This window comes from Bos mutus, chromosome 14 (genome assembly GCF_027580195.1).
Source record: "Bos mutus isolate GX-2022 chromosome 14, NWIPB_WYAK_1.1, whole genome shotgun sequence".
Taxonomy (NCBI): Eukaryota; Metazoa; Chordata; class Mammalia; order Artiodactyla; family Bovidae; genus Bos; species Bos mutus.
In genome coordinates this window covers 62,278,098-62,348,616 of record NC_091630.1, presented here as the reverse complement: position 1 = coordinate 62,348,616, position 70,519 = coordinate 62,278,098, and the positions used below count along the sequence as shown (strand labels likewise).

The window sequence follows — 70,519 nt, the reverse complement described above, 5'->3', positions numbered from 1 at the left end:
GCCCGAGGTGGCGCCGCAGACTCTGAGGGTCAGCCTGGGGCCTCCACAGCATGGTCCTGGCTGTTTCTGCTGGTTTGAGTGGGTTTCTGTCTGCTTTAAACACAGAGACACGGCAACAGGCAGACAGCAGAGCAGTCAAGCCTCAGGCTTGCAAACTCGGGCAGTCTCCTCACCTCTGAAACTCAGTTTCCCCATCTGTAAACAAGGGGTAACCCAGCACTGCCTCACAGGGCTTCCATGGGGGAGTCCACAGGCCCGTGCATGGAAGAGCACAGCCATGCAGCTGCAGAGAGGGGATGCTCCGACCCCTTCTTGAAAGAAACCCCGGGAGCCACTCAGTTTGAGAAACCGCAGTCTCCTTCCCAGAGTTGCTGAACGGCCTCTTTGTCTTAAGTCCTCCGTCTTGATAAAGTTAGGCAGGAATTCAGATCTTCAAGGGTTTCATGTCTTTATCTTTGGAGTGGCTGGGGACCTTCTGGAGTGTGTGCCTGGCATTACTCCCTGAAGGCTCTGCGGAGCCTGTCCTCTGCTTATCTCCCTGGGAAACGTCAGCTCGGTTTCTCTGGGCTCTGGGATCCCTCACCATCCACCAGGCATGGGGCATAATGTTCAGCACTGCAGGCTCTGTTGTTAATCCCAGAGGCCCGGAGCGCCAGCCCTGAGGGGCCATGGCAGCACCATGCAGCCCTGGGCCTGGACCTGCATAACGTGGCAGGGGCCTCCTGTGACCTCCTTATCCCACGTCCCTGAGGTGGGCCCCAGGCAGGCACACTGGACGCAGCTCCCGGCTGCAGGGCCAGCCTGCTACGCACATGAGGCTTTAGGAACATTTCCTGATAGGCAGAAAGAAGGTGGGGGTGGGTGGGAGGGGAAAGGATAGATGCTGCTTTCAGAAGGAGCAGAAGGCAACATTGGTCACTTCCCCCGGGTCTGCAGTGTTGCATTTTCTAGAGCATCTCTCACTTTCCAGACGGGAGTACATCTTCCTCCCCTTTGGGAATGTGTGCAGAGAGCACAGGGTAGCTGGGCAGGAGCCCCCTGGGGTGGCGCAGTCGTGTGTATTTCTGTGTAGGACACAAGTTACCTTACTACCCACCAGGCTTCTCTGTCCATGGGGATTCTCCAGGCAAGAATACTGGAGTGGGTTGCCATGCCCTCCTCCAGGGGATCTTCCCGACCCAGGGCCTGATCCGTGTCTCTTGTGTCTCCTGAATTGGCAGGTGGGTTCTTATAGCACCATCTGGGAAGCCCCTGCCTTTCTATACACTTCATGCTAAAGTTAATTCACCTTATCGGATTCTGTTTTCAGCTTTTTCTTAAAATGCAACTGCTGGGACAGAAAATATATTTGCTCAAGCTCTGAATTCATTCAAACTTCATAATAAAAGTCTAGAACTAAAGTGAGAATAAAATTACAGAGTTTTGAGATTCTTCAGATGGGTCAGTAGAGAGTAAGGGTATGCTCCTGACATGTGGGCCCCTGGTTTCTGAGACAGAAAGCAGCTTGGGGGAGAATGGACGAGAGCTCTTCTACCTGATTCAGGTGAGTGACCTTCAGTGTGAGAAATCCGAGGAACAAGCCTTGATTTTAATGAGTGATCAGAGGGTGGATGTGGCTGGGGGCTGAGAGTGGCTCAGAGGAACCCCACAGAGAGCAGGCTGCTGCTACACTTTAATACTGGGTTCCTCCTGGGTTTTCTTTTCTTTGTTTTTTCCAACAGATTGCTTCTGCATCCTCACTTCACTCCTGGTCATGATCATAATGTTTGCAAAATACAATTTTCACCTTATAGAATACTTCCACATGTTGTTCACTTAATTCTTATGGGGGCTGTATAATGTAGGTAGTTTTAATCTTATTTTACAGATGAAAAGCAGGATTCAAAGAGAAACATGGGTTAGGAGCACAGGACACAGAGCCGCAGACACCTTCTGGGCTGGTGATTCAGCAGTTCTTTCAGCGCTTACCGCGCCCAGACCCACAGGCAGTGATGACAGCCTCTGCCCGTCAGGCAGGTACCCTCTGTCTGGGCCCCAAGCTTGGGGAGGGCAGCTCTGAGCCTCCAACTCTTGAAACAGTGACTGCTGCTGCTGCTGCTGCTGCTAAGTCGCTTCAGTTGTGTCTGACTCTGTGCGACCCCATAGACGGCAGCCCACCAGGCTCCCCCGTCCCTGGGATTCTCCAGGCAAGAACACTGGAGTGGGTTGCCATTTCCTTCTCAATGCATGAAAGAGAAAAGTGAGAGTGAAGTTGCTCAGTCGTGTCTGACTCTTAGTGACCCCATGGACTGCAGCCTACCAGGCTCCTCCATCCATGGGATTTTCCAGGCAAGAGTACTGGAGTGGGGTGCCATTGCCTTCTCCGGAAACAGTGACTGGCCCACTGCTTATCCTGACAGGGGTAGATAGGAGGGGAAGATGACCAGCAGTCCTAGAAGAAGTGAGCCCAGGCCAAGTGACCGATGGGCCTAAGACAGGGAGGAAAGCACGGCATGGTTGGGGTATGAGGCAGCCGGGGTGGAGTGTGGGGGACCTTGGGGCAGGTAGGAAGTGGTGGGGGAGGGGCAAGCTGGCACCTCTTCCTCGGGGAGGTGGGAAGAGCAAGGTGGGCAGGTGCCAGTCATCCCAGGTGTCCCTTCCCCAATCCCCTGCCCCGTGACCCACCATGAATTCCCACACAAAGAGACCCCAAGAGCTTTGATGACAGCCTGTCATCCTTAGGACCACACCCGGGCCATGGTGTGTGTGTGTGCGCACAGGCCTGTGTATGTATGTGTAGACATGTGTGTGTACACGAAGGTGTGTATACACGAGGTGACGACACGGGAACATGGGAAAGTCTCAAAGCCGGCGAGTTTGCACATCTGTTCTGACTCCTGCACTGTCCTCTGGCTCTGGGAAGGTGATCACTGGGCGCAGATGCCCCTTGCCCGGGTGGGACCGTGGGCCCTGGAGCCTCGGGCTCAGTCGGTTCCCCGCCTCTCCTGCTCTGACCCGCTGGGCAGCTTGTGCGGGAACCCGGGCCCCGCCGGGTGAGTGCTCCCCAGCTTTCCCTCGTGGGGCTGGCGTGTCCGCCACATGTGTGATCCTGAGAGCAGGGACCTCTCCTCTGTAAACAGCCGACATGTGGAGCACATTTACAGAGAATCCGCACAAAGACTTGGAAGGCAAGCCTTCGGTTTTGCATTTGAATTGCTTTTCTGATGTTGTAGGCATGTGGCTCTCGCATCTGTTATTATATTTAGAAGGTGATGTCATGTTTGCGGGACCCTCTACCACAGCGCGGCTGTCAGGAGGTGCGTTCTTGGGGGAGGTGGTGGGTTCTCCAGACGGGGTTGGGGACAGAGGGACCCATGAGCCATGGTCCTGAGGAAGCAGCTCAGCAGGTCTCCTCCTGTCCCGACAAGATGCTGGTATCACATTGACTCTAAGCTCATGTCCCTCTCTTTTCAGCTTCCTCTCTTTCTTGATGGTTTCGGGGGGTCAAAGCAGACCTAAAGTTCTTCAGAAATGCCAGGAAGAGAAGCTGTGAGGCCCACTGCCCACTTCATGGCAGGCTGGTCATGGTAAGACTGTGGGCAAGGAGTGCAGTTCCAGGGCTCTTTCAGCCTTCAGGATTCATGAAAAGTTTAAAGTCACGCAAGAAGGATGCTTACGGGGTAATCCTGACTTACACTGACAGTTGTTCAAGCTGGGAGGCGCTTCCCAGAAACAATGGCACAGCCTTGGAGCCAAGAGGAGCCTAGAGCTGTTCCTCTGTGTTTGAGTTGCTCCTCACATTTGCTTGAGCGGCGGTGGTGCGGGTGCAGGGTGGGGCCGGGAGGTCAAGAACAGACCCCGGGAAGCAGGGAGTGCTGTGCTGCTGTGCTCTTATGCAGAGTCGAGCATGCCATGTAGACTGCTAAGGCAGGGAGGAGAGCTGCTCTGTGTCCTCGGGGTAGAGGGTGTAGGGGAGTCTGCAGTTTGTGTGGACGGATGGAGCCGGGAGACTGGCAGGCGGGCTGGCCAGAGTGGGAGGCCCGGGGCTGCAGGTGGTGGGGCGTTATCGGCTTCCTGAGTCAAGGTCAGCAGGTGGCCGCTTCCCGGTCGATACTGGAACCCAAATATTTCTTTTTAAAGGAAACTTTCAAAGACAAGCGGGTTTGCTCCATGCCCTCTGACGGCCGGTCCCCGCATGCTGTTTGCTGCCGACTTCATCACACAGCCTCACGACCTGCAGCACAACTGTTTGATTTGTTTTGACTCAAATTTCCCCTCTCTCAACAGTCTGAGTTGTGTTAAAGGAAAGGAGCCGGACGGAGTCTAAGCCCTGCGATTCGGTGTTTGCAGTGGGAGGAGATGTGGGGTCTGTGTGCACGTGTGTGCATGTGTGTGCATGGGTGTGTGCACGCGTGCCTGCCCACTCCCCACCTTTCAAACAGCTCTGGAAACTGGGTCAGAAAATGTTTACTCTGATCATCTTGAGGGGGCCGGGGGGACAGGATGATGAAGGAGCTGGTGTCTACAGTGGCTGCAGCAGGCTACCTAGAGCAGAGGAAGCGGGGCATTGAGGGGAGTGGGCCCATGCTCTCTGGGGTCCTTTCCTCCTGCCGTCAGCTCTCCAAGTCCTGCTGTCGCCTGCTGACCTCTAGGCGGGTCAGACCTCGATAGGGACACAACTGCAGCCCATACTAGGGTGGTGCCCTGAACACTGGATTCAGCCACGGATTCAGGAGAGCTGAGTGTCACGGAGACCCTGCGGACACACTCACTGCTGGGGAGAAGGTTGGGTCCAGACCAGCCTTGGAGTGGGCTGGTGGCTCAGCCAAGCTCAGGTGTGGAGGCTTCGCCAGAAAGGTGTATGATGGAGCTGACACCTGGGACAGTCATGAAGGGCTCTATTTTTTAGTGGCTCAAGTTATCGGCACAATTTTATTATCTGGACTGTTTGCACATTCCAAAATATGTTTGAGGGAACAAGACAACTTCCAAACAGCTGAGATTTGGTGCCAAATTACTAAAAGGGAAAAATGATTGGGAATTTTAGAAGAGCTGCCATAAAGCAGTCCTGTAACAACTGGTTTTATAAACCAACTTTTCTCAGAAAGAAATAAGTATACAGGGATCCCAACAATAAATTCATTGTTTTGAAATAATGTATGGTTTCCGTACCTACTTTTAAAATATATCCAAAGGCAGGAAACAAGGTCCTCCAGAGAGAAAAGAGGGTCAGGAAGCTTTTCACAACATCCATGGCCAAGTAGACCCCCTAAAATCAAAGCATAAAGCGAGTAATAAAATCGCTAATATTTGCATTCTGCTTAAAAGTTAAAAATCTTTAATATACAGACAGACTTGGGTCCAGAAACCAAGATTAAATCATGGATCAACTTCTCTTCCTTTGTGTAGCAGTTTTTGGTGATGGCTATTTTTTTGACTGTGAAAGTAACATATACTATTGAAAGGTTAAGGAAAGAACCATCAAAAATAAGTGCAAATTCCATTAATGATTTTGAGAAAAATGCACATTATTTACACTGGGGAGTTTTGACTGTGGTCATGCATATAAGAGTATTTCACGAGTGCCGTGCCCAAGTGTGAACAAGTGTGTGTGTGTCTAGTCACAGAATAGGAGACGTGCTTTCTCCACCACATCCTGGCACAGAGTCACCCAGATCACCGGATCCCATCCGTGGTGGGGGGTAAGAAGCCGGCAGGTCAGGACTCTGCTTTGCGGCCCCACCCTGCCCCCAGCTGCTCCGTGTCCCACCGTCCTTGTGACGTGGGGCCTTGTCCTCGGTGGTTGTGAAGATGCAGTGTGGATGGCATGAGAGGCTCAGATCAAGCCCTGGACGCTGCCGGCCACGGTGACGGAGTCAGGGGACCACACTCAGTCTACCGCATTGCATGGGCCTCGTTTGTTCTCCCTTCTCCAAACCCCTGTCTGTTTCTGATGTTTTTTTTTGCTGAAACAAACACACTCACAGCTTTTTTATTTCTTACTTACCCAGAATGGATTCTTGTATGTGAAGCTGTTGCATCAAAATATATGGTGCTTGAAATGGTTCTGTGGTCTTTTATACATATAATTTTTATTTATTTATTTGGCTGGGTCTTTGATGCTGTGGGGGCTTTTCTCTAGTTGCAGAGAGTGGGGGCTACCGTCTATTGTGGGCTTCTCATTGCGGTAGCTTCTCTTGTGGAGTATGCGCTCTAGGGTGTGTGGGCTTCAGTAGTTGTGGTTCTGGGCTCTCGAGCACAGGCTCAGTGGTTGGGGTTCATGGGCTTAGTTGCCTAGCAGCATGTGGGATCTTCCTGGACCAGGAGTAGAACCTGTGGAGTAGAACCTGTGTCTCCTCCACTGGCAGGCAGATTCTTTACCATGGAGCCTCCAGGGAAGCCCACAGCTCTGTGTATTTATGAACTGATGATTTTCTAGGAAGCTTCTCCATTTGTGAGGACTGTCTTGTTGCTCCACATGATCACCAGGGCTCCTTGAGATCCTGTTCAGCTCAGTGAGTCATGGTGCAGTGCGCAGGGAGCACCAGGAGCGTCTCCCTGCTTCGTCTGGAGGAGCACGTGCTTGCTCTGCCTGGACTGGAGAGAAGCCACGGGTGGCTGGGTGAGGCTGCTGGGCTCGGGTGCGGTGCAGAGCTTAGCGTCTTCTGCCTGTCACCTTGGCTGTCCCGAGGAACACCACCTTTATCGATAAGTGGTGTTATCGATAAGTGGTTCCATAAGTGTGCTTATGGAAACTAAACATCCCATGTAAAACTGGAGTCTCTTTTATCACTTTAAAAATACTGAATTTTGAATCCCTGGCATCCTGTCTGTGATCTGTAAACACTGTTTCCTGACAGGAGACCAGAGCTTCCTGGGACTTTGGCTGACTCCTGGTCTGGGGCAGGAATGGCCCATCTCATCACTAAGAAAGTCAAGGACAGAAAGCACCCCGGAACTGTGTCTGGGGCTGGCCCAGCCTGAAGATGGTGGCTTGTGGGCAGCTCGGGACAGTAACTGTGACAGATCGGAGCAGATCGGGTATGGCCCCCACCTCCTCCCGACACCTGGGCTGTGACAGAAAGTCCTACCTGCTGGCTTGGTGGCTGAACTTCTTCTCCGGCCTCTCTTGCCAGCCCTGTCTCCAAATTAGCCCAAGAGCTCTGAGGATGGGGGCGCATCACTGGATCCCACACAGACACTCAACAAACATTAGCTGAAGGATAAATACGCACATAGACAGAATAAGCCAGGATGCACTGAGGTGCTGGCATTGCAAGGGTCGAGGGGCTCTCAGTCTTCCTTCAGTCAGGGCACCTCTGGAGACCGGCACATACCCTTCCCTGCAGAAACTTCTCATGTTTACACTCAGACACAACGCTCCCTCCACACCCACAGAAGGCGCAGGACTGCTGTGATCCATCTCCAGCAGGGACCCACCAACCACTTCTATTAAACAAGAGTCAGCGTGTGGGGAGCTTCCCTACCTAATCAGGCTGACATGTAGACAAACTACTGAAAAAAAAGAACATTTGGAACCTAATCATTTGTTGTATGATTAGAAAGGATTTCATAAACCTGTTACACTTTACTTTATCACATTTGGTGATAAGGTAATTCTTATCACATTTGGTGAACAGTTTAAAACTTGGAGTCTATTTAAGTAACCAAAAAACCCATTGACCTAGTGTCATTATTATTTTTTTGCAATAAGATTTACTGTAGTTAAGGCTGAAGTTGAATTTCAAATGCTAGTCCAGAATGTTTTAGCAAGTTCTGTTTCAGAGAGACATTTTAAAGCTACAAAGCGATCATGTCTCAAGTAGGGTACTGAAAAGTAGGGTACTTTTCAACACACACTTAGAAACAGAGTGCCGTGTGACTCCCTAAGCAAGTTGGACTCACTTCATCTAAATGCACCCTGTTCCTCCTCTTTCCCCACATCTTGTTCAATTGTCCCTTTCTCTTTTGCATCCTACGTGCTGAGTCGCTTGAGTTGTGTCCGACTCTTTGCGACCCCATGGACTGTAGCCTGCCAGGCTCCTCTGTCCTTGGGATTCTCCAGGCAAGAATACTGGAGTGGGTAGCCATTCGCTTTTCCAAGGGATCTTCCCAACCCAGGGATGAAACCTGGGTCTCCTGCCTGGCAGGCAGATTCTTTACCACCTGCACCACTACAGAAGCTCCTTTGCATTCTACAGGTTGTTGCTTAATTTTGATCTTGAGGTTTCAGCTGTGTCTGACAGCTGAGTCTTTTCGTGCAAAATTGAAAGTGTGTCTCATTGCCAGGTTTGTGCTTACAGAACTTTATCTGCATTCTAGCTGCTGCTGATGGCCGTGGAAGTGACATCAGAGAGAAGGGCTGACTCACATCCTCGAGACTCCAGCAGGAGATTACATGGAGCCGGTGACCCCGGGGTGTCTGTGCAACACCCAACAGCTGGGCCCTCGGGTTTGCATTTCATTCACATCAAAGGCACCGCCAAACCCAAATGAGGTTCTCTGGGAGGATGGCTGTCCTTTGATAATGGGCTTGTGGGGCGTGTCCTTGGCTGTTACAAGGGTCGCGTGGGGTTTCAGTTCTGTGTGAGGAAAACCATACTAGAACATTATACAAAGTGATTTCAAGTTGCATTAGAAGATTACAACTTTTCTGGTTAAAGCTAACACATGCTTTGGGAGGCCCTGAGTCCAGGAGTTGGTGGGGGGGGCTTGCTGCTTCCATGAACTTTCACCACTTAACAGTGACCATGACCTTCCCCTTTGCACGCGGTGTCCAGGTCACTTGTGTCGGCTTCTCTGTCACAGTGTCCCCTACAGACTGTCCTGGGAGATGCGCAGTGTTTTGAAGGAGAAAACTTAGATGCGGACATTATCAGCACAGTGACTTCCCATTGCTCTTTTGTTTGGGGGCACAGGGGTCCAGTGGTAGAGACCCACCTGGTTCGGGGGCTGTTCTATGCTGGGGGGAGGGCGGAAGCCTTAGTGTGGGGCACATTTAAACCACTTTCTTGCTCCTTGCCTGACAGTGGGTCAGGTTCTGGGAAGAGGGGACCGGCCTACTGTCCCGGGCTGGCTGCCCATCAGATGAGAAGAGCCCCTGGTTTCTTCATCAGACACTGTCCCCTGATGGCCAGAAGGATGGTTTTTCTAAGGACAAGAAGACAGGAGAGCAGCCCACTGTGCCGTGAATGAGGGACGTTCCCGTGTCACAAACAGGACACATGGAGCACATGGGGTGCCTGCCCAGCTCCTGGTGACCCCCGGCCTCACACTTAGATTTCTCCAGAGTGAAACATTTCAGCTGAAAATGTGAAAATGGTGATGGAGTTATTTGGGACTGAGGGGAATGTGAAGTTCTGAGAAAAGGAAGCAGTGACATATAGCAGGGGGGAGGTTGGGGGTTGTGTTGTGGGGACATCTTGCCTGTCCAGTCTTTGGGCCCCTGGGGTGCAGATATGGCAGGTGGGGGGCCAAGGGCTGCTGGGACCTCATCGCTGTGCCCCCGAGTCCATGGTCATGTCTACAACATAGCATGGAGGGCCACACGTGGTCCTGGTGTGTTTCTTCTTAAACGAAGGTTGTGGATACACAGAAGATGCACTTCCAGACGCCCTCCCTGGGTTTCTGCCGAGACCCAGCCCAGGTTCCGTCTCAGGATGTGGGAGTGACTGCCGGGGCTGGGCTCACAGTCAGCGTCCATCTCAACTATCTCTGACCTTTGACCTCTAACCTTTTGACAGAAGAGGGAGTTTTCTGAGGGTCAGGACTGTCAGGGCCAGGGGTTATGCCCGCCCCCCCGCCCTGCCCCTATCTGCTCTCAGAAACAACCTTCGAAGGTGATTAATGATGGCAGAAATTGGAGGGGTGCAGAGTACAGTCGGCGTGCTGAGCCATCTGTCTATGAGGGCTGTTTTCTGGCTCTTTCTCTCGTGCAACACCTTCATGCCAGGCCCAAGAGCACGTCTTAGTGGCTGGACAGGACAGCCGGCGGCTCCGGGGGCCTCAGCCGACGTCCACGAGCTCGGGTGGGGTCAGGCGCTCCCTGGATGGCTGGTTTTGCTCCAGGACAGACAGAGCTGCTGAGACGTGTTCAGATTCAGTTTGTGTTGAAATAAGGGGGATTTTATGTGCAGTGTTCTTGGCTATCTTCGGGGGGCTGGGCAGTGTCAGGGAAGGGGAGCTGGGCCTGCAGGCTGGATGGGTGGTCCTGCCTCCGAGCCCACCTCCCCACGTGTAGAGGGTGCAGCCTGTCACGTGGCACTTCTGCCCTTGGCCCCAGATGCTGTGGGAAAGGACCAACCTTCCCTCCACTATTCTAATTTTTTCTTTCATGTTCAACGATTATACTAGCTTTCACTTTGACTTTGCCAAATGAGCCTTTCTGTTTTCCTTCAAGGAAGATGTGTTACAGAGGGAAGTAAACTGACTTCTCACCATGTCACCTTTGTCTTGGGGGTGGGGGTCTGAGGGGTTTTTTAGTTACTTATTTGCTTGGGCAACTTTTGATCTTTCCTCTTCCCTCATGTCTGCCCCAGTGAAGACTGATGAACTACAGGGAAAAGATACGTAAAACTTCTAACATTAAATTCTGAGTCTTTTTCCTTCCACTTAAAAATCTTAGGATTGTTATTCTTCATGGGTTGATGGCCAAATAGTTCTATAAAATTATAGCCTTTGCTTCCTGTTTTGCAGGGTTATCTGAAATCAAGTCCTCGGATATAGACCAGCTGCAAAACACACGCTTGCATTAGCCGATTCAGGGCCCAGGGACAGGACTGGTCTGGTCAAGTGACCCGGCTCCTGCATGAATGCAGTTGCTGGACTGTGGGTCCCGCTGTGACCTCCCCGGGGCTGTGTCTCTGGCTCTGACGCGGTAGCTGACTGTCTCACCTGGACGGGAATGTCCCCCCTCCTTCCTTGACCATCCAAGTCTTTGCTTCTGACCCCTGGCCCATTTCTGGATGAAAATCTCAGACCAAGAGGCTGGGCATAAGCTGACCCCATGTTAGGGGGGCTGCCAGGCCATGGCTGCTCCTGACTCAGCCTGCCTGCTCCAAACCTGCAGATGTGACCCCCTGTGACTTGAGTCAGGAGGAGGAGCTGGTTCCTTGGACGCCTGCCCGGAGGAGGAGGCGTTTCCTTTCCTCCGTCTCCTTCTTACCTGCAGACTGCCCTGCCACCTCCCAGGTCCCAGCTCCGGGGGATTTGGTGGCCAGGCAGGAAGACTCAGGAAATCCTTGTCACTCCTCATCTCTATTATGTGGTCCATCTCCTCGGAAACACACTTGTGTTGGGCCAGATAAGCTGTCAGCCTCCGAGGGTCCTTTCACTGATGTGCATGGCCTCTCCCCTGTTTATTTAAGCCCAGCCCGATGGTCAGATTCTGTCAGACCCCGTGGTTCACAGGTTGTCTGCAGTCCCTGGTCACCCCCACCCCCTGAGGTGCATCCTTGAAAGAAATAATTAAGGAAACACTCAGGGATGTGCAGGTTGGCTGACCTCACAGCCAGAAGGGAAGAAGGCTGTGCCGTCTGGGCCGGAGCTGGGGGGTGGTGCGGGGAGCCCACTGCCTCCTGGGGCCTGCTTTCTTCTGCAGATGGAGGAGGGCAACCACCATCTGGGAGAGAAGCAGGCCGTCTGCTGTGTTTACACAGAGAAGGGAGGCCCATGCAATGAGCACGGGTGTTAGGAGAGAGAAAGGTGCTTATAAATATCACAGCAGCGTCTCTGTGGTCTGGCAGTTTTTCCATTATAAATTTGTTGTCAGGGGTTTAAAATCTGCTGTGAAGACTCCAGGATAGAGCTCAGCATCGGGGTGTACTGGGAGCAAAGCTGTCTCCTCCGGGTTCTTACGGCCGCACGTCTGCTCTGCCAGATACTATCTGCATCCCTGGGGAGCCGGGAGGCCAGGGGACCCAGCAGAACCCCAGGGCAGGGACGAGGCTCTGATCCCTGGGGAAGGGGAGTCCAGTCAACAGTCCTGTACAGGGCGTGCAGCTTGGTCTGCATATAACGCTTCCTCAGCTGGTGTAAGTGAAGCCTGGGATCCAGAGAGTAAGTCCAGACACCGCTGGACAGGGAAGCAGGTAGGAAAGTGCACTGAGCATTAAGGCTGGTGTCTGAGAGCGGATGTGCTGTCAGGCCAGTGACTTCAAGCCCGTCACCAGCAAGGATGCCATCCCAAGAGACTACGTTCAATGAGGAAAGCTCGAGGTTTCTCTTTGATCCAGAAAGTGACCGGTCAAAACAAAAGTGATCAGCAAATTTGGCTGGGGGTTACAGGAAGATAATTGAAATACAAGCAGAGAGTTTTCAGAATTAATCTGCAAACAATTGTAGGCTAACAAAGCCACTTTGGACGGAAATGCTTTCCTCTCATTTATTAATAGCACCAAGTGGGCAGTTTAATGGATGGGCTGTCTTTGATGGGTCTCAGCCTAAACAGGACAAAGTTGATGGTTAGTAAAGCTTCAGCCTGTTGCCAGGGCTGGCCCTCTCTAGGGGTGGGCCTGCAGGTGACCCACTGGGACCCCCCAGGGCTGTGTGAGGTGTGACCCACCTTCCCCTGTGATGTTAGCTCCTCTGGTCCCAATGACTTCTGCTCTTTTGTCATTAAATCCTCCCCGATTCTGTTGCATTCCTGACCAGCTACACATGACATCTGTCCCTGGAGTAACAGCCTGTCACCAGAGATATCCAAGTAGTTAAGGGAGAAGAAAGATGCTTCAGATAATAATAGGCCAGGAAGCTTAACTGAGCCTGAGAAGTGTTTAAGAGGCCTCAGGGCTGAGAACATTTAAAATGAGAAAGACAGACCACAATGAGCTGAAGGTTGTGTCTGGGGATGGATGCTCTGGACTCCTTTCACGCATCCAGCTGTCACCGTGCATGGTCAAGGGTGAGTCCCAAGATTAAGGAATGGCCTTCAGTCCTCAGACATGGGTTGTGTTGGGCTGTGGCTAGTGTCACCTCAGAGTCACTGTCATTTCTACACTGGTCAATATCATCAAAGGAAAGATGGCTTGGCAGTCACCACTAATTCAATGTTGTCAGGAGCAGGGCTTGATGGATGCATAGGAGACTGACTGAACTCCCTAAGGAAGGTCACTGGGAAAACTAACCCTTCAGTCTCAGCTGAGGCCAGAGCCTCAGAAAGTAAGCAACCCAAGGCGAGTGTCCTCTCCATGGCCCTGGCCAGTGTGGATCCTGGGGACTGAGGACTGGAGACTCTGTTTTAATGCACAGTTACCTTCCTCCTAGAGCCATGGGTGGGAGCCCATAAACCAGGGGAGGTTCGAAATGTCAGCAGTGAAATTACAGTTCCCTTCCCAGCCAGGGCGTGATGTTTGGGTGGATCAGAATACTTGAAAAGAAAATCAAGTGCCCTGAAACACCCTCATTATCTCATCTGGCACAAGGCTTTCTGGAGCAGTGAGATGTTGTCACTCACAGTGAGTGGCAAGAGGCTGGGCCCTTGAGCAGTGGAGTGTCTGCTTAGTTTTGTTTAGGAGACAAGTGGACACACAAGGGGGAACCTGGGGGCTTGCCGGACCCTCCTTTCGATGGCACCTCCTGCAAGGGGGCTTCTTCCTCGCCCACTCTGCTTTGCGGCCCCCCATCATCCCATAGGGACCACAGGCAGCGAGACCCATATACATGTGTATGTGCTCAGTTGCTCAGTCATGTCTGACTCTGCAACCCCGTGGACTATAGGCTCCTTTGTCTATGGGGATTCTCCAGGCAAGAATACTAGAATGGGTTGCCATGCCCTCCTCCAGGGGATCTTCCCAACCCAGGGATCAAACCCAGGTCTCCTGCATTGCAGACAGATTCTTTGCCATGTGAGCCACCAGGGAAGTCCAAGAATACTGGAGTGGGTAGCCTTTCCCTTCTCCAGGGGAACTTCCTGACCCAGGAATCGAACTGGGTTCTCCTGCATTGCAAGCAGACTTTTTTAATCAGCTGAGCTACCTGGGAAGCCAGCGAGACCTGTAAACACACATTAACGATTACTTTCAAGTGAAACAACAAGCCAATAAACAAGGAGATGCCTGCCCTCCCGGGCTGCACGCGGGCCGGGCACTTTACAGTCTGTACTGCTTCCTCCCATGGTGTTGGGGGCCTGGGACTGGAAGAGCCTCAAGAGTTTGAAGACCCTTCACTGACTTGGAGCCACGGATGGAAACACAGCATCACTGCACTTCCTTTATGATTAACACTCGGTTGAGAAGCTTGTTGCTCGTTCTGAATGAATTCTCTTCAGGAGGCACACTTGAAATCTTTTACTTCATTTTGAAGTCTCACAGACTTATGTTGGCTCCTTGCAGCCGTTAATTCTTTTCTCCCAAATTAAACAGGACACGCAAGTTACTCAGCACAGCACCCAAGAATACACAGAGTCCTCCTGTGAGCGGAGGTCAACACAGCTTTCAAACAAGCCCACACTGACTTCTCCTCTTACTGACGTTGCTGATTAAGCTTCTTCACTGTTGCTTTCTTTCTCTGTTCAACTTTGATCCTGAAGTGCCAGGGCCTCAGGCCGTCCACAGTAGGAGGATCCACTCAGGACAGTTTTTAGTACGTTTTTTCTTGCCAAGTCGCCAAGCTGGGCATGAGGGGTTAGTTTTATCAGTGTGTAAATTTTTAGCAGTTGTACAGTCAGGAGTAATTACTTCTCTCCAAGTGGGTGATGGGGATGGGGTGGGGAGAACCCGCTGACTTTGGGCTTGGATAAGATTCCACAGTTTTCACCCAAGACTTGGGAGGGTGAGGAGGGGGTGGGTGGGACATCCCGCTGCTGGCGGGAGGGGACTTGTGGGTGTCACAGAAGAGCAGTTTTCTTACTCGAGGGTCACAGGAGATGATAAGAATCCTGTCACTGGAAGACAAAACCATTGTTGTAGTAATAACAATGGAAAAGTACTCTTTTCTTACAGAAGTCATAAAAGCTGGAAAACTGCCAGGTACCTGTTAGCTGGGGAGGAAAGCTAACCTCGGGGCTCACTTCCTGCCCTCGTGCGTTTCCTGCAGAAAGAGAGACGCTTCCCACTGCGGCCCCTGGGCTGCTGGGCGGCCACGCTCGTCATCAAGACCAGCGCAGGAACTGGGATGAGGCTCTGTTTGTTGATTTCTCTTCATCAGTGATGGCCAGTGGCCAGAAGGCGGCCCTGGCGACGCACAGCAACACAGGACATGGTCTGTGTAAACACCTCCTGCCTGGCCCTGCTCAGATGTCAGCCCTGACTAGGGTATGTCCGAGACGCTCTGGTGAGCGAGCTGGGTAGTCTGAGACGCTCCGGGTCTGTCCCAGGGGTGTCACAAAAGTAAGTTCTTGTTTCCGTCACATTTAAAAAATTGATAACAAAATTTAAAACGGAACACCTACCTTAAAATATACAGAAATTAGGGACTTCCTTGGCGATCGAGTGGTTAAGACTTTGCTTTTCAGTGAAGAGGTTGAGGGTTCAATACCTGGATTGGAAGTTAAGATCTCACATGCCTTGTGGCCAAACAAGCAGAACATAAACAACAGAAGCAAATTGTAACAAATTCATTGAAGACTTCAAAAATGATCCACAACAACTCTTTAAAAAATATACAGAAATCATCCACAATTTCAACATTCCTTAACATTTTCCTTTTTTTTTTTAAAAGAAACTTTAATGTCAGAGACAAAGTTCTGAAGACAAGAAGATAATAAAATAGCTCAATGTTGGAGAAAAATTGTGTAGACGTCCTATGGACATGGATATGGAGGGGCCAGGATAGGAGAGCCACTAGCCTGGGCCGTATTATGTCCTGCTCCTCCTTGGTGTCCTGGGCTGGCCGGGCGGCCATCCTCCAGGTGTCGCTAGATTTTCCCAGGCGTCAGGGCCGTGATGGAGCGGGAATGAATACGGAGTCCTCGGGGGATGGAGAGCCACCCAGACCCAAGGTGGACTAAGGCTGATGGAGGCCACACAGCCAGTCCTCAGCATCTGTCCCCGAGGATGCACAGACCACCTCCGACTAAAGGAATGGGGACAAGATCGAGCAGCTGGCACGTGGGTCTGAGGAGTGATTTCCAAAGAGTGTAGCATGTATGGAGAAAAACTCGCATGTCTCTATTGAGGCTCAATTAGTAATACTCTATACAACTGCCTTTCTTGTTGAGGCATGTGAAGAAATGGCTATTTTTCTTTACTGATTAGGGGTCTGAAATTAAATGAGCCAATAGTTTCAGGGGCAGGCGTATTATCTTGTGCTTCCTCCACTTCATCCTACCGGAAAGCCAGAACCCTTGAACAGATGTTGCTCAGATTTTCCCAACGTGTGAATAAGTGACCCCTGGAGAAAGAGAAAATCCTAGCATGGGAAGTTTTCAGGGAAAATGCTTTGTTTTTCAGAAAATTGTACATAAAGAAAAATGAGATAAATGGGATTTAGGGAGGAAATATTTATGTGGCTTTAACTGTTTCTTCCCAGCAGCAAGGTGATAGCAAGGATGTGTCCTTTCGCAGTTTTTCCTTTTGTGATTTTCCTCATCAGACGCTACTCTGTGTTCATTTATTTCTGGCTTGACACTCTGCTTTACTTTGTACTAAAAGACTTAAAAAGGATCTCTTCCTTTTCACCATATTCCTGTTTCCATGACTACATAAGATTTCTTAAAAAACAAACAAACAACCACAGTATTTCTAGAAGTTGTAGAGTGTTTTCAATAGCACACCTAGGAAGAAATTGGGCTTCCTTGGTGGCTCAGATGGTAAAGAATCAGCCTTTAGTGCAGGAGACCCAGGTTTGATCCCTGGGTCATGAAGACCCCCTGGAGAAGGGAATGGCAACCCACTCCGGTATTCTTGCCTGGAGAATCCCATGGACAGAGGGGCCTGGCAGGCTACAGTCCATGGGGTCACAAAGAACCAGACACAACTGAGCGACTAACACTTTTACTTCAGAAGAAATTATTATTTCGGGAGATGATTTGAGGCTTAACCTACCTTAATATTTGCCGTTAGACTTTTAAATATGATAATTCACTAAAAGCCTTAGATTTTATTTTCCCCATCCTACATATAATTTTACGCTGTAGTCAAAATCTTATCCTCTATAACCTGCCAACGCACTTGATCAGCATCTCATCTGTGAAGAGATGCCAGCTTGTAAAAACCTGGGAAGGAAATAGGAATTTGGAAAGATGAGCAACAGTGAGCCACCCTCTGACCGATTTGTAACAAAGTGATTCTGATGATCTGAGCAACTTGCATCTGTCCTCCCACCGCCCCGAAGAATCGGGCCACAAGGAGATGGAGATAGCGGGTCCAATTAGGAGACCGGAACTCGGCGCTCAACCCTGACCACGCTGCCCTCGCCGTGGGTGGTATGCGCCCCTCGGGGGTGGAGAGGCAGGGACGATGGGGAAGTAAAAGAGAGCAGCAGAGATATAAGAAGGGAGGAACCAGCGCAGATGAGCAGGACGAACAAACCCAGTTCAGACCAAGTTGGCCGCCCTGGGTCTCGCTGACCTTGGCAGACTCAGAGGGTCATATTTTATGTGGACAAACCTCATCAACTCCTCCTACATCTCTGGAACAGGCAAATGTTTTTCCCTGATGCTTGTTCATTACATTCTTTATATTTTATTGTATCGATAGATGTTTAGTGGTGTGTTTAGTTGAATTCATCCTGACACTGTATCTTTCATCCTTAAAGAAAAATGGATTTTTCATTTTTTGTCCAGTTGATCCTCTGGCCTCTGCTGTTGAAGCCCCAGCCCCACCATGGTTTAGAAGTAGAAGAACGTAACTAATCGGTTTATGAGACACGTGAAGTCATTCTCATCAAATGCATCATTAAACTGGATGGAGGGCCCTGGGCACCATTTTACTGTTGGATTCCTGCTGTGGGGGGATCACCCTGTGGTAAGCCCACGTATGCACAAGGCAAACATCACAGAGCTATCTCGTCCTGATCTCTGTTCCTTATTGAGAGTTTTATTAATTTAGAAAAATGCACTCAGATGGCGCTAAACAGGAGAAGGGAATGGAAACGCTCTGCTCAGAACTTCTCTTGTGAGCAGGGGCAGGGTGGGACAGCTCCCCCATGTCGGGTGGCCCTGGCCTCGCCGTGCTGTCCCGGGAGCCGTGGTGGCATCACAGGGGCCCCTCTCGCCTGCCTTTCAGGCTGGGAGCTCTTTGCCCGACAGTGACAGGCAACACTCCGGATACAAACCCACTGACTCTCAAAGGATGCCTTTGCTGGCTCTGCTGGGAGCTCGCAGCTGTGGACAGAAGTGATGGTGGGCTGGTGTTTTCCTAGTGATGCAGCATGGAGGCAGAGGGGAGATACAGGGTGGAGCCAGACTTCATTTGTCCTTAGATGGGACATGGCTTCTCTCCAGATGGATTGGCAGGGGGGCTGGGGGCAGTGGGCCCCCACATGTCTTGCTGCATCATGGTGTGACGGAAACAGAAATGCACACCTTCAGGTCTCACTTGCAACATAAATGTTTTCTTCTTCTTTTCTTCACTTGGGACTCAAGCTCTGATCTGTGACGTTTGCTGATGTCTATGGTGTCAGCACCCCAGCTCGGACCAGCTCATTCACCTACGAGATGTGAATGAGCTCAGGCAGGACTCCACATCCAGGAGCCTCTGACTTGCCACCTGCTGTGATCCACACGTGGCCTTAGGGATGCCAGACACAGCGAAACAGTGAATATTTAGGAAGTGATGAGTTTTGAGTTCTTACCATTTTTACACTGAATATAACTTATTCAGGTGCAAGTTTATATAATTTAATATTCAATCATTTGAAATTTAACAAACAGCTAAAACATTCCTGAAGATCTAACATGGGAGTTTCTTTGGAGTCTCCCTGAGCTTATGCGAGACCACCTCTGCTCCTGGCAAAAATGTGTGATCTCCACAGATACAGCTAACCACCCAGCTGAGTCTGGTGACTGGCTCAACAGTTAAAGTTAAATATAAGTTTAAAAGGCCTCCCAGATGGCACTAGTGGTAAGGAGCCTGCCTGCCAATGCAGGAGACGTAAGAGATGAGGGTTCGATCCCTGGGTCAGGAAGATCCCCTGGAGGAGGAAACGGCAGCCACTCCAGTATTCTTGCCTGGAGAATCCCTTGGACAGAGGGCTACAGTCCATGGAGTGGCAAAGAGTCAGACACTACTGAACCTACTTAGCATGCACACATGCATAAGTTTAGAAAAACCTTTTAGAATAGAAATACTCTTTTTGCAGTGGCTCCTGAGCAGATCAGTCCCTTACACTCCTTTCATGGAATCACCTTTGAAACTCATGATGTATGTGGTGACTTAATTGAAAGAGATCAAAACAGGATACATATTACAATAGTGAGCCAGTAAATTGACCTAATATTAGATATTGGGAATTGCATATTGACAGTGAGCATGGCATTACTCAAAACATGGACTCTAAATCCATGAGTGTGGACTGGGCCCCTCTAAATTCTTATATAGTAGCAATGGCACCCCACTCCAGTACTCTCACCTGGAAAAAGCCCATGGACGGAGGAGCCTGGTAGGCTGCAGACCACGGGGTCCTGAACAGTTGGACACAACTGAGTGACTTCACTTTCACTTTTCCTTTTCATGCATTGGAGAAGGAAATGGCAACCCACTCCAGTGTTCTTGCCTGGAGAATCCCAGGAATGGGGGAGCCTGGTGGGCTGCCGTCTATGGGGTCACACAGAGGCGGACACGACTGAAGCGACTTAGCAGCAGCAGCAGCAGCAAGTATTATTCTGATCATTTGTATCTGAAATTATTAGAGTCTATCACTAGGATAACGTGTTGTGCAGATTTATACCATGTAACAAAGGTAATACCAATCTTGAGGTTAATATATAAGGAAGAACTTGGACCCACACAGCAATTACTGCATAAATACCAATACCTGGGTGAATCTAGATATGAAGGCAGCACAGAATATGTCATTAGTGTGAAATCTTTGGGTCTCCGGGTCACTGCTCAAACCTTCTAGGGGATTTTCTATTCAAGTGAAACCAACACAAAATAATTCTTTCAACCTCTGCCTTTGTTCTGCCGCCACACAGATCTTTGCTGCCTGATGCTGAATCAGGACGACGTGTGCCCTGGTGCGAACGCCCTGTGTGTAGCCCTGCTGGTTAGCACACGTCTGTGTGACTTTCCAGAAGACAGGAAGTCATAAATAAAGCATACAGAGCAGGTGAACCTCAGGAGGTGTGGCTGGAAAAGAGACAAAGGGAAACCCCGTGAGTGGGGCAGAGACTCCCAGCAGTCCTGGCCAGGCCCCTCACAGACTCCTTCCAGGGCTTGGTGGGGTCTGTGCCCTCGGCAGCTGGCTGGAGTGTTGTTGCCTCGTCACCTAGCCACCCGCGTCCTGCCCAGTGGGACTTAATATCCATCTGACTGTTTAAGCAAAGATAAAGAACTTTCTCCCTAACTCAAACCTGTTTTTCCCCACACGATCTTATATTTATAAAAGTGGATTTCATCTCTATCTGTGGCGTGGGAAGCACTGGGCAGGCTTTCTCTGGGCTAGGGGGTCTCTTGGAAGACCTGGGACTGGGAGCTGCCTCTTTGAACCCGAGGAAAAAGGTGACACAGGGGACAGTTGATGAACCCCTGGTGCCATCCACCTGCAGTTCCATCACTGAGAAGCCCAAGCTTCCAGGGGTCCCCATCCCTCTACTAAGGGTAGCAGCTCCCCTCCCCGCCTGGGCCTGCATGTGCATACAGCACACAGTCCAGTGATGGTCACGGGAAGGAAACACGGTGCCTCGGCGGGACTGGGGTCCTGACCTGGAGCCTGTGCCTCCCAGACTGTGACAAAGCCCACACAGCAAAATACTGGCCCCCAAGCTCAGGCCCCGGCACACGCAGGTCCCTGCAGCCCTGCAGAGTCATCTAGCTGGGCGATGGCCACGTTTTAACACACTTCATTTGATGACTGTGGTTTTTCAGTGGGACTAATAAAGAGAAGTTTTGATGACTTAAACTCGGGCCAAACATAGAATTAACAGCCTCCCCATGAAAACAGCATAAAGGCATAGGAACAGCATGTAAGGAGCTGAAAGAGCAGAGAAAACGCATCAGGACACGGTATGTTGATAACATCAGTGGTGATGCAGACAAGAGCTAATGCGGGCACTGTGCTATGGGCACACAAACCAGGGCATCACTGACTCTTCCCTCAGAACAATCCTGGCAGCTCAGGCTCGTCTTCCCAGGCTGCAGACCGGCTTGTGCGTGCGGCCCTCTTGAAGGCTGGATTACATACACTGTATGAGTGAGCCACGCTTCTCTCTGCTGACGGGTGAGAGGCTGCTTCCACAATCAGCACCTGTCACCTCTTCACCCGGCTGCCCCTGTGGGTGTCCACACAGGAGAGCTGACGTCGGGTCCACAACACGACCACAGCTGGGGCCCCAGAGTGGGATGGGGGTGGGGGAGACTTTCAGTCTGTCCTCCTCCAGGTCCCACTGTGGCTGTCCTGCTGCGGAAGCTGTCACATCTGCTTGGGGTTTGTTCAGAAGATGCAGGAGGAGCCCAGGGCTGGCCCTGCAGGTGGGGCTGAGGCAGGCTGTTCTCTGCACGGAAGTATCCCCACTGCCTTCCCCTCTCCCAGGACGGCAGGATCCCTCACCCACACCCTGCCCCTGGGTGCTGCGTGCTGCTGGGGAGGGGCCAAGCCTGGGGTGACTGATGGGGTCACTCTGTGGGAGGTGTGACAGGTGTAGACCCAAGACTCAGCCAGCAGCCCGTCTTCTAACTGTGTCCAGACCAAGGCCACTATCCTGGGGTTGCTTGGTGCAGGTGCTGGGCTGGGTCAGACCACAAGCTGTTTCAGGGGACTGAGGGGGGGTTGTCCTGCTGTGATGTTTATCTGCTGGATCTGACCTCAGGCTCCTTACCTGCAGAAACAGGTGATGATGGGACCTGTCTCTTTCCCGTCAGGCCCGTGGGCATCAGTAGTGTGAAGCTAGGCCCTGCTCTCCTAACCGCAGACGACAGCTGGCAACGTCTTAGTGACCCTGACACGTGTGGAAGCACTGCTCGAGACCCTTTCCGGGTGTGTCACCCTCCAGGCTGCAGGAAGGGGCCGTGACAAAAGCTGGCCCTGCCAACGTGCTTGTTGTTAATATTTGGACTGTTATTTAAATTTTTTGCTGTGCGTGGGTTTTTTTTTATTGTTGTACTTTCAGAGCCTTTTTGAGTTCTGCAGATTTTCTCAAGTTCCTCAGCTAAGAACCAGGTCCTTGGATTCCACGGCTGCTGAAGTTTCTCTTCCATCTCCACACAGAAAGGAAGAGCGAAGCACAGAAGCTCGGAGCCCCTCACCAAGTGGGGTTCTCCATGACATGCTGCTGTAGGGGACCCCTCCGTCCACTCCTGGGAGCCCTGCGTGGTGGGGGACACCCTCCATCCACTCCCAGGCCCGCGTGGCCTGGGGTGGGGGTCTCAACTTTATTCAGACAGGGTCTGTGTCCACTCCCCCTCGATTATGGCAGGCTTGTTTTTCACTTAAAAGACTCTGGGCACTGTGTCTCGATGAAGTTTTGTGAGGGTGCTCCTTCTGAGGAGGTGGACGTGAGAAGAGGACAGCGGAAGCTGACAGAACGGGGAGCAGAGTCTTCGTCAGGATGGTTTCCACAGAGAAGGCTTGTCTTCACGGCCTCTCCTCCCAGCAGGTTGCTTATTAGACAGGTGTGTGTGTGTGCGTGTGTGTGCACCTGCACAGGCATGCATGTGTGTACTGTATGAGTGTGCACGTGTGCAGGACACACACTGAGCTTTGGGGCCCCACCTCCAGGAAGTCTCCTCACCCGCTGTGGCTGATGCAGAGGGAAAGGAGCCTCAGGTCAGCTCTCTGGTGGACGCTTGCAGCCCTCAGCATCCGTGCTGGTGATAACGACGCAGCCAGCTCTTCAGCCTTTGAACTCTCCACATCCCTTTGTGTTTTCCTGGCCGCTCCTGGCGGGCGGGTGGGTGGGAGGAATTTGGGCAGGCTGGTGCCTGCTCCGGCCGCAGGTTTGAGCAATGGTTAGCCGCGTCGTCCAGCTTCTCGCTGTGTGTTTTTCCTGGTGGTGGCAGCGAGAAGTTGGACGAGTTTCTGGGTACATCTTGTTCTCCAGGCAAATGAATGATTTCCTTTCAGCTGGGTAGGTTTGCAGTGACTTCCCGCCACGGGCTCCGAGTCCGCAGGGGAGCTGACGTCTGTGTGAGGCTGGCAGTTCACCTTTCTGCTCTGTCTGGTCCCCTGGGAGCTGGCCGCCCCCCAGGAGGGGGGCTCTCTGCCCCACTGCCCTGCCCTCGAGACGTCTCAGGTCACCTTGGCTCCGATGTCCTTGGACATAAGGGGGATGCCCCTGGCAGGAGCTGCTGCTGCGTTTGACCTGTGTTAGGGCTGTGACCAGGCCTAGTGGGCCCGTGGCCAGAGATGCGACTTTGTAACATTGGGCATTGCCTTTGCCAGGTGGGAGCTAAAGGCCGAGTTAGGGTAATTAGGCCTTTGCACCAGAGCACACAGCATGCTGTGAGAACAAGCACAATGACTCAGTGCATGTTTCAAAGCCGCTTTCACCCCCAAAGCTGCCTTGCTGGGGAGGCTCTGTGTCTTCTGCGCTTGAGCCAGGCCTCTCTTGGCGCTGTCCGTGCTCTGACACATGCCGCCTGTGGATTCTGTTGATCCTGCGAAGCTGGGGTGACTTCGGGCTGGCGCTGGGACCCTGTCCATGGCACCGCCCGGTGAGCACCTTGCAGCTGAGGTCTGACCTCTCCCTGCCTCGGTTTGCTCACCATTAATCACCCTGTCTGCCCGTCCACTTCCGGGACGGCTGTAAGATTTCATGAAGTCATGGGTATAAAAGTGATTTGCAAAGTATAAAAGTGCCACTCAAATAATAAAAACCCCGCAGGCACAGGGTCAGGGCACGGACACCAGGGAGCCAGCCCGCCAACTGTGACTCAGCGTGTGGCTCCTCGCTGAACACTTCGGGGAACGGGCTCTGAGTCCTGTGTCAGGGGGACACAGGGGGGCCTGTGTCAGGAGTGACGGGGCTGTGCTCAGGGGGCTTCGGCATCCTCAGACTAGCAGTCAGTGCTCTCTCATTGCCAGCATCCATGGGACACCTGGTTCCTGGAGGGCAGGTGCCTGTCGACGCTGAAACGCGAGGTTGCAGGGGCCTGGGGTGAGCTGCAGAGGTGTGCATGGCGTGGAAGGTCAAGTGCAGTGGGATGGGCTTGAGAGGCAGCCGCTCAGAAGGCTGTGTCTGGAGGGTAGAGCCGTCAAATGGAAGGTTCTGGAGGAGGGGGTCCCGCAGTGGCCAGGCTGTGGTGTAGCTGCTCCCGGAGGGCGTGAGAGGCTGACAGAGATGGACATCTGTCATTCACAGGGCAGGAGATCTAAATTCTGGGATCTTTGGGGAATCACCAGAGTCCCCCTTGGAGTCTGCGAGTCTGGTCTGAGAACAGTCGTCACGCATCCATCACCTGACTGGGGATAGTCACCTTCCAGACAGGGGCACTGCAGTGAATTATGGGCCCCGGGCCCAGGGGAATTGGCTGAGGAGGGGGCAGGGCAGGGGTCGGGGCTGAACTCTCAGCAGAGACCGGGAGGTCTGCAGGTGGTGGACCATCGGGAAGGGAAGGGGAGGAGGTGTGAGGCCGTGCAGACAGCAGGGATGTCATCTCCAGGGCCCCTCGTCCTGGTAACGTTGAGCCAGGCAGCCAGCAGCCTCTTGGAAGCATCACGTTGTCAGAACACTTTCTAACAGGCCCAGACGGTGCCCGTTGCTGAGCCTGTAACACATAGCTGTGGGGGAAGAGAGACTTCTCAGGATCGTGACTTCCCCAGGTAGCTTTTTACCTTGTTGACCTGCACATTCTCAGCCTTTAAAAGTTAAGATCTTGGTGGCTAGCCATGTGCTGAATACACATGAGTTTTGAAACCCTCAGTCTTATAATTTCACCCTGGACTGGGTGGAATCCTGCAATGTCCACCTGCAGGGACTCAACTCAGGAATCAGAAAATATCTGATGTTTAGGTTTCACAAGGATGTCAGTTTCTTAGAAGACTCTTGGCTTGATCTAGCCTCATCAGCAGGACACTGTGTATTGAACTCCAACCATACTTACTCCATCCTTCAAAAGGAGTCTGTTTACATTTGCTCCCTTTTTGAAGACATATTTGATGTGACAAATTTACTCTGTGAACATCAAGTAAAGATGCTGAATCAGCCGTGGGCAGAGACCCACTCATGTCAATGACTTTCCAGATACCCAAGTAGCCCTGGTTCACTGTTCTTTGTCTCAGAGGGACATTTTTAATTTTGTTTGGTGACCAACATAAAAGGCCAACACTGATGCCCCTGAAATGATGGGTGGGTGGACTGCTGGCCAGGCTCCTGGTCTCCTGGCGAGTTGCAGGCAGTCAGGGCCTTGGGGAGCTGATCCTCCCACTTTGTTGGGCACGTGCTGTGGCCTGACAACTTTCTCAGGAGTCATCATTGCCCTGGGTGCACAGACTAAAACAAAAAGGGGTTTTCCCACGACCCAGCCTTGGGATTCAGTCATCAACTCACCTAGCAAACATTTATTAAGTGCCAAGTATATGCAAAGGCAGGAGAACAGGAGTGAGTAAAAGTGGCCAGACCTATGTGTTTATGGACCTACGTTTGTGTAGAATGAAAAACCATAAGACAAGTAAATAGAAACTGAGAACAAAGCAGAGGCTGGCAGCAGGGTGATGGAGGCTGTGCTAAGCCCGTTTCCCTTGGGGTGAGGAGGGTTAGTCTTAGTGTGGCTGCAGTGATGGGATGGCTAATGAAATGCTGTCCTCCAGGACTCCAACCCTTAGCTTAGCACCACGTCTCCTATCTCACAATGCAACTGATAGAAACAGTGAAACCAGTCTGAGGATCCAGGTCTTTGGAGGAAGCAGAGGGAGAAGGTGTGTTAGGACCTGGGGACCCTGTCTGGTTTCTGAGGTCACATTAGGGAGGGGGAGCCTTCCCAGGGGGTGGAGCAGTCCTTCAGCAAAGAACTGGGAGTCCCCTCCCCATGGTGGGTGTGAACCTGCCAAGGAGACTCAGGCGGCAGCTGGAGACTCAGAGAGCCATGTGCCTAGGGATGGCCAAGGGTGGACAGACAGGGTGCCGGTGTAGGGGCAGAGGGGCAGCACTGAGTGTCCGGCGAAGCCTCTACAGAGATGGTTCCCTGGGAACCCCCTTGACCCACACCCGCTCCCAGAGGTGCCCATGGGCGTCACCCTAGCTGTCCAATCCTGGGCTTCCTGGACCCCGCCCCCACTGTACCCTGGGACCTGCAGATGGAGGGTGCTCAGAGACTGGGGCGCCACTTGGCTCTGCAGACTCGGGCGTGCCCTGACTGCACCTGCAGGGCTCCTGTCCCGGGGCTGCGGGCGCTGGCCGAGCTGCACCTGCCGTGGGCGCGCCCTCCTGGGGCCGCATACCTGGCGCTGGGCTGCAGGCCCCGGCCTGCTCACATCCTGCTGTACCGGCGGAGGCGAGAATGCACGGCCAGGATTTCCTACCTGACGGGACGAGGCGGGCTCCCCACCTCCCCCTCCTGCATGGCCCAGGTGACCTCACCCTCGTCCCTCTGCTGCCGTCGGCTCCTCTGCTTATCAGGGTTTCTCAGGAGCAAACTGACCACGACGCCTGTGGGTTGTAACTGTGCAGACCCCAGGGGTGACCTTGGAGGAGGGGACAACGGTCATCAGGAAAACTGGGCTTTGGTGAGGCTGGAAGGCTCCTTGGAGGAGGTCGCTAGTCATGTGTTCCTATCAGAGCCAATGTCAAGCTTTCTGTAAAATCAAGTGCTGTTTGCTCCTGGACTTTGAACACTGTAGTAATTTTTCAAGCTCTGAGAGGCAGCTGCAGGAACAGGCTTGTTCAGAGTGACCGGGAGAGGGTGCTGAAAAACCCACATCGGGCTGTGCCCCCACCCCTTCACACCTTTCTGGGCTGCAGATCCTTCCAGGTAGAAGGGATTACAGGACCTCCTGGGGTGACCCTGTGTTTCCTGAGCCAGGCTGGCTCTTCCATGCTCTCAGCCTGCAGCCCCAGGTGCTCTGAGGCTTGGCCGCCTCCATCCCAGGGAAGCAAGCCATGGCTGTGGGGTGCCCCCAGGCCCCAAGGCTGTGTGCCTCTTGCCCTCACCCTCTCTTGAGAGGGGGACACCTGTGCCACCGAAGAACAGCAGGGGAGGGCAGTGCAGGGGGAGCTGACGGCAAGGCACCTGAGGCAGAGGGAGGCAGCCCGTGTGTCTGTGTGTGAGGGTGTGTGACAGTGTGTGTGTGTGAGAGTGTATATGTGTGAGAGTGAGTATATGTGTGTGAGGCTGAGAGTGTGTGAGTGTATGTGTGTGACAGTGTGTGTGACAGTGTGAGGGTGAGAATGTGAGTTATGTGTGAGAGTGTGAGTATGAGAGTGTGTGACTGTGTATATGACAGTGTGTATGAGACTGTGAGTGTATGTGTTGTGTGAGAGTGTGAGTTGTGTGAGTGTGTATGTGTGAGAGTGTGTGTTTGAGTTGTGTATGTGAGTGTGAGTTGTGTGAGTGTGACAGTATGTGTGACTGTGTGAGAGTGTGTCTGTGTGAGTGTGTATTATGTGTGAGCGTGTGTGTGAGCACAGATGCATCTACACACAGACACAACCAGAGCCCACAGTGGCATCAGAGACAGCGTTCTGACCACACAGCAGTGACAGCGTCAGAGGTCAGCAGCAGGTGCAGGATGTTGTCCCTGGGCCTCACCTGTCACCTGTGAGCTCCTGGGACTTGGTGGTGCTGAGGAAGGAGCCTGGGCAAGAGAGCGTGCCCCCTGTGTCTTGATTCACCATAGTATCCCGTGTGATCATAGCATCCCTGTGTCACTGTGCCCCGTGTCACCATAGTGTCCCCGTGTCACTACAAGCTGTGCTGTTTTCCCTTGAGTCCAAGGACACGACACTCTAGCGCCTTCAGTGACCCCCCCTAGACACTCTGTCCCTCGAGGCCCTGTGAGGGAGTCTGCTTGCTGAGGGCGCCAGGGAGCCCTGCCTCACTGCCATCGGAGCACCTTCGGTCTGGATCTTTGACACGTGGCCAGAGCACCAGGTCTTCACTGGAGGCCATCTGGACGACTGAGTCTGGGGCTGAGCCGGGTGCCCTCCAGGTACCCCTTTCCCCATCTGCCCCTTCCTGTGTCTCCACACGCTGCGGGTGGGCATCTGGGTCGCCCTCACTGGGCACGCGGTGTGAGGCCCAAAGGACCCTGGGCGCCTGGCTGAGCCCACCTTCCTGTGGGTGCCCTGCGGCGGAGCGTGCAGAGGGGCCGGACCAGAAGCAAGCCTGCTGACCCTGGGGAGGCAGGGTGGGGCTGGGCGAGGGGGTGGGGGCAGCTCAGAGGCGGGGCTGAGCGGCACCCGCCCCTTCCCCCGCCCCTAGACCCGGCCGGCACCGCCTGAGGTTCCGCGAGCTGCAGGAGCCTAGTCTCGGATCACAACCTCGGGGGCCTGAGTCCCAGAATATCCTGACTCTGACTTTCTGTGACTGCTCGCCCCGGCAGCACCTGAGGGACGTGACCGCCGGCCTTCCTCCCCCGCAGCAGCAGGTCCGGGCAGGGCGCACGGTCGGAGCGGCTGCCCCGGGGCAAGGGGGGCTGTGGGTGCCAAGAATGCAGGGGTGGGGCCGCTCTGAGTGTCCGGCGAGGCCTCTGCAGAGAGGATTCCCCAGGAACCCCCTCTGCCCACACCCCCTCCCGGAGCTGCCCGTGGGCGTCACCCGAGCCGCCAGATCCATGACCCTCTACGGCAGCCCCCGGGCCCCGCCCCACTGCACCTCGGGACCTGCAGGCGGAGGGCGCCGCGTGGCTCTGCAGACTCGGGCGTGCCCCGACCGTACCTGCAGGGCTCCTGTCCCGGGGCCGCGGGCGCTGGCCGAGCTGCACCTGCCGTGGGCGCGCCCTCCTCGGGCCGCATACCTGGCGCTGTGCTGCAGGCCCCAGCCTGCTCACATCCTGCTGTGCCCGCGGAGGCCAGACTGCACGGCCAGGATTTCCTACCTGACGCGGGCAGGGGCGAATGCCGCTCTTAACTCTCCATCTTACCTGTTATCTTAAAAAAAAAATTCATGATTTAAAAACCATGCCGCCAGTCAGAACATCTCTTTCTTGCTACCCCGTCATCCCATCGCCCTCCCCCGTCCTCCCGATCCTCCCCTCCCCCTACCGTGTACTCCTGCAGGTGGGCACTGCCTGGAGTTCCAGTGCCCTGGCCTGTGCGCTGCAGACTCTGCACACCGGAGCCTCTGTGCACAGACCCAGACAGGATGGTGCCCTTGGCAAGAAGGAGGTGTCCACCCTTCCTGGCCATCAACTGACCCTGGTTTCCTGAGGTCGCTGTGCTCTTCTGCATTTACACGCCTCAAAATCAGCAGAAGGTAATTATTTAGAAATTCAAAGAGGCAAGAAGCTTGTTCTCCACTTAGTCAAATGCACAGTGTCCCATTCAGGAACATGGCAGGCACACCCTAAGGTGGACTGGGCTTGTTGGAGCTCACATAAACTGGATGCAGCTCCTGTTTGCTCAGTAGCCTTCAGACGCCTGTGCTTCCACACAAACCCTGTATCCTACTGATTTCTATTTCCGCACCCATGAGCCAGTGCCACAAGCACTGGAGCCTCGAGTGGGGTTGACAGGAAGACAGACGTTAGCGGGACAGCACCAATGGCTTCGGGATTAGCAGGGTCATGACAGTGAGATATAACGGTCGTCTGAATTAAATTTGCCCATTATGGTCCATTTTGGTTCACTGAGTACTAAAATGTTGATGTTCACTCTTGCCATCTCCTGTTTGGCCATGTCCTTGATTCACAGACCTGACGTTCCAGGTTCCTATGCAATATTGTTCTTTACAGCATTGGACTGTACTTTCACCACTAGACACATCCACAACTGGGCATTGTATCCGCTTCGGCTCAGCCTCTTCATTCCTTTTGGAGCTATGTCTCCACTCTTTTCCAGTAGCATATTGGACACCTACAACCTGGGGGGCTCATCTTTCACTGTCATATCTTTTTGCCTTTTCATATTGTTCATGGGGTTTCAGGGGACTCGAGTGTGTCTCATAAACAGAATAAAATACTGTGTGTTTCTGTGAGTTTGTGGGGAGGATGCATTAGTGGGTTAACAGGGGGGAACTTCACAAAAACATACCCCAAGAGTGTCACATTTGTGAAAATCCTAGTGACACTTTCTTTGGAGCTTTATGCTGGTTTCATGAGCTCCGTTTCTCTAAATACACTAGATGACTAAAGGAGTTCTAGGGAACCCCTCACAAGACTTTGGCTCTGCCACTCAGACGACGCTCCACACTTGTCAAGGGGAGGACCCAGAGCCAGATCTTCAAGTCGAGTCCACTGTGTTCTTATTTTTTCATCAGCTACGAGATCCTGGTGAGGACCCTGCCTGCCCTAGACCCTCACGTCTACGGTGTAGCCTTATTTATCTCGGATTTTTGTCACACTTCACAGTTTACAAAATGGCATCATAAACTTATTCTCACTCATTCTCAAAGTCCCTGTGAGAGGAGGCAGAAAGTGGAGGTGTTTTCACATTTTATATGAAACACACTTTGGAGAGTGTTTATAGCCTATGGGGCTTCCTTGGGGGCTCTTTGGTAAAGAATCTGCCTGCCAATGCAGGAGACGTGGGTTTGGTTCCCTGGGTCAGGAAGATCCCCGGGAGAAGGGAATGGATATCCACTCCAGTATTCTTGCCTGGAGAATTCCATGGAAAGAGGAGTCTGGTGGGCTAAAGCCCCTGGGGTTCCAAAGATTCAGACAAGACTTAGCAATTCAATAACAATGTTATGGACTGAGAATACGTGACTGTCCCACTGTGACCACAACTTCTCCGTGCAGCCCTGATGGACGGTGAGTATTCCAGTCCCCACCAGCTCACAAATCACCTTTCACTTATGTTGGACCTTCAAGTCCACGTGGCCTGTGTCAGGCAGTCAGAGCTGGACCGAGGTGGGAGGGCCTGGTGCAAATCCACGCCCCCGCCCCATGCTGGGGTCCTTGGGCTGGGTCCCTCCCTGCCTCTGTAAGGGCCACACGGTCACTTGTGTGTGTGCTTCGGGATCATGTGGCCTCTGCTTCTCCTTCTGCACACGGAAGTCTGTGTCTGGCACCGCTCTATCCTCTGTGTGAGGGTCCAGCTCGCCCTCTCTGGGAAGGACTTCCAACATGCCCCCATGACTGTTCCTCACGGCCTCCTTGTGGCAGGGCGGGGCCCAGCTGTGTCCTGAGCTCTGGGCTAATCGCTCCCACCAGGAGGCAGTGGCTCCACTCAAAACACCACTGCAGGGAAGACGTGCCCACTCCCGGCCTTCCTGGGGCCCTGCTCCAAACCTGGCTTTCTGTCCCGGCTCTGAGACCCCGAGCATTGTCCATGTTGAGACCTGGGGTGGGGACAGGAGACGGTGCACACAGGCCAAGGGCAGGACAGCTGGGACCTCACCTGGTTTCTGCAGACACCTCCAGGTGGACTGTCTCTCCCGTGGAGATGCCAGGGCCGGTGGGTCCATCCCAGGGCCAGATGGGCAGGCAGGGCAGCAGGAGGTACAGGCAGACAAGAAGATGTGGGTCTTGGGGAGGAGTGTTTTCCTGGCGGATATGGTGGGAGGCTTGGGCCTCAGGAAGCTACCCTTAGGATGATGGGACCTGGAGTGGTGTATCCCCATGGGGCTGGGATGGGGAGAGAGTCTCCTGGGCTGGCCCCACCATGGCTGCCCTTTTCTCTGCCGGAAATCTGGCGTCTAGGGGCTGATTCTGGTTCCGGGGTGTGTTCAGGGTTGGCTCCTCCTTCACTGGTGACCAGACTGGAGCCACTTCAGGAGGTCGTGTGCTCCAACCAGAGGGAGGGGTGGTCCCCCAGGAGGGGGACACACATGACTTCTGCACTTTCTGGGTATCGCCAGGTAGTTGCACAGTTAGTATATCATGACCAACACATGATCTGGGGTGCATGTCTGTTCCTTTCCCCGGTAGCTGCATGTGAACCCCGACGACTGGGAGGTCAGGGATGCTGAGAAGCGCTGCTCAGAACCTTCTCTAGAGGGGCTATTGGTACAGTTTCTGAGCCTGTGTGATGGGAATTCCCTTGAACCATCTCCACTACAGGACTCTTGCTGGGGGAGGGGAGGAGGGGCTCCAGCAGAGGGGGACAGCAGGGGTGTCACAGGGGTGTCGCAGGGTGCAGAGCCTTCGTCTACACCGCGGACCGGGCAGGGGACTGATTTAGGCTGGGTTACCCACCTCCCCCGCCCCTGCCAGCTTAGCCCGAGGTGGGACTCATGAATGTTTTGGATGATTTTATGATGCAGGCAATTGCAGGCTTGGCTTCTCACAAGTGCAATCTTGTTCCCAAAGATATTTGCAGGTTAAGAATGCAGGACTACCAGTTTTCAGTGGTAGCTTTTAAATCCTGTGGCTGAAAAAAAAAAAGTTACTTGTTTCCCAAACAGAGTCTCTCTGTGCTGCTCAGGGGCTGTGCAGCCCTCCCAGAGGGGCCTCCCAGGGCGTGGAGGGGGGAGCGTGTTGAGGAGCCAGTGGGAGGGAGGCTCCGGGTTACAACTGTTCCCCGCAGCCCCAACCCGGCCACCCAGGGCAGACGCAGTGCTGAGCCCCGCTGAGCCTGGAAGGAGGAGGCGGGGAGGCACCGGGGCCCAAGCGGAGCAGGAGGAGAGGCTGGTCCTCAGGGGGGACTCGTGTGCTCGGAGGACCTGCTGTGAAGTTGAGTGAACCCTCGGGGATAAAGTCATTCACAAGCTGCCACAGAGAATCTAGACATCTACAGAAAGTCACCGGAGGGAAGAACAGGGCAGAGGCGTGGGACCCAGCGTGTCCTGGGCTGTGGGGAGGCTCCAGCCGCTTCCCTTGGGTGCCCCACCCTCAAGTCCCACCACAAGTGTTTTAAAGGCTTTTTTAGTTTTAAATGAAGTCAAGTAGTAAAACAGGGTTATTCACATGGAGGTTGACCTACAGGGAAAGGTTCAGGGACAGATGTATAAAATCAGGGCTTTGCATGATCCATTAAAATCACAGTCGATTATGGCCCACATGCTGGCAAAGAAGTAAATAGTGCGGTGCAGGGCAGGGTTGGTCCTCACGCGCCCGCCCTGCTGGCCTTCCCAGGACCGTGTAGTCACACGTGCCGGAAATCTCCAGAGATGCAGGCCTGGAAGCCAGCACTCCCACTCACAAAGTCACCCCAGGTAAGGAAGTGATGAAGCTTGTGAGGAGATTTATCTCCGAGGACAGTTCATTTGGAGAATTATTCGTAACAGCAAACGTGGGGACATTCAAATTGTGAAGGGCAGGGAAAGAGCCTCCCAGGACGGCTCTGGACGAGGATTTCCTGACCTGAGGGAATGTTCCTGACACAGTGGTTCATAAAAATGCAGCTTAGAAGAGGAGGTTCAGTGGTATCCCCTAAAAATATGGGCGACTGTGCAAAAACATAGGTGTCCTCACAGAGGCCTTAAGGAAGCCTAGAGAGTCTATACCAGAATATTAATGTTTTAGTTTCATCTTAAAATTTCTTAAACTTCTGAAATATTTTTCAGTGATTATTATTTGTAATTGGAAAAATACAATAAAAATTACAAGTATATTGTGTTGCATTTTTTATATGCCAACTCAAGACAGAAAAATTGTATCAAAGTCCATCTGTATGAGAATCCAAAACTTTAAGAAAACACTTGGACAGTAAAATGTCTTCTATTTCATGAAACTGGATATTCCACTTATTTATAGCACTTCATTTTTAACACTAGGTATTCTTTTGTTAAAATGCAATAAAGCATATGCAGTAACAAGAGGAATTTGATAGGCCGTGTGGCCTTTACGTGTCTGCACGTGGACCTGGGGTTCCCACTTGACGTCCCACGGCTGCCCTGGAGTTCGCAGGAGGCAGACGTGGCTCGTCTTTCTTGAGCAGAATGAGGCCCGTCTTTCTCGAGCTGCGTCCGATGCCCTTAGCACCCACTGGAAACTGGGGCAAGGGAAGGCAAGGCCAGCTTTGGGGATACCCAGCCGGTGGGCACATGTGACGTGGCCCCGGATGAGGGGCTGCACAAGGGGTGTCCCAGGTGGGGTGATGTGGACTAACAGTGGGGTCCAGGGGGAGATCCCAGGGGCAGAACAGAGTGGGGGCTTTGCATCTGACCAGAAGGGGGATGTCCGAGCTGACTCACACCCAGACCTCACCCCAGACCCAGGGAGGAGCATGCCCCGCCCCTGCCCACCCACAGATGGGTCAGCCTCGTGGTGCTATCTGTCCCTGGTGTTTGCTTGGGGCCCCTCTGGGCAGCAGGCTGAGCCCTCAGGCACTTCAGACAGTGACACAGAACATATGAAAACAGACCCTGTGTCTCTGACTGTCACCCAGGGCACAGCAGGAAGGTGTCTCAACACTGAACACCAGAATCATCATTCTTTGGAAGCCATCTTGGTTACTGGTTGCTCCAAAGGGAATTCAGTCGGTTTAGTGATATTCAGATGGGTGCCCACCATCTTTCCATCATGAAAAAAACAACTCACGATTACATTCTCTCTCTATTCGCTTCATTCATGGAGATATTTTATGATAGTTTGTGTCAACAGATGCTCTAGGTGATAACTCCTCTCTGCAGTGATAACCCATTGGGCCAAACCCAACCACAGCTAATAAGGAAATCTGTGTCTGTGTCTTACTTGATCTTATACCAAAGGTGACGATGTACATTAGTCAACCCTGACCCTTTCCCCCTCAAACACACAATTCACCAAATTCGCCCGCACCGTCCAGGCTAAGCAGGAAGAACACGCAGTATGGGTGAGCCTCCCTTTTTACTCACTTGAGATGACATTTAGGAATTCACACCTCATTGAATTCATTTGGATCTTTGAATACTTGGGCTTCAAATTCACTCTGGCTCTGTAAAATGAAGGTGCTCAAATTAGTACAGACTAACAAAAAGCGTTCTGTGTGTCTGCCTGACATCCGAAGAGCCTGGCAGCGATGAGGAGCATGAGGTGGGGGCCTGAGATGGGCTGTGTGCTCATTCTCAGGTGCTGACTCTGCTCCAGCCCAGCGCTGGTTCAGGGACCACCAGGAGGGCGAGACCTGGCTCCCAGGGGCCCCTGCCCACAGGCTTAGGGCCAGAACCAGGGGTTGCTTCACAGGCCAGAACCAGGGGCTCAGCTCACCGCAGTGGGGCTGCAGGAGGGCGGGCACCCTGGGGATCCCAGAGGGCTCATCATGGCACAGCCAGGCTGTGGTGGCAGCAGAGATGCTGGAGGGAGACCTGGGGGTGGGGAAGGGACAAGGTCAAATAAGACACGAGCCCAGCTGGAGATACAGATGAGACACTGGGGTGGGAGTATGGCAATATTCATGTATCACATCACTCCACCTGCCTAACACCTTTCAACAGATCCTCATGACCTTCAAGACAGAGGCCAAGCTCCGAGCTCCATGCACTGGGCCCTTCCGTGTCCTCCAGGCTCATCGTCAGTCTCACGACTCCAGATGCTCTTCTGATACTGTCCCCCTTTCCCTCTCACACAGGACACTCCCTCTGTGTGGGCCCTGCTGCCCCCGTGCATCTGGTTGACCACTGGGTCCACAGGACCCGCGAGCCTGCCTTGTCCCTCCAGCTGTCCACCCAACTCCCTGCAGCAGTTTTCCACATCCCCTCTTAACCACACATGCCCCTCTGAGCCCCAGCACCTGGGTCCCGGGGACTCTGTAACCTGTGATCAGTGAACCCCGGCAAGTGGCCTACACTCTCTGAGCCTAGGTTTCCTCATCCATAAAATGAGGACAGTGATATTGCCAACTTCACAGGGTTGTCAGAGGACAAGTGAGGCCACACGGGGCTGCCAGCACCGCTCATGGTACTGATTAGCATTACTGCAATGCTGGTATAATGATTATTATTATCATGTAATCATTTTCATGTTGGTTTTTTTCCCTGCTCTGGAGTGCAGCCCTAGAGTTTTTCATCTGGGTTTCTGGTCCACATTATGCTTCAGTAACAGTTTCTTACAGGAACAAACAAGTTAGTGAAAGAAAAAGTCACAGCGGACTACACGAGTTCAAAGATATGGACCAGCCCTATTTCTCGGCTGCCTTTCTCTTTTAGAAGCTGTCCTCTGTAGGTGAATGTGACTCATCTGATCACTTGCCAAACCAGGGAGTCCTGGGCTGCTGCTCCTATAGGATGTTTTGGTCTCTGTTCTGTGAACACACGCTGTTACCTTTGGGTCAGGGAGACATGGCCCAAATGCTTCCAGTAGAAGGGTCTCTTCCCTCACGGCCTGTTCATAGTCCGCGAAAGACAGCTTCCCATCGTGATCATGGTCCTGGGGGCAACCGCCACGCGGCAGTTAACATGGAAACACTGATCACAGACACACACTATCTTCTCGTGGTCCATGGTTCAAAGAAAGATGTTAGAAAAGTAAAAGACTAAGTGCTGAAATGGAAAAGATCCTTTAATACTATGGTGAAAGAGAACAAGCTGGCGCTTTCTTTCACCAGGCATAAGACTGATTCTTGTTTAGTTGCTAAGTTGCGTCAGACTCTTTGTGACCCCATGGACTATAACTCGCCAGGCTCCTGTGTCCATGGGATTTCCCAGGCAAGAATACTGGAGTGGGTTGCCATTTCCTTCTCCAGGGGATCTTCTTGATTCAGGGATTGAACCTGGATCTCCTGCATTGGCAGGCGGATTCTTTACCACTGAGCCATCAGAGAAGCCCAGGAAAAGAGTTTCCGTAATTTGAATTCTTATTTCTAGCCCATCTCTGGCCTGTGAATTTCAGTGCACGCTAAATCACTCAGTTGTGTTTGACTCTTTGCAGCCCTATGGACTATAGCCCTCCAGGCTACTCTGTCCATGGGATTCTGCAGGCAAGAATACTGGAATGGGTTGCCATTCTCTTCTCCAGTGGGTCTTCCCCACCCAGGGACTGAACCCATGTCTCTTATGTGTCCTGCACTGGCAGGCAGGTTCTTTACCACTAGTGCCACCTGGGAAGTGAATTTCAGTAGAAAAGTCTGAATGATCCATCTCACCATTTTCTTCAGTGTGATCTCCACCAAGTCCTTGATGCCTTCATCAGGGTCTTCCTCAGACGGCTGCTTCAGGAGGCTGTTCTTCAGCATGTGGAACATCTCCTCCTTGGAGATGAAGCTGTCCCCGTTTAAGTCAAACACTTCAAAGCAATCTTAAAAAAACAACCAATACAAAAGTGCTGCCATTAGCAAAGTAGAGTTTGCTCTGATGGTTTTCAAGGCCCAGGCCTCTAGGGTGATGCTCTTATCAAGGCCCAGGACTCAAAGCAATCAATTCCCATAATAGATGCTCAACATCCACTTACTGAATATACTCAACAGTCCTAGAAAGGTTTCTTACACTTACCTATAAAAAACAGGCCAAGGAACAACAAGTTGACAATTTCATCTTGGAAACCTTGGAAAACTGATTGAAATGTGCCTCTTAAACAGAGCTCACTGGGGGTGAATTAGGAATTAACTAAGAATCAGAAACTTGAATCAATGTTTTTGACTTTTACGATTATAATTCAAGTAACAAAATATGTAAAATACTCAATCCTTTCATACCTAAAGGCATGCATATATGGTTATCATGTGTACTACATGCCTGTGTGGTCTTGCTTGGCATGATTCCTCCTTAGAGTGTCCTGATTTGTCTGTTTATTACTTTTTTCCACTCTTATTATTGACTTGAATTTGCTCCCTACATGAGGTCAATGGGAGTTCAAATGAAGCAAACAACAGACACCCACCACTCTAATTCACATTCTTTGCACCTGCTTATCATAAAGTACAAACCAGTAGGATGAGTGAAATCTTACATTTCATTTTTTCTTCCAAAGTTCCTCGAAGAAACACTGATAGTCCATAAACCCACTCTGTTACACTTATGCAACCATCGTTGTCTTTATCAAACCCTCGGAAAACTAAAAAAAGAGAGAGACATACAACATGACGCTCGTACTGGGCTTGTATTCTCAGCGAAGGCCTGTGCCACACGGCTCACTCTTAATGTTTAAGCAAAACTTCAGGACCATGTGGCCCCATGTTCTTATTTGACAAAACAGGAAACTGAGACATCATAGCACTGGAAAACTCTTTCACCTAAGCTTTTACATTCTCCCTTTATACTTTGTGAGAACAAGCACACTGAATATCTAAAGACATGAATCAACAATTAACACATAAACAGGTTGGTATATTAGATGTCGGTATGTTAACATGAAATATATAATTTTGTATTTTTGTTACTCAATGAAAGTAATGCTACTACGTGACAGGCTATATCTTAATTTTTACTGAAATACTCTCAATGGTTTGAATGTCCTTTTAAAACTATATTTTTAATATTATTCTATTTACTAAGTAGAAATAGAAATGTTTGGGGTTTTCTGATATAAGGTAAAGGAAACCTAGTTATTCAGGCTGACTTTGTCCTCTTCTTAAATACACAAAAAGAGTGGTCGCTATCTTCTTCCCTACAAATATGAAAATTAAATTTTTATGTTCAAGTGGAATTGGGATCACAGAACATGAAGCGTTCCTCCCAGAGTTTGCCTGAACTCCAAACCGTTTTCCTCAGTTATGGCTGGATCTGGCCCGTCAGGATGCTGGCATCTGCTCACCCCTGTCCATGATCATGTCATCCGTCATCCCAAACGTCATATGCAGGATGTTCCGAAAGGCGTTGCGGTCCAGCCCGATGATCACGCCCTGCCGCTCCGTCACTTCTCCCACCAGGTTATAGAAGAGGTTGATAAGGCATTTCACTTCAAATTTACTAACTGGGAAAGAATACAATTAAGACATAACAAAAGGCATTTTAACCTTTAAAGTCCAGCTTCAACTCTGCATGAATGAGTCTGCAAACAAACTACACTGGAGCCGTCCACAGCCAGCTGTCGACAGGAGACGACCCTGCTTTGAGACTCATGACCCCCATGCTAACAGAGGACCCCACCACCCCAGAGTCTCGCCACAGTAGAAACAACAGCCATCCCTCCCACAGACTGAGGCTCTCATATTTAGGGAAAAAAAAAAAAAAAGATAATATCAGCCAGGTCATCTGAAAGGCAACTGTGGGGTCTGATTATAACCTGAGCAAGGCAGCAGAGGTGAGCATGGTGATGTGAAGAATGGTAATTTTCCCCAGCATTAAAAAAAATAACTTTATTTATTTATTTTTGGCTGTGCTGGATCTTCACTGCCACGCCCAGGCTTTCTCTAGTTGTGGCAAGCAGGGACTACTCTCTGTGGCAGTGCATGGGCTTCTCATTGCCGCGGCTTCTCCTTTTGCAGAGAATAGGCTCTAGGGCACAAGGGCTTGGGTAGTTGTAGCTCCCGGCTCTAGAGCACAGGCTCAATAGTTGTGGCGCCCAGGCTAAGTTGCTCCATGGCTGTGGGATCCTCCCAGACCAGGGATCAAACCTGTGTCCCCTGCATTGGCAGGCAGATTCTTAACCACTGGACCACCAGGGAAGCCCTCTGCAGCATTTTGATTACAGGCATTCATGAGATTTACAGTTTAGCGTTCCCCTGGAGATAGATACCGATCTCCCCCAAACTAGGCACCAACTTCATCTCACATTAGCTTTTGTGGAGCCATGAGTCAGATTTTGGAAATCAGAATCACCTATTTTCCAATAAAGAAGGATTTAAGCATATTCTAGCACACAGGAAGTGTGGGTTGTGGGTGATGTGAAAATGAACAGGCAACCATGCAGCAGCACCTTGGAGGAAGAACACTTTTGTCTAAAGCGTGTGCACACACGTGTCTGCTTTCAGTACACATGACTGTGGAGAGGGTGGCGCAGTAAACACAGAGCTGATTGTGTCCTGATCACCGTCTGAGGTGCCTAGCTGGAAGGATTAGTGTCTGGCATTAAGAACATAAAAAGGAGTTTAAATATGAACTACAGGTGGAAGGTGGGGAAGATTCTATTTCAAAACAAGGCAAAATTGTGGTTGAGCATTTTTAAAAACAAAGAAGATGTGTCCATGTACAAGGAAACGGCACAGAGAAGCGGGTAAATCCCATCTCGGCTTTCAGGCCAGGACAGGTTTGAGGCTGATTTCTGGTTTGGGGCACCACAATTTAAGAGGAACATCGAAAACTTCAGAAAATAAATGATTTAGTAAATAGATTGATAAATAGGAGACAGTGATACAGTGGTTGTACTTTTTAAAAGAGCTGTTAGTTGCCACAGAAAATGGTATGAATAGTATGTCACTTCCTCAAAAAATTTAAACATTGAAATACTACACAATCCAGTGATTTCACTTCTGGGTATTTTCCCCAAAGGATTGAAAGCATGGACTCTGATACCTGTGCACCAGTGTTCATAGCAGGAGTATTCACAAAAGGTGGACGTAACCCAGGTGTCCATGGAAGGATGAGTAGATGGGTGTCCATCCATACAATGGACTGTGATTCAGCTTCAAAAAGGAGGGAAATGGTGAATCACGCTACCATATCATGACTCTTGAGTACAACATGCTAGAGGGTCGGACACGACTGAGCGACTTCACTTTCACTTTTCACTTTCCTGCATTGGAGAAGGAAATGGCAACCCACTCCAGTGTTCTTGCCTGGAGAATCCCAGGAATGGGGGAGCCTGGTGGGCTGCCGTCTGTGGGGTCGCGCAGAGTCGGACACAACTGAAGTGACTTAGCAGTAGCAGAGTGAAATAAGCCAACAAAGATGACAAATATTTTATGATTGTACTTATATGATGTACCCAGAGTAGTCAAATTCACAGAGACAAAAAAGTAGGTGGTGGGTGCCAGGGGCTAGGGGAGGAGGAAGGGACCAGAGGTTCAGTTTGGGAAGATGAGAAAGTTCTGGAGATGATAGGGGGCATGGCTGCCCAACAATGTGAATGTACTTAATGCCACTGAACTGTGCACTTCAAATAATTAAAGTGATACATTCTGTGTATTTGTGTAATACATTGTGTGTATTTAACCACAATAAAAACTCTAAAAATAAAAAGAGATGTTAATGGTTGGGAAAGAGAGACTTGCATGAAAGATGATGTGATCTGTTCATGTATATGAAATGCTAGCTGAGGGGGTGTTGATTAGCCATTTTCCCATCTCAGCTGAAGAAAAATGAAAGAATATTAGCTTATTACCCAAAGTATCAAAGCTGAGTAATTTTTCCACAGGAAAAATTCTCTTGCTGAAATGTTTCTTAAATTCAAGAATACAATACTAAATGAAATTAGGGACACCAGAGAAGGGATTTATCTTTTCAGATTGCTGTAAGTCTGCTCTGCACATCAGATCTGCCAGGTGGTGGATTAACTAGACCACCACTTAAGATACTTTCTTCTCTGATTCTGCAAAATCTACTCACTTCATCCTGCTGGGAACATCACCTGGCAACTAAAAGGAAATCTGACTTTAGAAGAAAGGTCTTCTGTGTAAAGATTCAAAATTATTACAACGTCTATGTTTAGTCACTGTTTCCACAGAATTTAATCATCAAGCTTCTTAAGACTTACTTTAAAAATTTTATGTGAAGGACAAAAATCAAAACTGTTGACTGGTTTTCTTGTCCCATTTTCACTTATCTTTTAATATATTCACAGAATGTCTGCAATACATTTGTAAACACACTGGAAAAGGAACTAAATAAAATTCAGAGTTTGTTGTGTATAGTAGTTATTGCATTGTTTATTCAATATGTTACTAGATGTTTTAAGAAAATCTGGTCTTTTCCAACAAATGAAAATATTTTAAGAAAAACAACAGGACAAAACTCTCAGATTATAGTAATCATAATAATAGATTATAGGACAACTTTTATTTTTGGAGTTTAAGATGCTTATACATACCATAACTTTTATTTGCAGCACTATCCTGACAGACTTTCTTACCTCTCATTGTATAAGATACTAACTCTGATTAGAAGGCACTAGATTCCATAATCTTTAGAACTACATCAAAACATGTTTGCTCTTCTTTCTTTGCACTATGGGAATAGTCTTGGGATTATGGTTTCTTCTACTTTTTAAGAGATGAGTAGTTTTGTGATAAGCACATAACTTATAAGCTGGATCATCAAATATTTATACCATATCCATAGCTTCCTTGCCCAAGCACAGTTCTGTTTTTGAGTCTGAATATAATTATAAAGTTACCTGTGAAACTCTAGGACCACTTTTCAGAATATGTGTGAGATGGGAGCAGGGAGGTTATTGACATTAACATCTTTAATAGGTGTTCATCTTGCCACCTGCCAAGTCTCCTTCACTTTGCAGGAAAATGGGGCCCCAGAGATGGGAACAGATACTCTATCGTGTGATTAACTTTTTTGAGCTCCTTTGTTTCCAGGCACATTTCCTTGCCCTGAGTTACAGGTTTCTGTACCACTTTAACCCACCTTTCCTAAGGATGTTCAACCACTGATAACCACTTTCCCATAAGGTTTGCTTAGTAATTTCCAGAACTTGGACCTTGCCAGTTGATTTGCTCTAAGAAGAGCTTTTTGTTGTGCTACTTCTCTTGATTCCAGTGGTTTTTAGTGCTTGTTTTCCACCTAAATCTGAGGCTAGGGCAACATATGTCTTCAGGGTAATTAAATTGCATTTCTTATAAGGTAAGGGGAAGTTAAGAGAAAGTTTGAAAAGCAAGTACGTGCATGCATGGGTGTAGAATTTGGTGCCTGGACACCTAGAAATGCTCCTTAAGATCCTGGGCTCTGTGGGTGTCCACCCAAAATAGCTGATGCTAGTGTTCCCTTCCAGACTTCTCTTTAGGGTCAGGCGCGGAGGGGCTCTGCAGACCGGACTCTAGCACCCGCAGGATAGGGCCTGGCCTGGGAGTCTCTGCCCGCCCAGCCCTTGATTCTTACTTACAATGCTTGCAATTTTTAGTTAAGGAGTCCGTCAGCTTCTGCAGCTTCTTGCGGTTCATGCTGGGAGCTCAGGAAACCGGGAAGCGGCCGGTGTCTAGCGGCGGCTGCCAGGACGGTTGCGAGCCCTGGGTCTTTGGCTGCAGGCAGGTCTCCCCTGTGTGTGTACGCGGTCCTAACACGCGGCGTGGCCGGGGCAACGGCTAGGCGGCCGCCGATTGGCTGCTGGGCAGGAGAGGGCGCGGTCCTAACAGGCGGCGTGGTCATGGCAACCCTCGGGCGGCCGCTGATTGGTTGCTGGGTCTGCTCTCTCTCACTGGGCAGCAGGCCAGGCGCCCTCCGACCGCTTTCCGACTGTGACATCGGCGAGTGACCATCCAGGTGTGTCTGGCTCGGATTCACAACCCCTTTGCTGTGCTGCACCGTGAGTCAAGGTCTGAATTTTGTTGTGCGCGCAGTGCAGGGATGTCTTGGGTGGTGAGCGTGACGCCAGGTCCTCAGGGAGGTCTGGGAACCTGGGGCATGCAGGAATGAGCAGGTGTGGATCCGGAAGACAGCTGTGCAGGAAGGGAGGGTGAGGGGCTTGCTCTCAGGTTGCCAGTCCTTTTGCTCTGATGCCAGGAGGGAGTCTGCAGCAAGATATCTTCAAGGTTTTGATGCTGTTACTGAGAGCAAGAGGAACTTGTAATAATTATTTATTTTTCCCTTCCCCTTTCATTCTTGAGGTGGGGGTGGAGGCTGTCAGTCGAATATGGGGAAAACCCCTAGCAATTTTTTAAGCTGGATAAAGAGTCAACCTTTTAAATAAAGACACGCTGACAAAGGACAGTGGCTCTGGGGTACAACCTGACCTTGCTTTTCTGGAAGAATATCCCAACAAAATGAATCTTTTACTTATTTGAAAGACAAGTTCTTTGACTGCAAACAAAGGCTAGTTCTTACATCTTTACTCTGAGAGAAGTTTTTGCTTTTAACACAGATGAGACACCCTGTTTGAATTAAGACAGTAACATGGGTTAGCTCAGCCAGGAGGAAAAAGTCCTACAATATTCTCCAACATGTCACTTGTTTCACTTCAGAGGCAGTAATTCTTTTTAATACAAATTATTTTATAGTGTGTGTACTATCATTGTAAAATGGAAAGCAGAAAAATTCTACTGACCATGAGTAACAATTCCAAATCAGGTCTCTGATTCTGTTTCCTTATTTCATTTGTTATGGAATGGAAGACTGGGATGTTATTTGAATCCAGAGTCAAGGATTCCTGCTTGAGGAAGGCAGGCACTGTGTTATCCTGAAGCAGATTCCTTGAGAACAGTAACTAATATGAAGTGATAGTGATTGTGAGTTTGCCAGTTAATGGCTAACTGGTATTCTTATGCGTAGTCTTGTCGGGCAGGTGTGGCATTTCTAATAGGATTGTAGGGAACAAATGGGGATGGATGTATTCGGATACATTCACTGTGAGACCTTAGGGACTTGTCAGATATCAGAGCTATGGCAAATATTTAGTCCATAGAGATTGTTGGGGTGCTCATCATAGAGACAAGCAGCTGAAAGAATGGTTGTTTGTGGTTAATAGGGGAAGCCGCTGGCCCCTCTCGTGTCTACCAGGTGTGCTGAACAGACACCCGGCTGGCACATCTGTGTGTCCACGCATCTCTGCAGACTTCATGTGCCGGAAGCTTCCTAAGCACCTTTGGGGAGCAGATCAATTCTTCCTTCATAGGCTTCAGGCCTGAGTCCCGCCATCCATGTACCCTCAAAGTGGAAAAGCCACTGGAAGGCAGTATGACAGAAGCCTGATTAGGAGTCAGAGCTGTCCCACCAGCTGAAATCCCGAACCTGCCAAGAAACCATGGTGAGGCGTCCTGCTCCCACCCTCGCTCCCGGGTCTTTCTTCTGTGTTATTTCCTTAGCCAGAACTTTACAAGCGCATCATAGCATCGCCCTAGTATCTCAGAGAGTGGGTTGTGGAACTGGCCTCACATCCATACAGTCTTGCAAACCTTTCTCAGGGAAAGCAGGTATTTATCAGGGGTGTGTTTTGTCCACATGTTGGCCAGCTTCAGAGCATTCTCTACATTCTTGTACCTTTTTGAACTTAATATTTTTATACCTTAGAACAAGCTGTGGGCCTGATGGAGTCTGCTGACTGTATTTTGAGACTGGTTGTAATTTCTGTTCTTAGGTTTAGTTGCTTGTGTGGAAGAGATGCAGGACTGCGTCCCAAGGGCTTTTTCCGAGTGAAGAAATTAAGCCTGAACAGTTACCTCATATCAAATCAATCAGTAATAGAATAATCAAAAACTGGGCTCCCTCTGTGCTGTGTAAGAAATAGCCATAGAACTGTCCAGAGTTCGAGCAGCTTTGGGATGGGTACTTTTGTGGATACAACAGTGTATTAAAGTGATTATGAGTGTTTCCTTTAATTTTGTTTGCAAAACAGCCTCCTCTTAGACTCACAATTAATTGAAGTTTTGCTATGATAAAGAGCTTGGATGTCAAACTGATGACAGTATTTCAGTTAATGTGGACCTTTTATAATGGAGGCATTTGGAAACTGTGGGAGATGACATCACAGAATTGATTTCCAGGTACATTACAAATCTACTATGAAATTACTTTAATGAAAGGAAAATATAGAGGTTACTTATCTACATGATTTATATCCAGCTACACCAGTTTTAGGTTGTAGGAGAGTACTGAGAAGTTCTGGGGGGACTGTAGCCAACCTTTCAGACAGGCAACCATCTCTCACCACTTTCTCTCCCCTCTTCTGCTCCCCACAGCCCCTCCGACAGCACGGAGCTGTCTCCCCACTCCAGGACTCCCGCCTGTCCTTCCCTCAGTCCCCTAGGACAGATCTTCAGAGACGTGAGTAAATCGTTATCTGCCTGGAGACCATTCTGTCCCAGCGCTTCCCACAGTGAGTGATGGCTCTCTGATATGTCTCCCCGCTGGACTGTGAATCACATGATCCTGCTTTCCCCCCATATTTGTGTCTGTTTTATCTCTGAATCCCTGTGTCTGTCCGCTGTCACCATTCTGCAGTTCGCAGCACAGCCCATGCTCCGTGGTCCACACTTAGGGAGAGGTAGCTGGGAGTTCCTGAGCAGGTGGAGCCTGGAGCCCTTCCTCTGCAGCGCCTGTCCTGGAGAGCCCTGTGAATGCAAAGAAGGGACATTAAAGGGCTGGAGAGTGAGGAAGACATTTTCCTGAAATACATACTCAACACTCACTGCTATTAACACATTTCTGGTAATTTTTCGGAACCTTAAGCAAGTGAGTGGTGGGGAAGCCAAATGCTCGAGGTTTACTGAGGGTGGCATCAGTTCAGTTCAGTCACTCAGTCGTGTCCCACTCTTTGTGACCCCATGGACTGGAGCATTCCAGTCCTCCCTGTCCATCATCAACTCCCGGAGCTTGCTCAAACTCATGTCCATCGAGTCGGTGATAGCATCCAACCATCTCATCCTCTGTCGTCCCCTTCTCCTGCTTTCAATCTTTCCCAGCATCAGGGTCTTTGCCAGTGAGTCAGTTCTTCGCATCAGGTGACCAAAGTATTGGAATTTCAGCTTCAGAATCAGTCCTTCCAATAAATCAGTTCAGTTCAGTCGCTCAGTCGTGTCCAATTCTTTGCGACCCCATGAATCACAGCACGCCAGGCCTCCCTGTCCATCACCAACACCCAGAGTTCACTCAGACTCACGTCCATCGAGTCAGTGATGCCATCCAGCCATCTCATCCTCTGTCATCCCCTTTTCCTCCTGCCCCCAATCCCTCCCAGCATCAGGGTCTTTTCCAATGAGTCAACTTTCTGCATGAGGTGGCCAAAGTATTGGAGTTTCAGCCTCAGCATCAGTCCTTCCAATGAACACCCAGGACTGATATCCTTTAGAATGGACTGGTTGGATCTCCTTGCAGTCCAAGGGACTCTCAAGAGTCTTCTCCAACACCACAGTTCAAAAGCATCAATTCTTTGGTGCTCAGCTTTCTTCATAGTCCTACTCTCATATCCATACATGACCACTGGAAAAACCATAGCCTTTGCTAGACAGACCTTTGTTGGCAAAGTAATATCTCTGCTTTTGAATATGCTATCTAGGTTGGTCATAACTTTCCTTCCAAGGAGTAAGCATCTTTTAATTTCATGGCTGCAATTACCATCTGCAGTGATTTTGGATAATATTTAGGACTAACTTCCTTTGGGATTGACTAGTTTGAGCTCCTTTCAGTCCAAGGGACTCTCAAGAGTCTTCTTCAACACCACAGTTCAAAAGCATCAATTCTTCAGCACTCAGCTTTCTTTACAGTCCAATTCTCACATCCACACTCGTGCCTTAAAATTGTGCCATACACATCCACCTTGTGCCACGAGGGTGGCATGCCTTAAAATCAGCTTGTTAGTTGCCCCCCGCCCTGCAAAATCCTGCTAAGATTGTGATTACATCAGATCTATATAGCAATTTTGCAGAGTACATCATGAGAAATGCTGGGCTAGAAGAAGCACAAGCTGGAATCAAGATTGCTGGGAGAAATATCAATAACCTCAGATATGCAGATGACACCACCCTTATGGCAGAAAGTGAAGAGGAACTAAAAAGCCTTTTGATGCAATTGAAAGAGGAGAGTGAAAAAGTTGGCTTAAAGCTCAACATTCAGAAAACTAAGATCATGGCATCTGTTCCCATCACTTCATGGGAAATATATGTGGAAACAGTGTCAGACTTTATTTTTTGGGGCTCCAAAATCACTGCAGATGGTGATTGCAGCCATTAAATTAAAAGACGCTTACTCCTTGGAAGGAAAGTTACGACCAACCTGGATAGCATATTAAAAAGGAGAGACATTACTTTGCCAACAAAGGTCCGTCTAGTCAAGGCTGAGGTTTTTCCAGTGGTCATGTATGGATGTGAGAGTTGGACTGTGAAGAAAGCTGAGCGCCGAAGAATTGAATCTTCTGAACTGTGGTGTTGGAGAAGACTCTTGAGAGTCCCTTGGACTGCAAGGAGATCCAACCAGTACATTCTAAAGATCAGTCCTGGGTGGTCTTTGGAAGGAATGATGCTAAAGCTGAAACTCCAGTACTTTGGCCACTTCATGTGAAGAGTTGACTCATTGGAAAAGACTCTGATGCTGGGAGGGATTGAGGGCAGGAGGAGAAGGGGACGACAGAGGATGAGATGGCTGGATGGCATCACCGATTCGATGGATGTGAGTTTGAGTGAACTCTGGGAGTTGGTGATGGACAGGGAGGCCTGGTGTGCTGCAATTCATGGGGTGGCAAAGAGTCGGACACAACTGAGCAACTGAACTGAACTGAATTGATGTCCTAACAGTATCGGTTTTTCTGGTCCAGGGACATGGTTCAGTTCAGTTCAGTCGCTCAGTTGTGTCTGACTCTTTGTGACCCCATGAATCGCAGCACGCCAGGCCTCCCTGTCCATCACCAACTCCTGGAGCTTACCCAAACTCATGTCCATCAAGTCGGTGATGCCATCCAGCCATCTTATCTTCTGTCGTCCCCTTCTCCTCCTGCCCCCAATCCCTCACAGACATGGTAGGTCTTTCTATTTAGGTCTTCATTAGTTTCTCTTAGCATTGTTCTGAGGTGTTATGTGTACACATCTGAGCACCTATTGTTACATGTATTCGTAAGTATTTTTGATGCTAATATAAATGCAATGTTTAATATTGCAGTTGTTCTTTGACAGTATGTAAAATATACCTGATAATTATATACAGACCTTGTATGCTGTAACCATGCTAGACTCATATATTCTTCTAATAGATTTTTTCGTAGATTATTTAAGTTTTTCTGCATTGATGATCATGCTCTCTATAAATAGGGGCATTTTTACTTCTTGTTTTCCAGTCTGTATGCCTTTTAAAATCAACACTGGGCACATGCCTCCAGCACAGGGGGCAGCAGGCATGCCTGCTCCTGCCCTTCCGGTGTGCTGTGAAGGGCAGTGGTGACAGTGACCCCTGCTCTGCCTCTCCTGTTGGAGGAAAGGTGCCATTGTCTCACATCACATGTGCTCTTTGCTGTAGGTTTCTCACAGATGGCCTACGTCAGGGTAGGAAGTTATCTATTCCAAATCTCCTGAGTGTGTTTGTCATCTGTGGGTTGTTGAGCTTGTACTGCTCATCCACCCCTCCCTCGCCGGCAGGGTCAAAAGCACGTGTTGGATGAGCCGCACATGACAGAAAATGCCAGCAAATCCAGAATGCCCGTCTTTGAGGAAACTAAGTGATCGTGCTCATCCTGGATGCTCACAGCATTTGTCTTCTCCAAAGTGCTCTGAACAGTGAGCATCACTGACGCACAGAAGGTCCACCTTCATCCCCCACCCTCCTCCTTGTGAATTACTATCAAGTAGTACTCTTGCCTGGAAAATCCCATGGATGGAGGAGCCTGGTGGGCTGCAGTCCATGGGGTCGCTGAGGGTTGGACACGACTGAGCGACTTCACTTTGACTTTTCACTTTCATGCATTGGAGAAGGAAATGGCAACCCACTCCAGTGTTCTTGCCTGGAGAATCCCAGGGACGGGGGAGCCTGGTGGGCTGCTGTCTATGGGGTCCCACAGAGTCAGACACGACTGAAGTGACTTAGCAGCAGCAGCAGCAGCACTGTAAGTCACCACTTTATAAAATTGACTACATTACAGACTTTGTTCTCCTTGAATTAACTTCGTCACTGAAGTACTTTGCCTACAAATGACCCACTTAATGGCCTGCTGTTGTCTCCAGAGCATTACTCAGGGAGATTTGTTTTGTTTTTTCACTGTGGTCAAAGTTTCACAGCTTCGCATTTTATCTTTAATGTGATGTTCTTTTTAATTACTACTTCCTTTTATGTGAGAACATACTTCTCTGCCATTTTTGTTACTGAGAGACTCACAGCATTTTGTTCTTGAAATACAGTTAAGCAAACGTGTAAGCTTAGATGTGTTGAGATGCATTGTGATGGTTCGGAGCACACCCTTAGTGTCCCTCCTGCTTCTGTGGGGGGACCACCCTTCTCAGGGCTTTGCATCAAGATGGGACCACATCGCCAGGCCTTGGTCAGAGGGACGTGGGCAGAAGTGGGAGGGGCTGCCCAGCCTGGCCACAGCGCATCCCTCCTGACCCTGGAGGCAGAGGACGTGTGCTGCCCTGGATGGGTGGGGGGGAGCCTGGGGGTTTGAGGTTGATCTTTGGAGGACAGACGCCTTCTGTGGACACTGAGTAAGAAGGTCTTCCATGCTCTTCCACCCTGAAACTTGAGGTCTCGTGTTACAGATCACCTACCCTGAACAACGGAGAAGGCAATGGCACCCCACTCCAGTACTCTTGCCTGGAAAAATCCCATGGATGGAGGAGCCTGATAGGCTGCAGTCCATGGGGTCGCGAAGAGTTGGACATGACTGAGCGACTTCCCTTTCACTTTTCCCTTTCATGCATTGGAGAAGGAAATGGCAACCCACTCCAGTGTTCTTGCCTGGAGAATCCCAGGGACGGGGGAGCCTGGTGGGCTGTCGTCTATGGAGTCGCACAGAGTCGGACATGACTGAAGTGACTTAGCAGCAGCAGCAGCAACCCTGAACAATACATACTGTCCAGCAAGATGGTGCAGCCGATCCCTGATAGGAAGGGGATATGCTCCATACATAATTGCTCATGTGCATCTTCCAGTTGTGCATGCTGAAGAATGAATGGCTTATAATCCTGACATGTTGTCTCCAGGAAGAGCAAGAGTTTCCCCAACTGTTTGGCTATTTTTTTTTTTTCTCTTCCTATGAAGTGAGAGAGCCCAAGCAAGATTTATAAATACTTCTCAAGTTAAAAAAAAGTTTGTAAAGTACTACGTTGAGTATACCCAGCCTTAAATACCTTAAAAATTGTAAAGCTTTTTACAATTTACTCTCCCTGTTCTACATGCTTATTTTTAATTGTCTTACTGCCCATGCTGTCATTAGTTCGTGTTTTCAACCGCAGTGCTCTCTTAGTCGCAGCTTCCTCTCCAGTGATTCATTTGTAATCTCATAGATCAGAGAATACATTCATTGGTGGCCATCTTTCTGCAGATCTGACGAGATCATCCTGCCATCCTTCTCTCAATGGCAGAGCCCCGTGGGCAGGGGCTGAAGCAGCACTGTGCTCTTCTCATGGGCTTATGCCTTTCCTGTTACCATTACCCTCAAATCAGTGTTTCTGTGAAGAAATGACTTTAACCTACTTGTCCCTTTTTTTCACAGTTAGTTCAGTCAAAACCAGATAATTTAATCCATGTTAAGGGCAATGCCCGTGATGTTCTGAAAGCAGATAAACGCATACAACAGATAAATGAATGAAGGGGTCCTGTGTCTTCCCCTGCTTCTCTGAACACTGGTCTTGGGACACACATGTGACTGTTCTACAAAAAGGAGAGCACATGGTTTTAAGAGCCTGCCTTGGAACACACGTCATCACCTAAACAACAACAAAAGCTCATTCTAATATAACAACTCGGGGTGGGGAAGTTGGTCGTCCGGGTGATGTGGGAGAGCCGTTGCTGTTTTCCTTTGTTCCTCTGGGCACTCTGAGGGTGTCACACCTGAGCATGCAGCTTCACCACCTCCTTCAAACAGAAAACAGAGGTGGTCCTGAGGGAACCTTCTGAATTGTCACCTCTTCCCCACGGCTGCCAGGGCGTCCGCCTACCCTTCCTTCCTGTGTTAGCCGGAGGAAGTGTTTTCTCCCCAGGCAAGAAGGATACTCTCCATAACGCTTCCGAAAAGCACATCACATTCCCTTCACTTTTTTTTTTTTTAGCTTAAATCCACGTGTCCCTTGCAGTGACATCCTTGGAGCTTTGAAAGCAGGCTTTCTGTTTTTTTTCCTCCCCTATTGTTTCTGAGCATCTGCCTACCTTGAACCCGTATTGTGTTCCGTGAGGTGATGTCATGTCCTGTGCTGAGGAGAGACCCAGTTAAACAATGAAGAGTCCCGCCAGTGCTTCAGTTATGATGACATCACTCGACATGTCCGTGTCGGGTTCGAGTTTGTAGATAATTAGCTTCCTACAATTTTCCTGCTGTTCATCATCATGTTTTAGGACTCGGTGGATTTCAGCCTCAAGATCAGCAGAACCTTCACTTTCTCTTTTACATCCCACCCTGGGTTTTATACCGAGTAGAAACAGCACAGTTTGCTCACATTTGGAAGGTCAGAGTCAATGGATTTTTTCCTTTAATAAGATATTGATTTTACACATTTGAATGTATTTCCTTCAGGGAGAGCTTAGAAAGAATCAGATACCTCCTTCTTTTTGGTTCATCCCTGGTGAAATCATTTCCTGATGGAGGTCAGGTTCTAAACCTGGCAGATCTACACATCTCTTACTGAAGCTCAAGTGACTGTTCAGGACTCATTGTACACAAGGGGTTCAGGGACCCAGCCCACTGTTGCTTCTACTTATTTTTCCCCCGAGTCTCCAACCAGGGGAATTCCTGTCAATGAAACTTCATGACTCTAGTGCTTCTTTGGAGTCCCCTGAAGCACGTTCAGACCTGGGAACCTATGAAGCAAAGTGTGACTAACCCTGATCTTAGAGGATGCGGTTAACAAGATGACCGCTCTTGATGACTTGGAAGAGACAGCCTAGATCATCGGCTAAGCAGCCTTGTTTTATAATCTCCATGGGCTGATGCGTTGGTTTTCTGCAGAAGGCAACGCCTCATTTGAGAAGCTGGCTTTGTGGCTGGGAGTGTGGCTTCTGCTGGGTTAGGGATGGGGTGGGACCAGCAGGAACTCAGGAGACGAGAGGAGATAGAAATCTCAGTCAAAAGAGAGGGAACCAGGTTAAGTCTCCTTGGGGTTGATGGAAGGATGGTTGGTATGGAGTTCTCAGGGGTTGGCTGAGAACCCCTGCATTCACTGGGGATCCTGCCATTTCTCATTAAGTCTGAGAACTTAGGTTTGGCTTCTCCTCAGTGCTCTGCGAACCTTGCATTTATACAAAAATCGAGCCTGGTTGCAGAGCTTTGATTCGGTTCCAACGTGTTTCTTCTTATTCTGGAAACCAAGTTCTTAAATGTCTCTGCTTCAAAGTCTTGTTTGAACCATGGATGTTTCTCATTGTGTGTGTGTGTCCACATAACCTGGGAATTGATGTAATTAATTGATGGGAAATATAAATAAGTCAGTCCCTATTTATATTTAAAAATGGTTCATTTCCCTGATTCTGGGTCATGAGCAAAGCTCTGGGAGGTGGAGAAATACCATGCCAGAAGGGGACATGGAGATGCCCTTGGTGACACCTGGAGTGTGGTCCAGGGCCCGACTCTGCAGAAGGTCTGGTGTGAGCTGAGTCCTGCTCTAGTAGGAGGACTGTGAGTTCCATATAGACATATATACTTTGAAGCATTTTCAAGTGATTCAACGCTTGCTGAAAAGATCCTCTTTGATGATGATGTCAGGGGGCATCTCGTGAAGGGGCATCCTCTCTGCCAGCTGTGGCTCCCCCACTGTCTCACTCTTATGGGGGACCTGGCTTCCCTCCCATGTGGGCGGTGTGCTGAGCCTGGCTGGTCCCCGACCCCTGCTGTCCCGATTGCTGGGCCACCTTTGGGACCCAATGAGCTGCTTGGATGGGGCCCTGATCCTTTCTCCCCGAGGCCGCAGCCTTCAGAGCTTTCTGGTCTGTGTGAGGGTGTCAGATAGAAGTGTTTACATTTGCAGCAGTATTGGAAAGAAGGGGGCTGTGAAACAGTCCAAATGTTGTCTCTACAATGGTCACAAAATGCCTACATGTAGTTTTCTCCTTGGCTCACTCAGAGAAGCACAGGTTCCTGAGTGCCTGAGCTGGGCTCACTTGACCTGTCTGTCGTTATTTCATTTCATCCTAGGCAATGGCCTCGGGGCATTTCCTGATCTTCTCAGGGAAGAAGCCCATGACCAGGAGGATGAACCAACCAGCCAATCAGAGGCCAGGCTGGACCTGAACCAGGACTGCTCGCATCCGTTACATTCTCCCCTGCTCTCTCCGGCTGGACGCAAGATCGGAGGCTTGGACCCCTCTGCTGACCTCAGCTGGCCCTCTGTGGTGTGGACTGACTCCTTCATGGCTCAGCTGAGCCCAGGGGACATCCCATAAAGCTCTGCATGCACACACTCTTCTCTCCTTTGTACTGTTAGTTTGGACATCAGTTTTTTTTTTTTTTTTTTAATACATTTATTTTTAATTGAAGGATAATTGCTTTACAATGTTGCTTTCATTTCTGTAATACGTCAACATGAATTAGCCATAGGTGTACATATTTCCCCTCCCTTTTGAACCACCTCCTACCCTTTCCCACTCCTCTAGGTGGTTACAGAGCCCCAGCTTGCGTTCCCTGGGTCATGCGGCAAATTTCCATTGTTTATCTGTTTTACATACGGTGGTACACATGCATCCATGCTTCTCCCTCCAATCATCTCGCCCTCTCCTTCCTCTTCTCCAACCTGTGTCCCTAAGTCTGTTCTCTACGACATCAGTTTCTTTTTTCTTTTTTTGATTCAAGTTCCTCAAGAACTGTTCCTGGGAAATCTGCCCATCTCTTAGGAGGCTCCCTCCTGGGGTCCATTCTTTTCGTCACCTCCCCATGGTGACAGGCTTGAAGCCAGGCATGGGGCTGCTTTTGCCAGACCTTGGCCTTGGTCTCCCTTGTGGGTGGGTTTGTGCCACCTCAGGGACTGTGACATAAGATACCCTGGGAGTCACATGTCCTTTTCCAGGAGCTGGGGTGGACAGGCTTCCTGCCCCGGACCAGTTCTGGGTGGAGGGAAATTCACATGATGGGGGCTCAGGTCTGAGGGGTCCCGTGGAGTGGAGCCGTGCATGGCTGGGAGCCCATCCCGGCTCCGAGGGAAGCAACCATGTCAGTCTGAACCCAGCAGGTGTTACTGGTCTCTGCCCATGCAGTGGGCAGGTGGTATTCTAGGACCTGCTGGACACCAGCCACGAGTCAGAGGGCCACATGTACGGCCTGAAGGGCGTCACAGGGCCAGGGTCAGGGGAGAGGCCTCCCAGGACCAGGTGAAGGCATGTGGGGGCACCTCAGGGAGGGGAGCAGCGTGCACCTCAAGCGTGCAGGGGAGAATTTCGTGGGTTGCGTGGAGTAGTGTCGGGAAGCTTAGGGTTCCTCTCGAGTTGCGTGTCGACCAGGGCGACCCGCTTGTGTCTCCTCAGGGAAGTCAGATCTCCTTTGGCGTTGCGAGGGGCAGCTCGGGGTTCAAGTACCAGCCTGAGGCCCGGGTACATGGGGGAAGCTGCCTGGAGGCCTGGGCTGCAGCCAGGCTGAATCAGCTGTGTCTATGGACACCTAGACCAGTCTCTGTGGCTGAGAACCACGGCCAGCTGTCTTTTCCCAGGTCTGTGCTTGGTGATCTGGGCTCAGCTTGGTTCAACATTCTCTGTGCATCTCCTGGGAAGTGACGATGGTGGCCCTGAGGGTGCGAGGTGGCCCTGCTCTTGGCCAGCACTGCCTCCAGGGGAGGTGAACTCTTCTCCCCCTCTCACTCAGAGTGTCCCCCTCTCTGAGCCCTCCGGAAAGGGGGCTCAGCCTCATCCTGTGGGAAGAGCTGGGGTGGACACTGCTTCGAGGCTGCCCCTCCTCCAGCCCCAATCCCCTGTCACAGCAGGTCCACAGCAGTGTGGACTCAGGTAAAGAGAAGTGGCATCTCTTTCTGGGGGACATGGCTCTGTGGGACAGGGGGAGGCAGGAGGCAGCCTGTGGCCTCCCGCGGCTCTGAGGGATGCGCTTCTGGGGGTCTTGGCCAAGAGTATCAGGAAACCTCCGAGGATGGTTGGAGATGGATCTCTGGGAGACTCTTATATAATGGGGCATGCCGAGCTGAGGCTGCCTCTCACTCCAGGGCTGTGTCCAGAACTCCCAGGCACTGGGCTGAGGTCCCTTCTCTGTGCAGAACTGCTCTGTGGGCAGAGGACTGAGGCTTGAGCAGTCCAGTGACTCCCGGGGTGGCACACACGTCTTGGGAGCCTGAGCCTCGTGGGGACCCCATGGCCGGGGAGCCATGAGGTCACAGCGTCGCCCTAGGGACACGCTTGCTTCCTCTCTCTCCATGGCCGGTGTGGAGAAAGGAACTGCTAAAAATAACCGGGAGAGAGAGCCAGAGGAAGGGCCGGGAGGCAGTCCCCGTGCTTTTACTAATATGGACTTTCTCGGGCTCAAGGAAGTACTTTGTTTCAAAAATAGCTGGTGCTTTTCCAGGAGGAGCCGAGGTGGTGAGCGGGCCCTGCAGCCCTTGAGCTTTGCTCCTGGCCCGGCTGCTGGATCCTTCCCTATGTGGCCCAGATGTGGGTGCCCAGGGCCGGGACAGAGACCAGCGGGAAGGGAGTCCCCCTCCCTCACCTGGAGGTGGAATCCAGGGTGTCGAGCATCTGGAAACACAGCTGAGGGCCGGATAGGCCAGTTAAGGATAAAGATTTGTCCTCAGAACAAATTGTGAGCTTGGCTGATTGGAGTTTGGCAGCATTTATAATCGGGGAAGCGTGTTGTGACAGGTAGAAAGCTGGAGATGGAGGGTAGGCACCCGAAAGGTGGCAATGGGGCACCTCATCTTGCTTTAAGATCAGCTGCAGTCACTGAGGACTGACCACGTGCCGGACGCCACTCTCGGCATGCTGCCTGTCCTGAAGCGTCTGAGCCCAGGTGGGCCCAGGGAGGCAGGCCCCTTTCTCCTCTCAGAGCTGTGCTGGAGGGACCTGAGGGTCAGAGAGGGTCAGTTGCCATTTTCACGCTGGAGCAAAGGGCGAGCGCCACTTCAGAATGTGCTTTCCTAGCGCTCTGGTGGTTGTTTCTATGTCTGTGCTCGTGTGTGTGCGCAGTGCACACTCGTGTGATGTTTCTGGCGGGCCTGCAGTGGCCGGCTGAACTGCAGTTGCCGTTTCATAGGCTCTCCTGTCCCCAGGGGCCATTTGTCCGCCGGTGCTGGTGCCTCATCTGTCACTTGCCACTTCTTATCGGCCTGCGGCCCCTGGACAGCTATTTCCCCTGGAAGATGGATGTGGACAGTGCTCTCTGGGCGGAGAACGCAGCCCCCGCAGGCCCCTCGGCCGAGAGTTCCCAGCAGACATGGATGCTGCGAGGGGAGCCCGGGAACGGCGAGGCTGCTCTGCACAGGCCTCGACGCTTCAGCTGAGTGCAGATTCAGTTTATGTTATTATATGCCTTGTCAAGCAGACTTCTTCCTGCCAGAGAAGTTTAAGGCGAAGACCAGAATCTGAAAAGTAAACATCTATTTGTGAGGGTACATGAGCAACTTGATTACTTTGTGCTCTTTATCACATTGTATCTGATGTTTTACACTTGACCTCACTTCGTTGGAAGGAATCTTCTGTTTTCAAGCAGACCAAAAATTCACTAGTGTTTATAGCAAAACCTCGTGCACTCAGGCTGTCCCATGTCATACATCCTATGAAGCTACAATTTAAATTTCTAAACACATGGCGAATTATTTGCTTAAAATTGATAAATTGATAACACACCCAGGGCTTGTGGCTACATAGACACGTTTCTGTGCTCAGCTATGCTTTACATGCAAATCAGTGTGCTAATTACAACACAGACTTGGTCTTTCATTAATATCCTCCAACCTTCTAATGGTTCAGATTGTTATTAAATACATGTGCAATTCCTCAAAAGATCTGACAACAAAGCACTTTAAAGTTTATTATAATCCAAAATGTTTCTATTTTACATCTTACCCCCGCCCCTGTTCCCATCGGCATCCTTTCTATACTCACTTTGGAATGCTTAGCAGATTTTATATTAACTATTTTCTTCTGCATCTGCTTTCTCATAAACCCTGTGATTCTGTCAGCTACTTGAAAGGCCTAGCATAGCCCTGCCCGAAGCTGTGGCTCAGAAAGCCTGTGTCTTCTTGGCCCCTGGCAGGAGCTCAGACACGGCTGTTCATTCTGCCTGGGGTGTAACTTAGTTCTTCTATTTTCCAGAATAGAGTTTAAACAGTTAATGTTAATTTTTCTACAAGGTTTTGGTAGCATTCTTCAGGGAAACGCTCTGTGCCTAGAGATTACCTTTGGGGGATGTTTTTAGTAACAAATTGGATTCCCAAATAGTTAAAAGGCTATTCAAATTCCATGTGTCATAATAGGTAAGTTGTGGTAGTCTGTGCTTTTCAAGGAATTGGTCCACTCATCTAAGCTGTCACATTCTCGTGTGCAGACTTGCCCATGTCACTTTCTTATTACCATTTTGACGACTGCAGGACTGGGGATGACTGTAACATCCCCACGAGTGGAAACTCGTACCCTCTCTCTTTGTTTCCTGTAAGTCTTTTTAGAGGTTTGTCAGTGTTGTTGATCTTTTCAAAGAAAAAGCTTCTTGTTTCATGGGTTTTCTTTACTGTTTTTGTGCTTCTAATTTCAGTGGTTTCTGGGCTTTTCCCTCCTTCTGTTTCGTGTTTACTTTTCTAGGTGCTTGAGTGGGAAGCCTAGATCCCCGATGTGGGGATTTCCCTCTTTTCTGATATAAACATTTAGTGCTATGAATGGCCCTCCTGGCACTGCTTTAGCCACACACCACACATTTTAATATGGACCATTTTCATTTTCATTCAGTTCAATGCACACTTTCTTTCTCCCAAGACTTCCTTTTTGACCCATGGACTATTTATTTATTTATTTATTTTTCTTTAAATTTTATTTTATTTTTAAACTTTACAATATTGTATTAGTTTTGCCAAACATCGAAATGAATCCACCACAGAAAGAAGTATCTTCCCATTTTTGGTTTCTATGTTGACTCTGTTATGGGCAGGAAGCATTCTGTATGATTTTAATGCTGTTAAACTTGTTGGTTTTGTTTTCCGACCAGCATATGGTGTCTCTTGATGTGTTGACTGGATCCTGTTGGCTGATGGTGCCACTGAGTCCTTCCACGTAGCTGGTGGTTTTCTGAGTCACTGTCCATCAAGTGCAGAGAGAGGGGTCGTGGCATCTCCACATGGAGTTGTGGGCTTGCCGTCTCCCCTCTCGGCTCTATCATGGTTTGTTTGATAACTTACACAACCCTGTGGTTGGGTGCATACACATTCGTGACGGTTACGTCTTCTTGGCGGCCTGACCTTTCACCATAATGCACTGTTCCTCTCTGCCGCTGTGTTTCTCTTTGCTCTGAAGTCTCCATTAGCTGATAGGAATATGGATGTTGATAGCTCCTTTCCTTGGGTTAATGTTTGCATGATGCATCTTTACTATATAGCTTGTCATAATTTATAATTGTGTCATAATTTTCAATCCCCTGGGCCAACTTTTGTCTTTTAAGTGATGACCTCTCACTTAATATAATTATTAATTGCTATGGCTTAAACCTACCCTTTCATTTTTCTTTTCTATTTATTTATTGTTTTTTTTTCTTTGTGTCTTTTCTCCCTGGCTTTCTCTGGGTTAGTTGAACACGTCTTTTGAGTTTCATTTAGATTTATCTTAGTGTCTTTAAATGTAACTCTTTCTCTCTTTCTAGTTGTTATTATTGTTGTTTTAGTCACAGACTACTGATGTCAGTATTTTCCAGTTTGAATGAAGTTTGGAGACTACCTTGTTTTACATCCCATTTATAACCTTGTTTAAAATACAATTGTCTTATGTATTTTCTTTATGTATTTTTAGAGTCATGCCAGAAAGTGTTATAATTTTTGTTTTAATCATCAAGAGTAAGTTGGAAAACTCCGTAGGAGAAGGACATGCATTGTCTAGATACATATTTTTACTCTTTCCATTGTTCTCATTTCCTGCTGCTCCAAGTCTCCTGTCAGACATGCTTTTCTGTCTAGAGAACTTCACTTAGCCCGCTGTTGAGTCAGTTCTGCAAGCAGCGATGTTTTCTTTATCTGAGAAAGTCTTGAATTCTCTTCATTCTTGAAGGGTGTTTTATCAGTATAGGATTCTGGATTGATAGTTCTTTTCTATTATATCTTAAAAAACATTGTGGACTCTAATTTCTGGAGAGAACTTCACTCTCATTCAAATTGTTTTTCCCCTAGAGAAAGCATGTTCTTTTCCTCTCCTATTTTCCAGATTTTTCCCTTTGCCCTCACATGTTAGTAATGTGACTAGCATGTTTCTTGGAAAGGATGTTTTAGGGTTTATCCTGTTTGGGATTTTCTCAGCTTCTTAAATCTGTAGGATTATGTCCTTTGCCAAATTTGAAGATTTTTGAGTCATTATTTCATTGAATAGTTTTCCATACACTTTCTTCCTCCTTTCTTTCAGGGACTTTTCTTTTTTACATCCACCTACAGGCCCTGTGACTTTGTTCTCTAGCTATCTGCCTTCTCCTGCCTCTGTGTTTGTGTTAGATATGCTGTTTATTGCTTTTATTTGTGCTTAACAGGAAGAAAGGGAAAAACTTGTCTATGACATCTTCCTGGGAGCAAAAGTCCGATGGAAGGCTGCTAGATTTTTAGTTTTTCTTTTAAATATTTTATAAGCATCTTACTTACAGAATGTCTTTAGAACTCAGTACATTTTTTTAGTTTTCAGAAAATTGCAGCTCTCTTTTTCACCCTTATATTTCTTCTGTGTATATCATGCTATGTGATGCATAGTGTTATATTACATAATGTATTATTCTGTATTACACAAATATAACATATTATATACATTACATAGAATTATACATCAATTATGTCACACGAGACATCACTGTATTAATTTATCTAATCTATATGTATTGTATATACTACATATGTCATTACATATATTTACGTTATTATGTATTATATAACAGCAAACTGGGTCACCAACAAGCCAGCTTTGCGTCTTCCTTTGCCCGAGGCTGGGAGCTGGATGTCATGGAGTGTGAGAGGCTGTTTCTTTGCCAGGATGACTGTAACAAGTGTCACAGACGTGCAGCTTCTCATGGTCCTCAAGTTGGGAGTTGGAGATAAAGGGTTGGAGGGCAGGTTTCTCCTGTGACCATCTCCTTTGTTGTCTCACCATCACCCTCTATGTATCTGGGTCTGAAGCTCTTCTTCTTATGAGGACACCATTTAGACAGGACCTTCAACCACCTCTTTAAAGGCCTCTCTCCAAGTGTATCCCCCACTGAGGTCCTGGGGTCAGGACTTCAGCCCCAAGTGTGTGGGGGACTCGATTCAGTCCCTGATGGAAACCGGGGGCACAGACAGCATGGGGCAGCCCATAGCCTGGGCTGCAGACAGGCTCCTGGAGAAAGTGGCTGTCAGGCTGGGTTAGGGCCTCAAGGAAGGATGGGCCAGCATCACGAAGGGACGGATTCTAGGCTGGAAGGGGTTCCTGCTTTCATGTGGTTCCACCTCCTGCTCAGAACAAACCAGGACGCTTTGCCTGCCAAGAAGGGAGCTGAGCCCCAGTGTGTGTCTCCTGATGGTCTTGGGCTTCCAGCGTCCACACTAGTGCAACATTGCTCACGAGCCTGCTTCATAAAAGAATGTGGCTTCTTTTCACAGATTTTTAAGGAAACCAATTCTTATATTTTAATGAAAGGGAAAGCAAATGATATGGTACTTTTCAATAGACCTTTTGTTAAGAATGCACACATCCAGGAGATATATTCCTGCTTGGTTTTTTTTACTGTTGTTTTTTTTTTTTACACTTCCTATAACATACGCACATGGGTTTACCAGCTGAATTTTCTTTGACCTCAGAAACCTGTGTAAATCAAGACTCTAGGCATGGACTGCTTTCTCCCCCCTCCCACCTCAAACAAATACCCAATTTCTGTTGGATTCCAGCAGCCCCATCGACTTTCCCAGGAGCAGCAGTTGGTAGAAAAAAGCAGAGGCATGAAAGCCTCCTCCCAGACGTGTTTAGCAAATGCTTTCTTATTTTCATGTTTCACGATGATTTACTGAAGCATTCCAAGTGCCTCCCAGCGACCTGTCCCGTGCCCCAGCGTTGGAGATAAATGTCCTTGCTGACTCCCCAGCATTTGCCGATTTGGTCCTGGCCCGTTTTTTTTTGCTGCACCCCCAAGGAAATAAGAGTGCTGTGTTTTCTAGGGAAAAAAAACAGTCCTTTCAGAGCCTCCCCCTTCGCGGCCTGTGCAGTGGGGATGCTGCCGGTGGCCGGGAACAGAGTGGCCTTCTGTGGGCCACCGGCCGCAGACTGGCTGTCTGCAAGAGGAGTTCCTGCTGCCGCGGCCTGCCGCCAGGCCCCTCCTGCTCGGCTGGGAGCTGAGCTGCAGGCTCGGGAGCCCGGAGCGGGATGAACCCAGAGCAGGGAAGACAGGCGCTGTCGCTCCTTTCCTGAGTGGACTCATAGCCTGGCCTCTGGGCCTGTGCGTCCCCAACGGCTCTCGGGGCAGCGGGCGCAGAGCAGCTGGCCTGGTTGCTGGCCGTTCTCCTGAACCAGAGGCCTGTGGAAGTGGAACCCAAAGCGAGGGAGGTGGCTGGGAGGACTGTCCACACTCCTCTTCCTCCCCGGGGGGCCTGGAGGCCTGTGTGTCCTGGTTCACCCGGGGTCTGCATGGGGCTCTGGGCCTCGGCCTGGTTCCGATCGTTCGGTTGAATTCTGATAGCTTGTTATTATGATGCCTCTCTGCTTCATTCAGAAAACTGTGAATTCAGTCTGAAACTGAGAAAATATTGTCTTTATGTCGCAAAAATGCCATGATTCTTGCTTGCAAAACAACTAAACCAAACAATCAAAAAGCAAAAGCAACCCCCCTTCCCCTCCGCAGTGACCGGACAGAGACGGAGGCGTTTCCTCTTTCAGGAGGATGAATTAGACGCACTTTTCCTGTTCCTCCACGAAGCACGACTGAAATCAGTGGGCGTCAAAAGTCTAATACATGAAGTGAGAGTCTGACGGTGGAGGCAGGCAGGTGGACAGGAACCAAGAGGCCCCTGAGAAGAACACAGAGTGGGGCAGGGGTCCCTGGTTTCTCTCCGCCTCGTGCCCCAGACCTGGGCCCGAATAATCCAGAAGCTAAGACATGGTTGAGGACCAGGGAAGGGAGCCTCGTAGGACAGGAAGCTTTTAGACGACAACCTGATCCTGCCCAAACCCACCCACACCAGCAAATGGCCCAGAGGGAGCCAGCTGTAGGGGCCAGTGCTGAGTCATCCGAGCCCCAGGAGACTGGGGAGCAGGGCAGGATGAGCGGAAAGAGAGAAAATGTGAGAATACAGTGTGTTTTCCTTCTCTTGTTGAGTTCTCCAAATGGTGTCTGACAGTCTAAGCAAAACTTATGAAACTTCTGGATATAGCATTATACGTGAGAAGAAATACTTAGGCCAATAATTTTTTTGAGTGATTGAAGAAAAGGGGGTATAAAGTGATGCAAGCTTTCTACACGTGACACCAGTCCTGGTGACAGCAGGGATCTCTATGCACCTACCCCTGGAGGGGTATACCAAGGAGTATATTTCCACTGGAATTCTAAAATCAAGTTTAAATTACCTATGAAAAAGTGAAAGTGTTAGTCACTCAGTCATGTCCAACTTTTTGTCATCCCACCTGGCTCCTCTGTCCATGGGGTTTCCCAGGCAAGAATACTGGAGTGAGTTGCCATTTCCTTCTCCAGGGGATGTTCCTGACCCAGGGATTGAACCCAGGCCTCCTGCATTTCAGGCAGATTCTTTACTTTCTGAGCCATGTGAATCGACACTTATTTCAAAACAAATATTTGCATTTAGCTAAAATATGGTACTCTGACTGTTGCCAGTCTTTCAATCTCTGATTTTTGGAGGACTCTCAGACTCATCTGTAGGGACCATGGCAGAAGGAATACTATGTTTTCTGAGTCACTAGGGAGCTCTCGCCTGCAAGCGAACCCTTGATTCGACCATCATACAGTGAGAATTTCAGAGGTCAGTTCCTCCAATACTGCAGGCGTATCAACATCAGGCTGCTCCTTCTCTCTGATCTTTCTCAGCATCCATGTGACAACATTCGTGCTGAGTTGGCAGGTCCAGAGGGAGTCGAGGGGTGATGTGTCCTTCTCTTAGGAGACAAACTCCTGTTTCTAGGAGCTACCCCGACCTGCACTCAGTGGCCAGCGTGGGGTGGTGAGCTGTTTCTGGACTAAGTGGTGGCCATGTGAAGGATGGTGGAGTCTGAAGTGTCACCTGAGACGAGGAGGACCAGGAGGGATTGATGTCAAAGGGACTGTTCTCAGTCGAGGTCATGCCTTACGTTTGGTCCTGTAGCAGCTTCTTGGGTGAGCAGGTTGACAGCTCAGTTTAGGCAATTGAGTGAGTGTCACAGTTGTTAATTAACAGCCTCATGAGGCCAGTGAGTACAGGCCTGGGGTCTGAAGAGCATTTAAAAACAGAACTGTCTTCACTTTCAGAAGCCCCACTCTAGACAGTGGTTATTTTGTGGATCTGCACTGTCCAGGTAGGTTTTTTTTTGTTACATTATTTAATTTGTTGGTTAATTATCATTTGACAGAAGGGGAAGGCTTTTGGTCAGTGGGACAACTTGCTCTCCATATTGGAATGGCCTTCAGATGCCTGGCCAGGTCCTGGGACACTCAGCTGTTCCCAATATAGGCTTGTCCTCTGGCCCACTAGTAGCCAGGCAGCGTGGGCATGGGTGTAGGACCTGGCCGGAGCTCCCAGCCCTGCAGGATCTCCGTTTCCCTCATGGTCTTCGAGGTTTGTGGACAGTGCACTGACTGTCCATGTATCCCCACACAGAAGCTCCTTCATGACAAATAGCTACTTGTTTATAAGTGTGGTCACAGATTTCTCCAAGAAGAATGCCAAGCTGTAGGATGCCTTTCTGGCAGAGAGAAAACTGGAAAGCGTGGGAAACGTGGAGAAGACTATTGCCTGACTCTGCATTCTAAGCAGAATACTACACTTTATCCCACCTGTATTCTGAACATTGCCCATCTTACTGATCCCCGAGAAAGTGCTGGTTGGTTGACTTGTCCCTGGTATGCAGTAGGCACTCAATTAATGTGTGCTGGGCAGCTTGGGGGTGGGCCTGGCATTTCTCTTGCAGCATCTAGTTATTATAGGGGCTCAGAAGTGCAGACTCTGCAGACTAACCCTCATTTAAAAGCAGCAAAACCCAGAGTTAACCCAGTTTTCTCTTCTTATGCTCTTCAAAGCAGTTCTGGTTTGGCTTTCAGCATCTGTTCTGGGGAAGGGTTTGGATGAAGTTGTATTTTATCTGTCATTCCTCCCTGTCTTAGGTCTACAGGCAGGGCCCCCAGTCCCTGTGGGTCCCTGCCTGCTGAGACTAAATAGTGCCTATTGTAGATTTAAAATGTGCATCAGAGTTTCAAAAACAAGAGGAGCAGGAGAGATGCTCCTAAATTCTCATCAATGTCTAAATACATTAAAAAAATAAATACAATGAGTGTACATGTGTGTGCGTGCATGTGTGTGCCTGCATTATGTGCATGCATTTATGTGTGGGTGTGTGCATGAGCATGTATGCGTGTGCATTTGTGTGTGTGTGTGCCCGAGTAGAAGGGACAGCCCGGAGACCTTGTCAGTGGCTGCAGTCACCATTCCCTGTATCTTGGTTAAAATATCACAGCACAACCCTTAGGGCATGCACTCCTATCGACTTCAGAGCAGTTTCTTTCTGAAAGTTTTCATACAAGGAAAAGTTGTTTAAGGCTCAGCCAGGTTGCTCAACATATTATGTATTTATTCAATTTTATTTATTTGCTTTTAATTTCATAGCTCCTGGGACCTCAGGCTTTGGGCTTATTCCTAAGAAGGCCCAGTGTGTTTCTCTGAGGTTTAGTTCAGGGTGGGAGAAAATTCTCAATAAATGGGGGATTCTGTGAAGTGTGTATGTTGTTGATGGGCGTTGAATAGTATTTGCACCCTTCTGGGAAGATTCTTACCTCAAAACTTGTTTCTCATTTTGAGGCCACAGGTCAGGCAATGTGACAGAGGAGTCCCTCGTCTCTCTCCATCATGTGTGCTGGCCTTTGGCTTGGTCACTTCCTAGTTATTTAAATGAGAACCAGTTATTTATCATTATTTTATTTAAATTAGTTATTTAGATGAGAACCAGTTATTTATCATTATTTTATTTAAATTAGTTATTTAGATGAGAACCAGCAGTGTTATCAGAAAGGGACTTGTCAGGGGGTAATTCCTGATGCAAACCAAGGAAAGAAATAAACACTTCAGAATCAAGGCCTAAAACTAATTTTACACAAACGTTTCTACTCAAAGGATAGAAAAATATGTATATATGTTTTCAAAGACATATGGATTTTTTAAGATTTAAAAATAATTTTTAATAACTCTAGAAAATGGCAGTGTATCCATTTTACAAACAGCGGGTGTGAGCGCGTGCCATGGTGTAGCCTGCGGGGCGGCCTCTTCTGGACTGTGCACACGTGACCTGCCGGATCCTGACTCCCTCAGGTCGCTACCCGCTGTGTAGAATACTGACTCCTTGTTTTTGTTCTAACAGTCGTCAGTTCTACCCTTGGGGCGTGTATTGTAAAAGCCTTACATTCACCCAGAGAGTAGTCTGGACTTCAGACTCCCCCTCAGCCTGGGTTCTGGCCTCGGTCCACGGGCGGCCTCCTCACGTCCATCCAGTGCATAAGGCTCTGCGCGGCCAGCGGTTCCCGCTGTGTGTGTTCGGTCCGCTCCTCTGCAGAGACGCTCGGGGCCCTGACGGATCTTCTGTCTCGGGAAGGCGGGGCCGCGGCGGAAGCTTCCTCGGCTGCGGGGCTGGGGAGGTGCAGTGACCAGCACAGGGCCCGGGGCCCAGCACGTGACTGACACACGTAGCCCATCACACCCAGAGGCTGTCTGCTCACCTGGCAAAGAAATGCCCTCAGGAGGTGACATTCCATTCCAGAGATAATGCAATTCAAGTTCTAAATGTTTTCAGACTTATCAGTGTCAGGATTCTCTTTATTGCCAAACAAAAACAATGTGGAAAGTATGAAACTGAAAGGCCACCGCTAATAAAAATGACAATTTGTACGTCATTATTCAATAATTCTGCCATCACTTGAGCAGTGTTTAAAAATATCTTTCTACATACAGAGAGGCCAAGTTTAGTAGAGGTTTTAATAGGCCCCGTAACTACAGTTTTTTCCTGATGTGGCTTCTTCAGCTATAACCTTTTAATCAGCTTATAGATGATGTTTTAAAAAGTTTCATAAATTCTTAAAACTGTTTCTTCTCTTCTATATCTGTCAGAAGGTTAGAAAAATAATGCATATTCAGGATTGTGTGTGAATTTGTATAAAAATGCCAGGAAGGAGACACGTGTGTGTGTGTGTGCCCTTTTGAATTGTAAAGATGTTGCATGGCCGTGAACCTCAAACTCACTCCAGGTATTATGACTTTGGGGTTATTCGCAACTCTGACTGTGTGTCAGCTGTCTGATCCATCTGCTTATTGCAGTACCCTGGTAGAAGCTTTAGTGAGCTCTTTATAACCTGATTCATTTCTTTCTTTAGGGCTATGCAGCAATTTGAACAATCCTACAAACTCATTTTGATGAGGTTTGAATTTTGTATACATTTTCAATAATATTAAGCCATGAATTCTTTGCACATAAAAAAGTGTTTTGAAAACTGTACACGTTCTGGTATTTTCTATTTCAGGTACACCCCAGGCAGATACCTTGGAACTATTTTTGCAGACTTGAACAAATTGCCTTGAGGACGAGCCGTTTTTCCTCTCACTTTTGGGAAAGTTTTGCCATCATTTCTTGCCATTGACTTGGCTGGAAAGTCAGCATCCATCCTGTCATTTCACATACTGTCACCGTGTCCACAGCAGCGAACATTTTAATTTAGTTAATTTAATACAGCTAATTTCATATTAAGCCAATCAGTAGCCTCATGTCCATTTGTACAGTGATTATTGCTCATTTTGCACCCCAAATTTTCAACACATTTCTTTTTTTTTCTTGCTGGTAAATGAGTATTTATGTATGTTTGTATTATCTATTTATTGGCATATAGTTGATATACAGTGTTGTGTTAGTTTCTGCTGTACAGCAAAGTGAATCAGTTATACATGTACAGAGTTCACTCCTTTAGATTCTTTCCCCGTATGAATTATTACAGAATATTGAATAGTGTTCTCTGTGCTATACAGTAGGCCCTTATTAGAGACATTACTTTGCCAACAAAGGTCCGTCTAGTCAAGGCTATGGTTTTTCCTGTGGTCATGTATGGATGTGAGAGTTGGACTGTGAAGAAAGCTGAGAATTGATGCTTTTGAACTGTGGTGTTGGAGAAGACTCTTGAGAGTCCCTTGGACTGCAAGGAGATCCAACCAGTCCATTCTGAAGGAGATCAGCCCTGGGATTTCTTTGGAAGGAATGATGCTAAAGCTGAAACTCCAGTACTTTGGCCACCTCATTCGAAGAGTTGAGTCATTGGAAAAGACCCTGATGCTGGGAGGGATTGGGGGCAGGAGGAGAAGGGGATGACAGAGGATGAGATGGTTGGATGGCATCACTGACTTGATGGACGTGAGTCTGGGTGAACTCCGGGAGTTTGTGATGGACAGGGAGGCCTGGTGTGCTGCGATTCATGGGGTCGCAAAGAGTCTGACACGACTGAGCGACTGAACTGAACTGAACTGAGTCATCTATTTTATATACAGTAGTGTGTTTATGTCAATCCCAGTCTCCCAACTTATCCCTTCCCCACTTTGGTAACCCTAAGCTTGTTTTCTACAACTACGACTAGATTTGTTTTGTAAATAAGGTCATTTGTACCTTTTTTTGGATTCTACATGTAAGTGATGTCATATGATATTTGCCTTTCTCTGTCTGACTTACTTCACTTAGTATGATCATCTCTAGGTCCATCCATGTTGCTGCAAATGAAATTATTTCCTTTTTATGGTTGAGTAGTATTCTGTTGTATGTATGCACCACATCTTCTTTATCCATCTGTCAGTGGAGATTTAGGTTGTTTCCATGTCTTGGCTATTGTAAATAGTGCTGCACTGAGCAATGGAGTGCCTGTATATTCTTGAATAATGGTTTTCTCCAATTATATGCCCAGGAGTGGGATTGCTGGATCATATGGTAGTGCTATTTTTAATTTTTTACAATATATTTCATATACAGTATTGGCAAAATGTAAAGCTGACAATAAGCATTAAACGTGCCTTTCAGTTGATCTTGATTTACTTTAGAAGGTTGTGTGCCAGTAGGTCTTTACACAGACCGCTGGGAGGTAAGAACGTGCCTGGAGAAAATTTCACTCTGAGAGCAGCAGGGTGAGGACTTGCTGCCTGGACTCTCTGTGCCTGGTGGGCAGGTGCTTGGTGGGGCTGAGCTGGGTAGGGACCAGGGACCAACAGGGTCCCTGGGTAACCTACCAGGGTCCCCAGGGTAACCCACCAGTATCTCAGGGCAGTGCACCAAGGAAATGCACAGTTTAAATGCTGTAACTTGAGTATATCAATTTGTTTCAACATGTCAACTAAGAAAGACAACTGGTTCTGTTGGAATCAGGAGAGGCTGGGGGATGAGATCCAGGTTCAAATTCTGCTTCTACCACTTCTAAACACAATGAGATGTTGACATTATTAAAATTCAGTTTTAGTTGATGGATTGCATTTACCAGCCCATCCCAAATTTACAGGGGTTGGAGTATCAAATAAAGGCTGCTTATGAAAAAAACACATAAAGTTGGATTAGTGTATTATTAATAGAGAGAATTTTCTATTTTATTAATAACAAAGTCTCAATATAACTGCTTCTTGTAGATACTTTGTCTTAAGACGAGCATTTAAGTTGTTTACATTTTGTGGGTTATTTCCTTTCCATCTTAGACTTGAGTTTATCGTAGAAACAGAGCTAGAGTGACGGTTGCCAGGGACCAGGGGAACAGGGAGAGGCTGGTAGAGGGTATAAATTTCCAGCTTACAGGCAGGATAATTTCTGAGGATTGAATATAAAATGTGGTGACAACTGTTGATCACTGTTTGTATCACTGAAATTTGCTAAGAGAGAAGAACTTAAATGTCCTCACACATGAAGATAAACGTGAGAAGACGGATGTTGGTTAACCATGTGCGGGAAATCTTTTCATGGTGCACACGTGTATCAGATCACGGCAGTGTACACTTTTCATATCTTATAGCTGTGTCAATTGTACCTCAGTGAAGCCGAAATTAAAAAAAAAAGACTCAAGTTTAAAGATCAGAAGAGAAATGAGCAGTATTGAGACTTCTTCAAAGAACTGATGTAAAAATAATCTTCTCTGTTGTATTTGCTCTTTCTTTTAAAAGTTCTGTCCTCTGGACCGAGCCGAGGAAACAGGCACCAGAGACCAGACCAGAGCTGGGAAAGCCGGACGTGGCTGGCTCCCAGGATTCACGGAAATGTCGGATCTTTCACCTCTGCCGTCCTCTCTCCCTTCTTCTTCAAGCACTGAGGTAAATTAAATCCTGTGTTCTTGCTTCTCCAGTTCAACAGGCTCCCACAATTCGTTACCTTTTGAACTTCTTCTGCTGTTGACCTCTGTGTCCTGGACTCAGGAACAGGAGTGTAGGGAACTGCAGAAAGAACACAGTTACGTTACTTTGCATCTTTCATTTAAAGAAACCCTCAAAGATGATCTA

The 70,519-nt window shown here is 49.3% G+C and overlaps 1 protein-coding gene and 1 long non-coding RNA gene across 5 annotated transcripts; one reads left to right on the top strand and one right to left on the bottom strand.

The window, feature by feature from the left end:
• Positions 1-30,722: 30,722 nt before the first annotated feature.
• Positions 30,723-43,119, bottom strand: CLXN (calaxin). 3 transcript variants are annotated; one of them, XR_011466864.1, is made up of 8 exons: positions 42,958-43,119; positions 38,722-38,880; positions 37,918-38,022; positions 37,115-37,266; positions 36,295-36,399; positions 35,242-35,339; positions 34,890-34,969; positions 33,615-34,045 (listed from the first exon to the last, which is right to left on the bottom strand). XR_011466864.1 is itself a non-coding variant. In XM_070382841.1 (7 exons), the coding sequence occupies exons 1-6, from the start codon at positions 43,013-43,015 to the stop codon at positions 34,910-34,912; spliced, it is 639 nt and encodes a 212-aa protein (XP_070238942.1). In that variant the 5' UTR covers positions 43,016-43,119; the 3' UTR covers positions 30,723-32,482; positions 34,890-34,909. The 3 variants fall into 3 exon arrangements, 2 of the variants coding, with proteins under 2 accessions (XP_070238942.1, XP_014332548.1); XM_070382841.1 differs by lacking the exons at positions 33,615-34,045; positions 35,242-35,339 and adding an exon at positions 30,723-32,482; XM_014477062.2 differs by lacking the exon at positions 35,242-35,339 and having other exon boundaries at positions 33,628-34,045.
• A 131-nt stretch (positions 43,120-43,250) lies between these two features.
• LOC138990761 (uncharacterized) lies at positions 43,251-54,118 on the top strand. Of its 2 annotated transcripts, XR_011466862.1 has the most exons (5): positions 43,312-43,387; positions 44,536-44,814; positions 45,403-45,550; positions 45,746-45,830; positions 53,830-54,118. It is a non-coding gene; the product is annotated as an uncharacterized lncRNA (long non-coding RNA). The 2 variants fall into 2 exon arrangements; XR_011466863.1 differs by lacking the exons at positions 44,536-44,814; positions 45,403-45,550 and having other exon boundaries at positions 43,251-43,387.
• The last annotated feature ends 16,401 nt before the right edge of the window (positions 54,119-70,519 follow it).

Excerpts from the sequence above, each read along its gene's own strand:
- CLXN (XM_070382841.1), bottom strand. The coding sequence starts at position 43,015 with ATGAACCGCAAGAAGCTGCAGAAGCTGACGGACTCCTTAACTAAAAAT. Across the intron at positions 38,881-42,957 it reads AACTAAAAATTGCAAGCATT|TTAGTAAATTTGAAGTGAAA; the intron begins GTAAGTAAGAAT and ends ATTCTTTCCCAG. Across the intron at positions 38,023-38,721 it reads TGACATGATCATGGACAGGG|TTTTCCGAGGGTTTGATAAA; the intron begins GTGAGCAGATGC and ends CTCTTTTTTTAG.